At 35.5% G+C, this 72,089-nt stretch overlaps 2 protein-coding genes across 3 annotated transcripts; one reads left to right on the top strand and one right to left on the bottom strand.

Moving 5' to 3' along the window:
• Positions 1-5,870: 5,870 nt before the first annotated feature.
• LOC149531424 (histone H3.2) lies at positions 5,871-41,725 on the top strand. 2 transcript variants are annotated; one of them, XR_016358523.1, is made up of 3 exons: positions 5,871-6,478; positions 36,149-36,240; positions 41,469-41,725. XR_016358523.1 is itself a non-coding variant. In XM_089809092.1 (1 exon), the coding sequence occupies exon 1, from the start codon at positions 6,082-6,084 to the stop codon at positions 6,490-6,492; it is 411 nt and encodes a 136-aa protein (XP_089665218.1). In that variant the 5' UTR covers positions 5,876-6,081; the 3' UTR covers positions 6,493-6,909. The 2 variants fall into 2 exon arrangements, 1 of the variants encoding a protein (XP_089665218.1); XM_089809092.1 differs by lacking the exons at positions 36,149-36,240; positions 41,469-41,725 and having other exon boundaries at positions 5,876-6,909.
• LOC149531425 (IAA-amino acid hydrolase ILR1-like 5) lies at positions 12,559-38,535 on the bottom strand. The gene is made up of 5 exons (XM_089809091.1): positions 38,067-38,535; positions 37,840-37,965; positions 18,437-18,751; positions 13,222-13,350; positions 12,559-13,090 (listed from the first exon to the last, which is right to left on the bottom strand). Exons 1-5 carry the CDS (start codon positions 38,424-38,426, stop codon positions 12,731-12,733), a joined length of 1,290 nt encoding a protein of 429 aa, XP_089665217.1. The 5' UTR covers positions 38,427-38,535; the 3' UTR covers positions 12,559-12,730.
• Positions 41,726-72,089: the final 30,364 nt, after the last annotated feature.

Genomic DNA, 72,089 nt, shown 5'->3' on the forward strand with positions numbered 1-72,089 from the left:
AGAGGGTTCCATCCTTCTTCTTAACCAAAACTATTGACGATGCAAAGGAACTGGAACTAGGCCTAATCCATCCTTTTCTTGGATTGTTTTTTCTATCTCCTCCTTAAATCTTTTTGGATGGCAGTAGGGTGTAGTTATGATGGGTTTGGCTCCTTCCTCCAACTCAATGATGTGCTCAAATCCTCTATGTGGTGGGATGACTAGAGGGATGTTGATGAAGACTGTACTATGCTTACCAACACTATGTGAAGCTCATCATCCTGGTGGTCAATTTGTTGTCCTTTCATCAATTTTTTTGATGTCAAACATTGTGCTACCCAAACAATGTCATCATGTCGAAGAATAGCTTCCATCCATTGTGCTAAGATTTCCTTCAACCCTCCATTTAACAATCCCCTGAGGATCACCTTCTTTCCATCCACTTCGAATGAAAACTCCATTCATTTGAAGCTTTGTGTGTACTCGTCCAATGTTTCCATCCACTAGATGCTAAGAATGACTTCCATGTCATCTAGATCTACTACAAAGAAATCTTCGGTCACCGTATGGTTTCCCATGGTAATGCTAAGTTGTGGGACGAAATGGGTACATGATAGGAGGTTTCCTTCGGCTACCTTGACTTGGAATCCTGCATGTGTCTCCATAGTTAAACCTCTTCATTCCACAAGTGATGGATTAATTAAATTAAGTGTTGCCCCACTGTACAACATAACTATGACCCATTGTCCTTGGAGAGTTCCTCGTACCCAAAAGATAATACACCTTGGAGTGCTCACAAGAGCAATGGTTCCTCCTCAACGTACTAGTGCAACAATCCTCTCTACGTGATTTATGTTTCCCTCTTTTGCAATTTGTTGATCATCTTCTTTGACTTGTGGTTCCTCGTCCTCTTCATTGTCTGACATCACCTTTATGTAATGGATCTTCCCCTTCCCTAAGCATCGGTGTCCTGGTTCCCATGATTCCTTACAATTAAAACATAGCTTCCTCCTCCTCAACTCTTGTCTCGTAGCTTCATCTATTGATTGCTTCTTTGGAGGGAGCTTGTTGTCTTTCTCCTTCGGAACAATGGGTGGCCTAACATGTGAAAAAAATTTAGAAGAAGAAGTGGATGTTGCCATGTCTTGTGCCTTCTTGATTGTTGCCACAAGTGTGTCAGGGTTAAAACCCTTCACCCAACCCTTTAAGGGTTCGGTCAACCCATCCATGAATAAAAAAACAAGTCTTCTCTCTAAAATGTATGTCACTAGTATTGATGGCCTCTGAAATTATGCAATGTAACTCTCTACTGATCCAGTTTGCTTTAGTTGTGCCAACTCCTTGAAGTTAAGCTCTGGATCCCTTCCGTCAAAGCGGTCAATAAGTCTCTTTGTGAACTCAGCATATGAAGTGATTCGATCATGACCGAGGGTGACCCTCCCATGGTGTCACCATTCATGGGTGATTCCCTCCAAGTGAAGTGTTGCATACTTGATTGCCTCTTCTTCAAGCATGGGGTTGAGCTGGAAGTATGTATTAGCCTTTTGAACCCATGCTCATGCTAATGTATACCCAAATCCATCAAAGCTTGATAAGTTTATCTTTCCAATCTTTCATCTAATGCCATCATTGTAATTGCCCTACCTCCTAGAATATCTCATCCACAAATCCACATAATCCTTGAAGGATAATTCTACACCAAATCTAACATCAAACCAATCTTGACGAAATTGATCTTGCATTTCGAGGAAAGTAGGCTCTTGTTCCCTAGGTTGTTCCAACTGTCAAGGAAATGTCAGAATCATTGGTTGTATGTGGGATCACTTTGTGTGAAGCCTTTCATTGACATAATTGTCACCATGCCCATTGTGTCCTCCATTTGACCTTCCTTGTGCCAAAAGTCGGAGGGTCTTGCCCCTTCGCCAAGGTCTCACTGAGCTGTCGTTGTCCATTTAACAAGGTTTTCTTGAGTTGTTGTTGTCCACTTGTCAGCTCCCTTAGAAGTTGCATCATGTCCGTGCTTGATTCACCCATTCTTCCTACTGATCAAGATCTTGACGACATCCAATATCACCGACAGGCTAGCAAGATCACCAGCTCTAATACCACTATAATGTCCCTAAATTTGTACGGTGAGGGAGAAGAAGTGGTCATATGGTCTCAAGAGGCAAGTCGTATAGTAACATGAACATGTAATGGTTGCATGGTTATAAGTAAAGATGTCGTACGGTCATTGGAGTGTAGTTGTATAGTGAAGAGGGGGATGGTGTACAATGGTGGAGTTGGTCACTGTGCAGGAGGGAGGAATGAGGGCATACACTAGGCCATACGGTGTTGAGATGGTTGTATGGTATTCTAATGATGACCATACATGGGGTGAAAGTCTAAGGCCATACAATATGTTTGGAAAGGGATGCCTAAAGGGAGGGGTCATATGAGGTGATGCACTAAGTTGAAGGAAAATGGAGAAGGGTGACGATTGGTGTAACAACAAAGAGTTAAATACATATAAACAAAGAGATTGAATTACCCAATACATACTATAGAGAATTGAACAAATTAAACACAATGTTTTCTCCAATTCGCAATATAATGGTGCTCTGATTTGCTAGATCCGAGCAAAGTAATACAAGCGACGAAATAGGGTGAGGGTTGAATCCCACCGAAACCGTGAGAGCCAAATAGGGAAGGTCTTCCACTTTCGAAATGGAAAACAACATATAACTCCAATAGGAATTCACAGTACAGAGAAATAATCCAAAACACGTGCCTAAAACAACCTACAAGAAGGCCTTATAAAGGGCTTTGGGGAAACTTCCCTAAGGATTACAAAAGAGCAATAAGCTGACAAGTACTTAAACAAAAATAACCAATGGGCCTGAGAGATTAAAAACATTGACTCTCAACCACATAACAAAATATTATTATTTAATAATATTGGGGACTTTACAAAATTCGTACAATTGACAAACATAAAACCCAATTCTTTGTCAATGTCCTTTGTGTCTGTATCAAAATAGAAGTTGAAAGGTTGATAGGATGCCTCAAGGAGATGTCATCTCATAGAATACAATGACTACCATATTTTTCAAAACAAACCTATTTATGAAGGATCTAAAAGCTTCAAAGAAAAATTAATCGGTAAATTTAAAACTAGCTCCACAACCTTCACTTTCATCCTCACTCCCTCTCTACACCTAGTTAAGGTTTTGGAGAATTGTGTCAACTGTTGATGTTGCAACAATGCAAAAAGGAATGATTGGCAAGTCCATGGTCAATTCCTTTTCCAAGGTCCTCCCTAGCACCCTCCTTAACACTTTCCACTCAACTCATTTATGGTGGTTGTTCATGCATCGACTAGCTTTGCATTAAATCTCAGGACTCTTGTGTATCCCATGGGTCACTGATTGTTGACAATCAACGACAATGATCAATTAGGTGTTGCATGTTGAGGATAAATATATAGACATGTACCATACTTATCACGCCTTGAAAGGATTTTAGCCCACGTCTTCACATGATGCCCATGCTGGTACCATACTCCCATTAATGATTTCCAACATTGCCCATAACATAGTCACCCACATTGCATTAAATTAGATTCTAATTGTTATTTAATTTATCTATTTACTATCTCTTCATTTCGATTGGATCCTGCTCATCTACTCCCCTCTCGACAGGAGTTGAACAGGCATGTTAGACTCGACATTTACAGGCAGTATATCATATGGACCTGGGTGGATCCTCTAGGGGGATTACGTCTGAGGATGGCTTTCTACACCGAGCACTTCTTAGATATTCAGGATGGGATTATTATACGCCCTGAGCACTTACACAAATACTGGACACACGCCTTGCGTATCTCTTGGCTCCTTCTGGGTGGGCTCACATAGACTCTAAATCTAGGTCGATCACCATATTGCTAGAGAGGATCAGGTGTGTAGACTTTGTACCTTAGTAGAGGTATAATTTGAGATCCATTTCTTTTTTAGATGCCCCATATACTACAAAATTATAGGGAGATTTTATTGTCTATATAGAGATTGCATCTATCCTTCTTGGATATTTTCAAGTACATAGATTAGTGTTGCATTGCGCCCTATCTCTGTGAGTCCTTACAACTTCGTGACTATACTTTACAGCTATCATTTCCCAGGAGTCAGACCTAGGCACAACTTATTACGACCTTCTCACCCTTAGCTCTGGCTCGGGGTGTGAAGTGACCGTACAATTTTCCTAACACGTGCCATTCTAGATCTGTGAGACTCCGCAGAGAATCTCTTCACCAACAACACTCCTCTTGTAGCACTTAGCTTCATCACAAGGCCTCTAGTAGCCGTACATATCAGTAATTCTTTTCCGTGATGTCTCATGCTTTCTTCTTCTTTTGTTGTACTTGTTCTTTTTGGGACATCATTTGGTGCTCTATTTGTTTGCTTTCTTCTTGGTGTAAGCTTCTAGTCCCATAGACCCACGTCGTGGTCTTTTGTTGGACATTAATAAAATTATCTTATCTTATCTTATCTCCTTACACATTCACTACGAAGGCATTTGATAGGTTGTGATAGTGATGTTCATATTGATTTGACTTTCTCATACCTAGTGGATCTAATTCCACCTCTTGTTGTTGGTGTGATCACCTCTAGTTGCATGAACCCTCTAATTGTTGTCGCTCTTTATCTACTCCAACCTTTGGTTGATGAGGTACAACATTGCCAATAATTTGATCTCAACATTACTGTCACAAAGATGGTTCCACCACCTTCTCCTCATGGTGGACCCTATTGAAAATATTTCATGGACAATTGTCTGCCGATGAAGGAAAAACTGTTCAACAATCTTTCATTCCCCTCCCCATCTAGACATGTTGCTAGTCTATTGTTAATGATATGTTCATGACCTTATTGTAAATAACTATTTTAATATGTTGTTTTAAAACCCTTAGATTATAGTTTTATAAGAGACAATAACCTTGTTTTATTGCTTATTGATTTCAAAAACAAATATTCAAGATGAAAATATTTTATATTAAGTTTATTTAACCTCCCATTTTGACAATCGTACACAAGATCCTGCCATTACAAAGAGAAGCAACAACCACTGCACTACAGAACAATGCCTAACATGAACATATTTGAAAAATTATAAAAAATATTTGATTTTCATCATTAGTTATATATTTTACAAAATAAAATAAAGCTAAAAACATTATTTACACATAAATGAAATTCTAATACAGTGTAATTGTTATATTACTTGTATATAAAATCAATAAATATATTTTCTAATACTCTATTTGAATTGTACTTTTTGTCATTTCAAAGATTTTGTAATCAAATAAAAACCCATAAACTATCAATGGGCCCTTGGTCTATTGGTGAAGTTGAATGGTTCACAAAGAGCCCACCAAGGATAAAGTCTTGTTGAGTGCAGGGCTTTGACATCATAAGGGATGAGGCCAAGATCATGCCTTGGGTGATTTTGATGGCATGGATGCCCCTCAATCCTTCGTTTTAAGTCAAAGAGGGTTCAGGCACGAGTGGCCCTGTGCCGGACCCATAAAAAGTCTATGTGGTGGCCTTCGCTAGTTGGTAGCTCATAAGCTGTGTGCCTCGCAAATCTGAACCCTCCATCAAAAAATACACAAAAAAACCCATAAGCTTAAATTATCATAAATATGGAAATTTCACATAACAATAATTTTCAATTGATACAAGCATTACAACTCTTTCAATTGATATAAGCATTACAACTCTTCACGTACTAAGATAAATTAAAATAGCCTACAATGCTCAAACATAACACAAATAGGCCCCCGACACAAACACACTTCGAAGTCGAGAAATAGGCAAAGGCAGTGCTTCTAACTAAAATCAATTGGACATCACAACCCACAACGGATCGTGTCACTATTACTTTTGCACCGTCGATAAGGGAGCGAGATCGGAGGGTGGAGAAACATTCCCTCCTCACACCAGACATTCAAAATTTGAATTGAAACGAAACGGTAACCATGTATATAATCCCGAGAAGCCTAGGTTTTAAATCAAACCCTTGCACTTTTCCGTAGTATTTTCAGCAGATTTCATAGTAGAAAAGGAGATGGCAAGAACAAAGCAGACCGCAAGGAAATCCACGGGAGGAAAAGCTCCTCGGAAGCAGCTGGCAACAAAGGCAGCTCGCAAATCGGCGCCAGCAACAGGCGGAGTGAAGAAGCCGCACAGATTCAGGCCCGGAACAGTTGCCCTTCGAGAGATCCGCAAGTATCAGAAGAGCACAGAGTTGCTCATCAGGAAGCTGCCGTTTCAGCGCCTGGTCAGGGAAATTGCTCAGGATTTCAAGACGGATCTGAGGTTCCAGAGCTCCGCTGTGGCTGCCCTGCAGGAGGCATCTGAGGCATATCTCGTAGGTCTCTTCGAGGACACTAACCTCTGCGCCATCCATGCGAAGAGAGTTACCATTATGCCCAAGGATATTCAGCTTGCTCGCCGTATTAGAGGTGAGAGGGCTTGATTCGCTCAATTTTCTGCCATATTTAGTCCTTATCAAAAGGTGTGTTTTCACACCACCATTTTAAAAGGGAATTCCGATTCATGTTTGAGCATCAATTAGTAATAATGGATAACCGGCCGCTTTTGGGCCTCGAAAGTTTTGGTGTTTGTTTTCAGTTCTGAAACAATGAGTTTTCCTTGAAGTTAAATTGTGATATTGCTATCAGGGTTTATCACACAGTTAAATACTGCTAGTAATATCACAATTTTCTTGAAGTTGTTTGAGAGTAATCTGGTGATGGCTTGTGAATGAAGGAAAATGGAACATGAAACATGCCTACAATTGCTTTGATATTGTCATTTATGTTGTTATAATGATCTATTTGAAGCAACACTCTGTATTAATGTCATCTGATTGCCCTTTATGTAAAAAATGTCCTTATGTAACACTCTTTATGTCAAAAATGTCCTTATGATTGTATTATGAATTCTTATCACTCAAACAGTGTAATTTGCATGTTGATCATTTTTGAATTTTCTTCCATAGAGCTCAGAATTAGATATTTTAATGTTTTGTTGAAAGTATGAACTTGATTGGTTTGCCCCAATTTTGATTTACAAAGAAAACAGTATGTATTCATAGGTTGATCATAGTATTTAAAACATCAATAATATATAAAAAATTAAGAAGAAACAAATCTTTCTTTTATTGTGATTTTGTCAAAAATAAAGGCTATATTCACAACACAAATTCTTTTCATCTTTAAATCTTTTATTTCACTTGAACAATCTTTAATATGTCCCTTTGGTATAAATGAGTGTGTTTTAGGTGACAATTTTATATTTCTTTTTAAGTGTGCCCTTTTTGAGTTTAACCTTTTTATATAATTGATTTGTTATAATTTAATTTTCTTTTTAACCTTAAGATAAAATTTAATAATTATTCAAAATATTCAACTTATTTTTGTATAGGTTTGATATAAATTTTAATTAAATTTGTTAAAGATTTTAACATTTTGATAAAATAGTAGAGCTTTAAATTTTATGTTGATGCTTGGTAGCTTTTGTTAGAAGTACATATATATGATTATATGAGATATATATAGGTATATATGTATGATTAAATTAAATGTTTGATTAATGAATAAGGACATTTTAAGTGATTGTTGCATTTGGAAAACACATACCAAATTCATGGAAGTGCTTAGTACATTTGTAGCAATTCAAGATATTTAACATGGTAATGAAACCTTCATTTACAACAAGAAATTCTATGTCAATGGCAATGGAACCTTCTTTTGCAATAGTAGAGTGATTCCTTGGTGATTATAGCCATGAAATGCCAACCAAGTATTCCAATTCTTAGTTGAAGAAATTTGCCAACAATTTTGTTGATAAATTTGAATTATGGATTGGCTATGCAATTGCAAGTGTAAAATGATCACTTGATGATGTTAATACATCTCTTAGTTATTCTATAGGCCATTTGTTTCAAGTGTGGACTAGTGAAAGAACAAAATAAGACATTTATAGTTGTATGGAAAGAGGAAGTTGAATATTGATGACATTAGTGGAAGGTGTGAAAATCTGAAATAACTTGGTAAAGGAAGAAATAAGTGATGCTAATAGGATGAAGCTTTTTTAAGTAGAGATGATTCTTGTGAAAACTTGGCAAAATTGAAATCTTGGTTTGTACATGTATGCCTTTTGTTATGACTCTTGTGTTGGTGAGGATTGTGTTCATGTTTTGATGCTTCTACATATGTGGTGTTAGAGAGATTTACTAAAATCATCAAAAACATGTTGAAGGTGCCTCTTGACATTTGTATGATTATCAACCATTGCCACTACTATTGTGACATTGCCAAAACATAGGTTGACTATATTAGAATAATTGATTGAAACTTTTGAACAAGATTAGGCATCACTTCAAGACAAGTATTTTCAGTGAGGTTTAAGGTAATATATGCACTAAACATATTGATCACACTTTGATGAGTATAAAATGTATATTGAGTTTTATTAATGAGAAATACATGTATGTTGTTAGTATTAGGCATGAGTTAAATTACTAATATTCTTTTGTTTTATATGTATTGTTTGCCTTGACCTTTTCTTTTGAGAATGTTCTTGTAGGAAAAAGAGGGAGATTGAGATTGAGAGGGAGATTGTCATTTTATTGGAGGCAACTAATGGGGAGGCTAGGATAGACTAGCTAGTCTATGTTCCTTATCCTCAACTAGGATCCAAGTGTTCTTTTGACACCTCAAATGGTCTCTAGGATTCCTTACTCACCCAAGGATCCCTTGACTCGCCCTAACCTACCCACCAAGTCATCTATTCCAACCTTTTACCATTCCAAGCTTGTTCTCTAGCATCCAATTCCCTAAAAGGCTTATACGAGTCTTCTAGTGTTCTACACCATTCTCAAGTTCCAACAGGGATTGTGATGAGTTTTAAGATGTTTATAGAGCACTTTCAACATGTCCAAGATGATGGCAAGGTTGGGTTAATACCCAATTGCATGGTTTTTTTCACAAATAGGGCTATTGGAGGGAGGAGCCCCAATTAGGCCTCCCTCTGATTTTGTAGGGATTTTACCTCCTTTCCTTAAAGGATTTGCCACCCTTGGTCTTCAAAACATTTGTCACAAATGACCAACCCTTAATGATTTCTGAGGTCTTAAGCCTCCATATGTTCGTACAACATTTATGCCAAAAACAAGGGTTTTGAGGGTTTCTTGTGCTCCTTGCTGTCCTACTCTCCAACAACATCTTCCTAAGCTAATCAACACCTCTCCTTTACATCATCTCACCTTATGACTCCCTTCTTGACTCCCTCCAAAGGGCAAGCCATGAAACTTCCTCCTTTGCTCTTGAGAGCTTTTTATTTGTTGATTGCTTCTAGTTGGGCACTATTTAGCTTGCTTAGGGCTTTGTCAAACAAATGTTTGCACCTATTTGTTGGGGCCTTGCTTGCATATGTTTATAGGTTAGGGTTTGTAGTCCTAGCTTCCAAAGTGCCATGGTTTTCCCATGACGAAAGCAAGATCTACAACCCCATGTTTACAAAGCTCTCCAAAATTGGTAGAGCACAGTTTGCTTTGAAAGAATTAAATGAAACACTTGCAAAAACTTTAAGAAAAATCTAATCTAATGCACACACAAAGAACAAACACTATACACAATATCTCATTAATCCACTAAAACTCCTTTACTTTCTTCGAAACATATTAAAAACCAATTACTGTTATTGCAAAATCAGCTTTAGTGTGTTGTATCCATACTACAGTTGTACAATAGCAATAACCAACCATTGATTTAGGGTTCCTTAGGTCTTAAATAACCTCCTTCTCGACAAGTGTGTCGAGTTAGGGCTTTATATCCACTTTGGAGCAACTTTTTGTTGCCTGAGCAATTTTTGCTCTTACATCACTAAGACCATTGTTAGGTCTTCCCAAGGCACTCTTATGCTTAAAACTCCACTAAAACCACCTAAAACCTCTAAGCTCACAATTATGCAAGGAGCTCATGATGACAACTGTTGAGCAACTTTTTATTGCTCAAGCAAGTTTTTGCCCTTATACTCAAATAACCAAAATGTAGGTCCTCCTAAGGCACACATGTGCTCATATTGCAACAAAAACTCTTATTCCAAACTTCTAGCTCATGGTAAATCAATGCTCTCAGGATGACCACGTACACATAGGCATTATGCCACTTACAAGGACCAATTGGACTTCTAGGACCTAGACTAGGCCTAAACACACAAAATGAGTTTCAAACTCTTATTGTACTTACATGCTTTTTAAAGAAGTTGAAAACAACAAAATTGTAATGGTGGGAGCCCTTGGAAGGGTGTTCTTGCACCAAAAAACCTTGAAAGAGATGGAGTAGATAGAGAATATGATTTAGTCAACCTTTAGTGATCTTGATTATATTGATTCAGATTGAGTAAACCATGTTGAGATGGATTCTCTAGTAAATTGGAGCAATCAAGAGGACTGTAATTCATGAATATATTTCGTGATTGTGATTTAATGGGCCTATCGTCTGTGTACATCATGAGGAAGTGACAACTTCCAAATGATGTCACTTGTATTTGTAGAAGTTACTGTAAGGTGACGATCTTACAATAACTTGTATTATGAGATCACATAAATTGAGTATATGGTAAATGTCTTGCATCTCAACATTTTGGAATGCCATTACTTAGAGAGTATTTGGTGAATATCATTGATATTCTGGGAGGCCAATACTCTTGATTATTGTATGTGATATCAAATCTAGTATTTGGTGAATATCATTGATATTCTAGGATGCTAATACTCTTGATATTCGATGTGATATCAAACCTTATTGAGTTTTTGGTGAATGTCATATGTTGATAATCTGGGAGACCAATACTTCTCATATTGAATGTGATATCAAAATGATGGATATCTTCTGATCAAAGATATCCTTAATCTTGCTAACTTGATATTACTTTGAGGTACTACGTGCGTTTATCCTCCCTAGCTAAGAGGGAGTGTTGATGTTAGGTAGCTTTTGTCAGATAAACATATATATTATTATATTAATTATTTGATTAATGAACATACATGTCCCATGAAGGCTTGTACTCATGTCTATTCATGGCTTATACTCAATATAAATGTAAGTTATTGTTACATTTGGAAAACACATACAAAATTCACGGTAGTGCTTAGTACATTTGTAGCGATTTAGGATATTCAACATTCTATTCCATCAATTCAAACACAATTCTCTAGAACAACTAACAAAGTATTATCTATAATAAATTTCAACAATCCATAGTCTTATTTTGATGACGGATCATTGAGTATGATTTGAAATGTTGATTATAAATGACACACATAATCTCAATTTGGATCATAATATATAAAGCATCATCTCCTAACATTAGAAAAACAATGTAATCATCATAGCACAATTTTCATCAAATGCATTTACAACAAAATATAGGAATCATACTATCCACAAGAAAAGACCCCAAACTTGCCTAAAAAAGTACTCATGAAATATACCTTGTGCTTAATTCATATTCAATAAGTGACAACAAATGGAAAATGCTCATTACAATATCCCCAAATCTTTAGATAACACAAACTTGCCAATTCAAGTGGAGAAATACCTTGTACCTACAACCTTTGAGAAAATTTTAAACATGCTCAATTTATAATATTTGATGCAATGAATACACACCCAATGAGATGCAATAGTACATACATATAAGTATGAAATATGGTTATCAATTAATCGTATGGTATCTCAAAATATGCAAAAATATGCTGCTAATATAATAATCTTGAAGTTTTTTTTGACCTTGTTGTAAATAGTTGTTTTGGACAACCCGTGGAGTGTTGTGGTGTAAGGGTCAAGCCCCCTTGTTAGGTTGTTTTAGTAATAAAAAATGATCTAAATGTTTGGAATAGGTGGGCATTACAAAACTACCTTTTTAATAATGATGTGGCTACATTTTGTTTGTAAGGATTGTCTAGTTGTCATTGCCATCACATTTAATTCTTGTTACATTAATCTATGTTGCTTCCTTGGCACTCATTGATGTCTACGAGGACATGCAATTAGGATTAACATGTATTTTGTTTATGCAAATGTTTATTGAGATGTACATATATACTTTTTTAAAGGGGTAAACTCTTTTGATCTAAAGCTTTAAATTAGTGAAATCATAAATGGGGGAATCTGTTTTCAATTTAAACATTCAATAATAAAACATTTGTGGGGGTTTAAATCTTGATGGCAAGAATAACACCACTATTTAACCATCATGTTGTGCCAATAACATTATAATTGTCTTCTTAAAGAAAGATATTTTTAAAGTTGTCGTGAATCAATTTGTCGACCATCGCTTCTTTGTCTCCTCAATAAAAACAAGCAGTAATTCTTCCTTCATTCTAAGGACAATGTATGATGTTGAATTTCATCTTTGTATATTTCAGACCTTAGTCATTTATTAAAACCTAGGTCATACAACTAATTTCTATCTGACTTAAATCAATAAATAAAAGCAATCAATATAAATTTTCGTGCCTGAACACTTGATGTTTGTAAGAAAATTTATGACTGTAAATCCAGAAAATACAGCAATTTTCAGTATTACTAACAATCATCATGGAAATAATTCAATTATATGGACAAACTGAAAACCAATGTATTTCTAGCATACTGAAATTTTGTATGCCTTGTTTCATGAGTGCATCCATTTACCTGGTCCATTCAATTGTCAAAGTACATTTCAACTGATGCAGTATGCAGGGCTGCTCCTATAGGAAGCACATCTTCATCCAAAAAGAAAAATGGCGAGTGTGGAGAATAGATTGACCCAATATTTTCATTTCTAATACCAATAGTAAACATTAAACCTGGTATAATCTGTTGATAGAATGAAAAATCTTCACCTGCCATCACTTGCTGTCCAATTTTCACATTATTTGAACGAAGCAAAGTTGCACCAACCTTCCTTATGTGATTGTGCAGAATTTCATCATTCTCAACAGCTGGGTACATCGGGTGCTGCTTTTCTAAGAAATCAACAGAAGCCATGCATCTATGTACAACAGCTTGACTTTCTATTATCTGCAAGAAACATTATTTCCATAGCACATTTCATCCACTTATAATAAGATTGGCCAAGTTTTTAAACTGTACATCAAGCAAATGAATTTCAATGCTTCAATCTAAGTATGATACTCAGAGCAGGAACTAACCTGCTTCACTCTTTTCTTAAGATTTATGAGACCTTTCGTTGTTAAGCTACGCAAAGTGCCTCCAAATTTAACTCTTCCTGGAATGACATTATACCCTTCTCCACCATTGATAAACCCAATTGATAGCACCTAATTATAGTAAAAAACCTTGCATCAGCTCTCATGTTTATGGATAGAGCAAAATACATGTTTTCTCTTTTGCTTAGAATCAATTACTGATCTAATAATGACAAACACCTCTAGTTAGAAATAGCAGACTATGAATAAAATGTCCTTATTGCCAGTGAAGTTTCTATCATAAATAACTGATATTGACATGTCATGATAAATGAGTGTCCGACTTCTTGATGTATAAGTTCATAACTCTTGTTAATATTGCTAACAGGATTCAACTGTGTAGGTTTTTGAGTGAAACACATTGACCCATGTTTCATGAGTAGTCGTTCACATGAACCCATCTCTCATGATAATGTATGAAACACTTAGCACTCATTGCATGTAGGTGATGCTCATAGAGGTGAAAGCACCGACACTTCCTGGGAGGTCACCCATCCCAGTACTACTCCAGCTCAAGCACACTTAACTATGGAGTTTCCTCCATGGTTAAACTCACTCTACTTGCAAAACCTGATTATTGCTTCAATCTCATCAAATCCTGATTAAGATATGGAAACAACACTTGCACACTAGATGTACTAAAACAACAAATCCCATGTACTGATTTCTAACAAGTGTATACCAAAAAGCTGTGAATTGGTAATCCTAAATATTAAACTTTATATGCAGGTGTTATTCAATCTCTTTATGGATGCCTCAACGTTTTGTGGGTTGTTTGGTGTACTCTGGTGAACAAAATCTGTCTTTCTAACCAAAATACATGACTATCAAAATTTGCAATGATTTGGAATGCTCCCCAAATTTTGCATCTGTAAGGCTCAGTTTTCTTGTATTCTATTTTGAAATTATATAGTCAAGCATGCAGACATCAACAAATATTGAAATACTCTAAAACTGCATTCTTTTAGTTGAAATTTCTAGATGGAGTCTATTATCTGCCAATATTAAAAAAATTTGTCAACTTTTTCTTTTCAATTGGATCAGAACTTTGTTTTATTGCTTTTGGTTTATCATGCCTTTGTGGTAATGAACATACCATTATGCCTTGTGTAAGTTAATACTTTGTTGTTATATGTGGAGGATTGACTGAATATGATTGAAGAAAGATACTATGAACTGTATACAGTGCATAGTAACTCCTACCTTGGAGCAGGAGGAGGCTTCTAGAGTCACAGGCTGTAGACTTCTCGTTAGTTCTCACTGTAAGGACAATTTGTGAACTTGTGCTCATAATTCAGAGCTCTATTTCTACACATCATATGATCTTGTTCTATTCTGTATCTTTTTCATTGTAGTAAGCCATAGGCCCTGTTGGTTCCCAAAACCGCAAATTGGAAATTCAAGAACCTGCCATTTCTCAGATAGGACTTCCAATCAGTTCTGGTCAACGAACGAGAATGACTTCAACTCCCCTGCACTTTGGGCTTTCAATTCCCCTGCACTTTGGGCTCCACTACACCCAAGCGGGTAAGCCTTTACCTTAACATTGACTGTCTAGTTCGAGGCTTTTGTAGAGTGAATTTAAGCTTTGGAGTTCTTCGGCTAGCAAGGTCCTTGAACTCGATGAAACTGAAACTGGATGCTGGATAATGGTTGAATGTTTTGTATAATGTTTGAATAATAATGAATTTGATGCTTGTAGGAAGGAAGTTATAGATTTTCTGACTTCAATAATAAAAAGACCAGTGCCTTTGCTCATATGGGCAATAGAGTCAAATGAATTTTCATATACAACTTTATAATGTTCTTATACACTTATATTGCCAACAATTAAATAATCAAGATGCGACAAACCAAATATTACGCAATCTTAAATTAGTCCAGATTGAATTTTAAGTCCTTTGGTCGGGAGACAAATTGAATATAGATACGAAAACAATTAAATATTTCACACTATTTGTGATGATCAAATTTAAATGCTAAATGATCTTGTCCACTTACCCGACATTTAAATTGTATACAAAATTTCAAATAATAATTACAAAAGACGATTCATCTGCAATTTAAATCTCCACACTTTTAATAATAAACAAAGTACATTAAAATAAAATAATAGAATTTACATTAGAAAAGCCATATTAAGCTCCTTATCCCTCCATACAAAATAATAAAAAATGCTTCTTCTTGAGAATATGAATGTAATTGTTCAAATATATCTTGTTGCTTTACATTTCTCTCGTTTTATATCTTAAAAATTAAAGAAATGGGACTTTCCAAACTCAAAAGTCACTTCCTTATAAAAATAAATTACATCCGTTTCTTATTAATCACATTAATTGATTAAGGTAGGTATTACTTTTGTTGTTTTGGCTTATGTTGTTATTGGGCCTTCCCTTATATCAAACTATTTCATAAACATTATCATAAAACATAAGTTATAAACTTATATGCCATGATCATTAAAAGTCAAATTATGTTGTAAAAGGGCGTCCTTACGAAGCACTGGAAGTGATCAGATGACATCGCAACCTCATCTTTCGCTTCGGCAGGCACTCAGAGGTGCTTCCGCACATACATATATGTTTGTACATATCACAATCAAAGGGTTCACTAGCCATGATAATTAAACTAGTGGCATTTCTTCAATTTTTAATACTCACGATCCATAGTTGGTATGCATATTTGACGTGGGATATAAAACAACGGCACTCATCAGCGATAAATTGCTTTAGTCTGTTCATGTTTTCAATGCATGAGATCTGGAGATGGAGTTCACGAATGCCAATTGATATGAATTGGTGGTTTACGGTTATTCATTGTTATTGATCCATTAATACACGAATTTGCACTTTTCATGGTATTATATCAGACTGCCTTTGCATCCGCCATTACTTCCGCTGGCTATCCTTTCTCATTCTTGTCTGTTGCTTTACTTCATCTGCACTTGATGGCACATAAGCGGTGATATGATGATATTTATTTGAACAATAAAAAATGTTCATAATTCTTCATCATTCCAGTTTTAAACTCCAGGCAAATGCATTTACTCTGCACTCACACAGAAGACTCCTGTTATGTATGGAAGTGAAATGCTTGCAATCTTTCCCAACTTCTCAAACACAGTCTGCTCCCACCTTGGGCATGTATCCCATCTCATTAATCCGACTGGTAGCATGAAGGCCACAACCTGTTTCTTCCTTGGAAATGAATATGATGTCTTTGTCTCAACACACTTCACAGACTACTCACAATCTTGACACTTCTACAACAGTGAAAAGGATACAATATCTTCATGGAGAAGTTTCTTTTGTACAACACAGATGATGATTCGTAAATGTTCAATTCTCAAATTCACTCAATGGTCCACTATGCATTGTTCAGCTAAAGCATCGTTTCTCAATATGCCTCTAACCAACAACCTGTACCAATGTAATTAGAATGTTTGGCTCACAAAAATGCTTTAAACAAAAAACACATAGCCATAAGCACAGAAGAATCTCCAGTTGTGAAACAGGTTGTACGTCCAACACAAGGAGTATAAGATGGTACAATTCCTGGGCAATCCACCTGAACAATCCAATAAATAGATGAAAAGTCCAAGCTTCTTGAAACTCTATCAGTTGCAGAAATAACAGAATGTTGTTCCTCTGTATATTTGTAGAGTACCAATAATATTTGAGTTTGTTTCATTCGTCCATGAAGGCATCTTATTTGAACACCACGATGTAACTTCTTAAAAGATTCCTGAACAAACTTCATCTGCTTGCAATTGAATGGAATGTCAATATCTTTGAATTTGAAATGGAACTTAATGAAACTCCATAGCATAGCAAGTTTTTGTGGGGAAGGAACAATAATTGGAGTTTGTTGTAGGGTATGTTGGAGTAGCTACTGTAGACTTGGAATGGATAGCCATATGCTCTAGACCTTTTAACTTGCACTGATTGTATCTACATAACATGTTTCTGAAGCTTGGCCTCTTTATTTGCATTCTGAAAATCAAAATAGGAGCCTGTATTGATGAAGTATTGAGATATCTTGCATTTAACGTTCAGAACCAGTCCTCTTCACATTCTTCTTGTCACAATGCTCGGTGTTTTGAAGCATATTGTTAGTACTTTAAATATAAGTATTGGGTAAGATCTAAAAGTTCTCCCTTTTACCATGACATTTGGGACTCTAAAGTTTGCCAAAATTTAGAGTTCCATCAGGCCCCAATATACCCCTACCTACTTTATCTTAACAACAGTAGCACCTGTAGGTGCAAAGGATATGTGGGTATGTGGATAAATTGGCAAGGAAGGGAAACAGAAAATACATGAACTGCAATATTATAAGATTGAAAAACATTTTGGGAAGAGTTGAAAGTAAATCTTATTTTAGAATGCTGATACTACTAACATATATTAAGTAAATTTAGTCTGTTTTGTAACATTTGCATGCACTCAACATTGGATACACCACACACTAGTGATATACATTATTTTGGGGATTTTAATGTTATGTTATACTTATTTTGTTATATGAAGAACAATTTATGCATAAAAATATACACAGAGATTCTATGGAGACTTTACTAGAGAATCCAAATGTCAATATTTTAGTTTAATAAGGAATGTGCTATCCTTTTGATTGGAAGTACAAACACAGAATGCTGAACACCGAAGCAGGATTGCAAACGATACTGTAAAAATTTAAGTGAGAGATAACTGCTATTCCGGTCCCAACAACTCAAAGTGGTGCAGAGACAGCCTCATGTTCAAAATATCCTGAAGACTAAAATGTGAACAAATTATTATTGAAACATAGCTTTAATACCAACTAATAACATGCTCCTGATGAAAGCAGGTTTAGATTCCTAACATAGATCGAAAATATCATAATCACACTGAAGAATAAATATTTATTTACTTAAAGATATTAAATCATCAGATGGATACCACCATGTGTAACAGTTTAAAAGTAGTATCGACAAGTACAAGCCAGAATGATGCTCAACAACAAATACTACTAAAAAAAACTTACAGTTATTCTAGATAATAAATTCCACGAAAACAAAACTCACCATGGCAAAGTACTTATTTACAATAAAAATGTGAGGGGCATTTAAGTTAATCAAATGTCAAGTTATACTCAGTTATACTTGAATTAGTATTACCTGGCTGTGAAGGGGATCTGTTTCTCGAGAAATAATCTCCTGCAAACTTAAAATTATAAATGCTGCAGCAACAATTGGGTCTGTATTCATGTGTGGAAATGCTGCATGCCCACCTTTGCCATTTATTGTTGCTTCAAATGTAGCTCCAGCAGCACATGTTGGCCCCGGTCTTGAGGCAATGGTACCAGTTGGCAATGAATAATCAACATGCATTCCAAATATAGCCTCGGCATCTGCAAGTGCACCTTCCTTAATCATAAGATCTGCACCTGATCCTCCTTCTTCTGCAGGTTGGAATATAAGTCTTACTGTGCCCTTCAATGTCCAACAATGACCATGAACACCAATGAACACAAGAGAGACTAGCATTAACAGTAACAGTAGATGCGTAAATTGTCACAAAAATTTGAATGCGGAAACACATCCCAGAAGTTCAGAAACAGCTATAAACTATAGTTTACAACTTTACAATATAATGTATGTTTGCAAATTCTTTATAACTACTCAATGTAAGCATGAAGTTAAAATCTACTACTTATAAGTGTTAGAATAAATTCTATAGGCTTTAATTGAAGTAGATGGAGAAAAGTATTTGGAAAACCTTAATGAGTAGACAATGGGAGCATTGAGTCAAATTATACTACCTAAGTGTTAGAATAAACTTTATTGGCTTCAATTGAAAATAAAGAGAGAAAAGTATATGTTGGAGCTTAGAATCTATGGTGACTGAAAAATATACAACACTAAAAAAATTGAAGGAATACAGCTATGGTTATAAATATAATACAAATTGACAACAAAGTAACTAGGTTCATGCTATTGGACTCAATTACTCTTGCAGAAACAGCTCGGATCATTATTTTGAAGTTTATATGAACAGCAAGCGTCCCTATCCTATGTCAGATGTTTTGCATAAAGAAAATCTGATAGCAATTGAAATCAGGAACTAACTTGTAGTCTATAGAGCACTATAAAAATGGTATTAATCACAGAAATGCTTACTATGATGCATGCGGGTTCAAAAGTTCTACCATTCACATGTTCTTGATGATTGTGCAAGAATGAAAAGGACAACATTGCATATATCTTTGAAGATGCAACAACCAATAAGATAGAGATTTTCTTTGGATGATGTGCCTCTCTTTGGAGTTTGTGGTGGCATTGTGATCTTCAAAGCCAATTCTTTGCTTTGGTGTCTACTCTTTTGTGATTAGTGGGCTCTGTTCTGTGGAGGCTTCCGTGGGTAAACTCGGCTTGGAGTCTTGTGGATGGGAGTTTCTTTACTCCCTCTTTTGCTCCTTTTTTGGTTGGCGCTTGGGTGTTGGTAGGCTCTACTTGGCATGGTGTTTTTTGTGGAGAAGTTGGGTTTTCTTTATTGTGAGGTGCTTATTTTCTTTGTTGGAGGTACCTCATTCTTATTGCTTTGGGGCTTAGATCTTCTTTGCCCGGTTCATTTTATGAAGTCTTTGGCCTTTTTGGGGTTTGGGTATGTTCTGGAAGAGATTTTGAAGTGGCTTTGTGGGACATAAGGTGATCCCCTGTGGTGGTCTGAATTTTTCTTTACGGTTGTTGCTGCTGGGAGGGCCTGTCCTAAAGTGCATCTTCATTGGTCTCCTCTGAATCTACCCCTCTTGCTTGGTGCTACTAGTTGGAGGTTTTTGAAGTACTTTTTGTGCAAACTAGTGTAGGATTTTGAAGTTTCCGGTTGGATCCTCATGTTTAGATGGCTTGACGGTTAAGTTTTCCTTCTTCTCTTTGCATGAGGACGCCCTTTGGAGTTTTTTGTGCAGTTTTGGGTGCTTTATCGCAGGCCATGGTGCATTCTTGATTGTTCTGTGGCAGTTGCTTCTGCTAGGGTGGTTATGGATAAAGACTACTTTGTTTTGCTCCTCCTTTTGCTGCTTGTCCCATAGGGTTCTGCGTGGTTTTTGTAGTGGACAGGAGCACTTTCTCTTCTTTTGTTGTGGTCAGTTGGATCCTGAAAATTTTCAAGGTGCTGTCTCGGCCTCTGACTATTTTTAGTTAAGGAAGTGTTTCGGTTTTGTTGGAGCTCGAGTCTATTCTCTTCTTGAGTTTCAGTGGTTTTGCATTTTTTTGCATCTTCCTTTTGAGACTTCTAGAGGTGAGGTCTCTTCTCATGTTTTTGAGGTATCTTCCTATGACTTGGGAGCGGGAGGCGCAGTGGCTTGGCACTTCTTGTTGCTGTCTTCTGTACTCTCATGTCCTATTGAGGTGGATCTGTCAACTATGGAGGTGGCGATGTGGTTTGTGGGTAAGGGTGGCTGCAACATGGAGGAATTTCTCATTTTGCCCATTGTGGGGTAGCAAGGAAGATTTAGAACTGGTTTCCCAGAAGGATAGCTCTTTCTTCAAACTTTCCTATAGAGGTGGGATCCCTTTCTATGAAGGTGGAGGGGAGTTTTGTTGGGGGAAAGATGTTTTCTTGGGAAATCCTTATTGCTCTAAAATGGATGGTGTTGGGTTCCATGTTTATACCCAACCTTCGAGTTGGTTCTTCATTGAATTTCTTCTTCAAATTGCTTGTGAAGTTTCAGAGAGCCATTATCCTCCCTGTTATGGTTTTGGGAACCATCTTAAAACCCATGTTGGTTGTGGGAACCGAGATAAAATCCATAGTGTTTAGGGGTGCTTGCTTACCCCATAGTTTCAATTGGTTTGTTGAGGTTCATTTTTTCTATGGTGGTCTATGAAGATAGTTCTAAGAGCTATGTTAAAACCTAGAGTTCTAGTTTGGGGAGCCTTCAATTCCCCAAGGATCTCCCTACTTTGGAGACTTGATCTTTGATGCAAGGCGTTGACCTTTGTTGTTGTGGTTGATTGCGCAGTAGGAATTTTGCTTGATTTATCTGTTCATGCTGCAATCTATTTACTGGCTTTGGCCTCTTGTTTAGGTGTGATTTATCTTTTGCAGCATTTCTTCTTTGGGGAGTTATAGATCTTCAAAATCTGATTGTACTTGGTTTCAAGGCCTTGCCAAAACATGTTTTTTTCCTTTGTAAACAACAAGCATTAAAAGACTTGATTTGCATGAAACCATAAAGCAAATATAATATTGAACGAATTGGCGTATGGACCTCCCCTTTTGGTTATTATCATTCATCCTTATAGTCACACAAGAATTGAGATCTTTTGACTAGGCTACTTATTAGTTGAGATCTCAAGAACTAACCTTAATCAACTATGTTGAGAAACGGAGTAGTAAAGAAGGCCAAAAGAATCCTACTTTTTCGCTTCTGGGGTAGTGGTATTAAAAAAACACATCATTTAGGAGTGTGATGCCTTCTAGGACAGCATGAGCAAATATGTAGATATCTTGACAGTTGGGTCTTGGTATAGTCTATTATGTGGGAGAACGGTTGAGAAGTTGGGGGAATTCATCATCATCTTGAATAAAAGGATCAAAATGCAAAAGTGATATGACTAGGTTGGCTGTCCCATAACACTATTTTTAGCCAAAATTTATATATTTCTCCATGGAATATTAGCCCTTATATACGTTTTTTTGATGATGATCATATGCAGGGGTGAACTCAATGTAATAATTTTTTACCCCAAGTTTGCTTTTCTAACTTATCCATAACAAAAGATATTATTTAGTTGTCACTGAAAACAAACATAAGCCATCTACCTACTTCAATTTGCTCAATTCTTTTTAAATATATTATGACCTACCATATCAATTGTTTCAATAGGAGCTACCCCTATTTCACCCAGCATGGTATCTTAAAGAATTGAACTTTTAATTTTGAATTTGCTAGTGATCAAGTGGTTTTGGACCTTCTTAATTTGTTTCCATTTTGAGTCTCATATTTTGCTGGCTCATATTTCACATCCATACAACACAACTAAAAGCACTAAAAGTCTAAAAAGAGTCTAGATAGCTTTGCAATCCCATAGTTCTACCTCTTTGCATCCATGTTAAAGAGCATAAAACGCTTTCCATGCTCCCAAAGTTCTCTTCTTTATACCTTCCCAACTTAGATTATTGTTGAAGTCAATCTCAAATATTAAATGTGTGGCTAAACACCTCTAAACACCTCTATTGTGGGTTTCAAAATTTGGCAATATTAATTTATTAGAGATATGCATAATTGTTCATACCACTACATTTATCTTTGCATTTTTTTGCTAATGCACTAATACAACCACTCAATGTCAAATATTGACTTCAAATTAGTTATCTTCTTTAGGAAAGAACAACCGTTTGTAAATGTTGAGTGATGCTAGAAGAGTCATACATTGAAAATTTGCCAAGGGATGCCACAAAATCACATTATTGTCCTTTCATGCTTTGTAGAAAGTCCATAGTCAATGGATTCCCCATACCTAACATCACAATGTCAAGCACATCTCTAGACCCCTAGTAAATTATTGTTCACAAGCGCTTGAACCAAAGCCATCATCATCACCTTCTCTTCACCCAAGTCCAAGAGGTATGCCATGAAATTGGAGGAAATGTTAGTATTGACAAATTCCTCCTCAAAAACCCATTTATCAGCCACTAAAATGAGGCCGAGGTGGGTTTTAAAACCACCCTAAGCCATGTGTCTATCATTACTCCAAGAAAATCCATTTTCCATCAAGTGAAAATGAGGCCAATCAAAGCACTCATAGCAGCAAAAAAAATCTAGAAATGGGAATAAAAATGATTCAATGAACTTTGGCAAGCACTACTAAAAATGGTGTAAGAGGATATCAACCACCTCCTATGTGGCATGTGAAATCTTCCACAAGTGTGAAATAATGATTGCATTAATACAGATTTTACTCGACATCTTATGCAAAACCATCAAGTCTTGTCACTATCGTTAATGAGTGTGTCTTGTTGTTCTCATGATTTGGTGTGCAAACTATGGCTGATTGAAAACTTTCCATACCATCATTGCTCTATTGACAAGCACATCAACCACTTCCTTGACCTCCCACTAGACATGGTGCATTGCAAACTCCTCATACTGAACTAATAGACACCTAGATTCCTAAAAGAGGGCCTCCAATTTCTAGTTGTGCAACTTGTTAGTTCTAATTGCATTTCTTGTTAAAGTTGAATCACCCTCAATTTCCAACCTATGTATCCCAATATTCAAACCCATTTGTAGATCCACTGCTAAAGCTTGTATTTCACCTTCATTATTGGCCCCTTTTGGGAAAGGCCTAGACGCCTTACCAATAGTATGTCCTTGCTAGTTTTTGATCACACAACTTCCTCCTAACACCCGGAGATTTCCTCATGTTGTGATGCCAAAGTTTAGTTTATACCGTCCACATTGGGGACTACCCATTTGGCTTCTCATGTATCCTTTAATGACACCGTAAGACTAGATAAGATTCTTGCCATGTTATCCCACTCCAAGAATATCCCTTTCTAATTAATGTGATTTGATACCTTGGAATTTCCAACTTCCACCATCACTACCTTATTAAAAAACAATAGTAATAAGAGAACTTTGTCTTGAAAGACTCTATGTTTCTGTAATGTTCCTTTTTCAAACCTTACCGTTTGTCCAAGTCTGAAGTGGAAAATGTTTAATCTGTACGGTGGAGTAGGATGTCATAGGGTGGAATGGATATGCCCGTACAGAGGAATGGAATGCCGTACAGGAATTTGGGAGGATGGAAGATGGCGAATGGAAGTTTGCAAATGGAAGATGGAAGTTTGGGAGATGGAAGATGGCGGATGAAGTTGGTGGATGTAAGTTGGCAGATGGAAGATGATGAATGGAAGATGGCAGATGGAAGTTGGCAGATAGAAGATGGAAGTTGGAAGATGAAAGTTGTAAGATGGAAGTGGGAAGTAAGGTGGTAGATGGAAGTTGCAAGATGGAAGATGGCGGAAGGAGTACAAGGAGTACAGAGGGATGGAGGAAGAAGTATGGAGGGATGGAGGAAGGAGTACAAAGAGAGGTGGATGGAGGAGTACGAATGGAGGGAGGTAGTACGAATGGCGGAATACGATTGGAGGGAGAGGTACAGAGGGAGGTTGATGGAGGAGTACGATGGGTATTCTATAGAAATTGGAAAGAGCTTACAAACTCATATGCAAATAATATTAGAACAGAACTCCCTCGAATAAATGCCAAGCACGAATAGATATTGAGTACTGATATTCTCCAATTAATAGTCACAGACAAAGATGGTGCTCCAATTTGCTAGATCCGAGTGAAGTATTACAGGTGACGGAATACGGTGAGGGTTGAATCTCACCGAAACCGGAAAGCCAAGTAGGGGAGATCTTTCACTTCCAAAATCGTGAACAATAGAGAATTCCAACAGGAATTTGCAGTACAAAGAAGATAATCCAAATAGCATACCTAAAACAACTTACAAGAAGGCATTATAAAGGGCTTCGGGGAAACTTCCCAAAGGATTACAAAATGGCAATAAGCCGACAAGTACTAAACAAAAATAAAGAGTGGGGCCGAGAGATTTAAAAACATTGATTCTCAGCCACATACAAAATATTATTATTTAATAATATTGGGGACACTATATTTTCTTTTCTTCCAAACTTCCCGAGAAGGGCTAATTATGCATTAGCTAGAGAAAGTTGCACAATTATATAAGATTGGCCAAGCCTCAAAAAGGTTGTGTATGTCATTGTTGGCAATTTGGCTAAGAGGTGAGTATAGAAATGCTTTGAGGTTGTCATTTATGGCAACATATATGCTATCTTTAGTGAGCAGATTTTGGGGTTGTGTTTTGGATAAGATAACTTAGAAAATTGTCGGTGTCATGAAGATTAATTGTTAGTAGAGACACCTTTTTGATTGGTGAGGTACATAGCGATTGAGTTGGCACGTGCACACTTGAGGGAAGTTAATACAGGGTATGAGGATCCTATATCTCAAAGCGCATGTCATAATGAGTTGAACGGATAGAGATATTAACAATTTACCAGTTATAGTCATATACAGGCAGAAAAAAACAAAGGCAAGGAAGTGGTAAATTGTGTTAAGGAATTATTTTGGTTTACCGAAATATTTATTTAACTAATTAGGGATGACATCCTAGATGTTAACCCTAAGTGGAAAAAGGTCAATTTTGTATTTTGGGACACGTGTGAAGACTTGAAGGTCGACATGACAAAACATAAGGGCATAAAGGAAAGATTTCCATATGCCAAGTTATGTGATGACTATGTCATTGTATTGTGATGATTATATGATGTGAACTTTATGTTAGAGCAGAGAAAGGACAGCATTTGCGAAGTTGTGTGTTTAAAGTTACACAGGACAAATCAGATATTGAAGATATCAACATTTTTAGGAGGTTTTTGTATCTATACCTTTTGTGTACAAAATATATCATTGTATATGCATGTTTGAGTGGTGGGTTCATCTTGCTACTTTTGTAATTGTAATACCAACTCCTAACAAGGTTGAGGCTTCTAACGAGGCCTAGTCCTCTGGCAAGGACAAAGACACTAAACGGATGGATGTAATAGACTCCTCACATATGAGACTTCCTCTCCTGTTGTTTGTCTATTCTCCTTTGAGACTTTCGTAGTTGTATTCTTCTGAGGAGTGGAGGGTGGTGTGGATTGTTCCCCTTGGGTCAGGAATAGTTGAGCGCTCCGTGTTTTCAAATTGTAAGGACAATCTTTAAATTGTGTTCCCTATTACCTCACAAATCTCGCAAAATGCTTTCTTCGGGCAAGATCCTTTTGTATGGCCTTCCTTTTCATAGTCAGTACACCAGAGTTCTCTCACTTCTTTCTTTTCTTCTTTACTCCCCACCACTTCCTTCATTAATCGTCTCAAATCTTTTCTTAAGGCTTGAATGGTTTTGGATTCTTCTTCGCTTTCTTCCAAACTTTCACTGGAGCTTCCATGCCTTCTCGCCTTGGAGGTTTTACTCTCACTTTCTATGTCCATGGTGCGAGTACACGCATCCCCAAAGGTTGATGGTGGAACTATTTTTATTTTTTTCTAAAGGACAGTGTTAGTCCTTTAATGAACCATCGTTTCTTCAATCCATCTGCCGGCTTGTTGTCTAGTTTCCCTATGAGCTCTTTCAGTCGTCTAGTATAGGCTTTGACAGAGTCACTCTTCCCTTGTCTTGTGTTATAAATCTCCGTTACAATTTCATCATCGTCTCTCAGTAGTTTGAATTCCTCTTCAAAAGTTGTGCAGATATTACTCCAGTTATTTTTCTTTGTTGCGTCCAAGTCGGTATACCAATCAATGGCAATACCCCTTAGTGTGGCAGGAAAGGCTTTTAGTCATTCTGTAGCATCATTTTCTCCGTTCACTTGCCATATTGTTATACATGTTTTACAATGTTGAGCGAGATCCTCTGAGTCGTCCCCTATGAACCTTGGCAATTTTTGTTTGTCTATTGCCATTATGTGGGTCTTTTTCCTCCTGGCAGAACTCTGCCTCCTGATGGAATACTCCCTCTTGATGGAATATCTCCTCGCGATGGAACACTTCCTCCCGATGGAACTCTTCCTACTAATGGAACACTTCCTCTCGATGGAACACTTCCCCCTGAGGGAACTCTTCCTTCTGATGGAACACTGCCTCTCGACTAGAAGTTCACTATCGAGGAGGAACTATTGAAAGTATCCGCTTCTTGACTTTGCTCCTTTTGGAGATCTCTCCCTCTAGGTGTCTTTGGATTTCTGTATCCCAACTTCCTTGCTCATGTCTCTGAGATGGCCAACTTTGCTATACCTTCGATTGTATGCTCAATCAACCCTTCTTGGATTCTTGTGGAATCCCCTTGTCCTCCCCTCAAGTTACGACATCTCTCCTCCTAATGCTGGAGACGTACTGTCCTCAAGGCAACTTCTTCCTCAAATTTCTTGTCCTTGTACTCACCTGGGATATATGTTTGGAATTAGGGGCATGAATCAATTTTATTGTCTTTCTCTTTTACTCGTAACAAATTGCTTGCTAACAGGCGAGGAATCTCTGAGATTGTACACCACTGGTGGTACTGGAAGTTCGTCACATACCGTACCTTTAGGGACCATACTCTCATGGGCTTCCCTTCGTACGTACTAACCGACTGCAACTTCCCAGGCCATCACTAGATCACGTGTCAACTAATCTTCCTTGGTCATTTCCTCCTCTTCCCGTCACTATTTGTTTCTTGGATGAGCGATACAAAGGCCCTTCCCATTACTCCATCCTGCTGACCTCCAGGTTCGGACTTAGGCAATGATGCCAAATATCTAGAGTGGGAATATCACTCAAGTTCACAGATACAGAGATATGCTAATCATACAGGATAACACAATTGAGATACATATAAAGTAAAACATGGAAAGTACTATCAATACTACGATACTAGTAGGCGGGGAAATAGTTTCTTTATTAATACCAAAAACCAACATGCGTATATTGACAATATTGCAAGTACTTATAGAAGAGTCAGTTTCGAAACCAACCAACACATTCCCTTACCTCCTAACTACCCAACGCGACTAGCTTTAACAAGTGCTAAACATAATAGTTACTTTTTTCCAACTACACCCTCCTCAACTTAGCTTTTTGCCAAACCATTTTCAAACCCTCTCAATTGCAACTAGCACTTCAATCGAGTTTTAGGGTGGATTTCATACTCATTTCAATCTGAATTGTGCATTTGAAGTCTAATTTTATCAAGTCTCATTTACACTTTCTCAGTCTGATTTTTCACCCTTTCCTAAGGGTTTAATTGCCATATGTTCTGTACAGTTGGGATGTTGCATCGCCAAGTCTCCATTCTTGGGCAGAGATTGAAGTTGTTTTGGGATTTTGCCTTAAGAATGGAGGACGAAGATTAAAGGTGTGTTGGGATTACGAATCTTGAATGGTAGGCAGATTCTACCCTGCCCTTGGGATTTTACTTTTATTCTCTTTGTCTCAAACTTAGTCATTGTTAGGCCCCTCTCAAACCTTCTCCGTGGTTGGTGATCCTTCACTGAAATGTAGTGAAAGGTTGTTGTATTGTCTCCGATTTCTCCTCGCCTAGTCCTTGATCCGAATGTTGATATTACACTTCTACATCTTTTCCAACTCAAGCCTTATTAAAAATCCATTGGCTCTATGCCAACTCTCTTGAGGAAGACTTCACTTTCTATCCCACAAGCCTGACTGACTTCATGCTTTCTCTCTTCTTGACTTTATCAAACTGTCCCTTTTGACAAAGGAACTGCAAAAGCTACTCTAAAGCTAAAACAACTAGAGCAAAAAACAAAATATGGGGTCCTCATTTGCAATGAGGTGATGGTGTGAAAACATCACAAAAGATGGCTAGAACTTTAATTCCAAGGGGTGGTTGAGATCCAACCACCTATTGAATTCTTCAAAAAAAAGCTCCTAAGTATTGCACATTTTTGCCTCTTGAAACTTTGAATTCCACATTCCCTTGCTCATAATTTCCTTTGTTGTCCCTCTTCATGTTTTCAGTTATGGTTTATCATCTCATCCAAGTGATTTTAGTCATGTTTGTCTCGGGTTTGAGTATTAATGTTGTACATTCTCATGCCTCCACCCTAGGATCTTTATCCATTTATATCCAATTCTCATACTATCTTGTCCCTAGATCGATTTCACTTGCCTTTGAAAGTGTTTGACACCATCCTAGCCTTGGAATCCAAGCTTTATGTCGAGGCGAAAATCTGAAGCATGTGGGAACACGAGTTTCAAGTGGTGGACGGAATTTGACCATCTCTTGGAACAAGATTTACAAGGTGTGGTCAGAATCCTTCACCAAGTGTTGCGAGCAGAGTTGGTTTAACCATGGAGGGAACTTTGTAGTTAAGCATAGTCAAGCTGGAGTAGTACTGGGATGGGTGACCTCCCGAGAAGTCCCAGTGCTTCACCTTTGTGAGCATCACCTAGATCCAATGAGTGCTAAGTGTTCCATTTATTCTAATGAGAGATGGATTCATGTTGAATCACTACCCATGAAACATGGGTCAATGAGTTTGACTCAAAAACTACATAGTTAAATCTTGATAGCAATATCACAATTTGACTTGTTGTGAAAATTATCTCCTACTTATCAATCGATGAGCTTAAGGGACTTTCTAAAGAATGGTTCATAAGGCACAACACTTGGTGAAGGTTTTGCAAATGGAGTTGCAAGCAGAGTGGGTTTAACTATGGAGGGAACTCCGTAGTTAAGCACGCTCAAGCTGGAGTAGTACTAGGATGGGTGACCTCCCGAGAAGTCCCGATGCTTCACCTCTGTGAGCATCACCTATATCCAATGAGTGCTAAGTGTTCCATTTATTCTCATGAGAGATGGATTCATGTTGAATCACTACTCATGAAACATGGGTCAATGAGTTTGACTCAAAAACTACATAGTGAAACCCTGATAGCAATATCACAATTTGACTTGCTATGGAAATTATCTCCTACTTATCAATTGACGAGCTTAAGGGGATTTCTAATGAATGGTTCATAAGGCACAACACTTGGTGAAGGTTTTACAAATGGGGTTGCAAGCAGAGTGGGTTTAACCATGAAGGTAACTCCGTAGTTAAGCGTGCTCAAGCTGGAGTAGTACTAGGATGGGTGACCTTACAGGAAGTCCCGGTGCTTCACCTCTGTGAGCATAACCTAGATCCAATGAGTGCTAAGTGTTCCATTTATTCTCATGAGAGATGGATTCGTGTTGAATCACTACTCATAAAACATGGGTCAATGAGTTTGACTCAAAAACTACACAATTAAATCTTGCTAGCAATATCACAATCAGATTCCTTGTCAGAGCTTTCAATTGATAGTTGATACACACTCATTTTCTTTTTGTTTCTTTGAAGCTTTGAAGGTTGCCTCCCTTTTGATGAAAAATCAGAGTTTTTTTCTCATCTCATAGGCTGTTAGAACTTAGGATACCATGAAGCTCATGAAAAATTAATCTATCAAGTTCCATCATCTCTTCAATCACTGAAACTTTTGCATTGAAAAGCAAGGAAGAGACCTTGACATTTCTTGAACAGTGGATTCCTCAACATTATCTCCCAAACCCTTAACAGTGTTAACTTCATCTACTCACAGAAAAGAAGTGGCAACATTTTCCTCTTCCTGCATACTGAGACTTTCAAAGTTTCTTCTATGAGTTTGAAGCTTTTCCTTTATAAGCTTATCATCTCCTTCATATGTTTTCTGAAGTGTCTTCCAAATCTCATGAGTGGTCCCACTATGCGTAACTTTCAGAAATCTAGTCTTTTACAAACCACATAAGATTGAGTTTATGACTTTTGCATTATTTTCAAAGGCCTTCTTCCCATCAGCAGCTGTTGGAGTAGGGGGAATTGTGTAACCAGTCCTTACACTACTCCAAACATTAAAACCTAGCGAACTTAGATAAGTAAGCATTCAAACACTGCAAAATGCATATTGGCACCATCAAATAAAGGTCCTTTGTTTGTAGGGCGCTTTGTTTGTAACCAGACCTTCATGGCCATACATGCAATCAGGATCAACCTCTAAGCCTAAGGTAAAGATACTTGGGCATTAGTTGGAAATTAGAATCATAAATATGTATTCATGAGGTTCACTTTGCATTTGTATACAAGAAGATTTCGATGTGTGATTGATTATAAATTGAATGCATGATTCATAGCCCATGTCTAGAGCTGTGCCAAATAGTCTGTATTTCTGTAATAGAGGCTGTCTTCAACATTGCATAATCTAATGCTCATCTGTAATAGCTCATATACATGCATTGCAGGACTGAATGAATATATCTTATTATTGATCTGGAAGCATTGCCAATTGATTTAAGAGTCTGAGAATTAGTTTATTGTTGAGCTTTGCAAATATTTGACCTGGTGACTTTCAGAGTATAAATTAGTTTTCAGTTCAGATTTGCTATTATTTCAGTCTAGAGTATTTCATGTGTCTGAACATTCTTGCAATACTGATAGCCCTACTCTTTCCCTTGCTAAAACGTTCTCCATTTTGAATCTCAACATCTGTGGTTTGAGTAGGAAATGACATACTATCTTGCAAAGTCTCTACTAACATTTCCTTTTTCTTGTCTCCCCTTAAATAAAAAACACAGACACCTCGTCCTTCTTGGGTGGGGTTACTTTTCTACATCTTTTTACTTTTCATCTGCCTATTCACAAAAATAACAGTAAACCTAAGTTATTGGTTTGGATCTGAGGACAGCTGCAGGTACAAGAACTTGATAAATGGATATGTGATTTAATTAAAATATATATTTAACTAAATCCCTACAAGAGGTAGTTTTCTGTTATTTCCCTTATTGCTTTGTTATTCTTATGTTTCCTTGCCATCTTTGAATTTTTACATCTCCTAAATCTCCTCCATGCATAGGGATAACAGTAGACACAAATAACGTTGCTCTGTTATCATTTACACATTGCTCTTAGTCTTAGATTCATGTAGGATAAGGGTCCGTTTGTTTGTTGGAATAGAAATAGGAAAATTGGAATAGGAAATGTATTCTCTTTGGTACCCCAAATTGGAATAGGGAATAGGCAAACATACTCCAATTTTGCCCCTAAAATGAGCATATGTCCATTCCAAAAAATAGTTGTTATTGGAATGTGCCATTCCTATTCCCAATCTGTTTTTTTTTTTTTTTTAATTGTTAAAAAAAAATTTCTTACATTTAAAATTTTTTTTCTTACATTTAAAAAAAAAACCTTTTTTTATAACATTTTATTATTATATCTATTTTTTTTTTTTAAAATTATATTTCTCATAACGTCAACGAGTAAAATAAAAATGAAAATAAATTAACCTTTTTACCATTATTGAAAAAATTAACCAAAAAAACAATAAATTAAAACAAAAAAATTTAAGGGAAATATTTTTAAAAATACTAAAGTTAACCTTATTCCTATTCCATTTTTGTACAACCAAACAAGGGAATAACATATTCTGTAATGCCCCGCCAAGGAATGCAAAGAATTTCACTAAGTTTGCCAAACAATTTTTTTTTAAAACATGAAAGTAAAACCATTCATAACACTTGCGGAAGCAATAGTAACATCCAACTGAAAATAACATAACATAACAGATTACATTCTTTAAAGATCCGTTAACGTTGAATTACTTCTAATCATAACTTATTCATCTAACATCACATCCTTATGAAATAACAATGATGCATCCAATGTACTTAAACAATATACAAGTATACATTTTAGATTTACATTACTATAATAATCATCATTAAACATCTTTATATATTACCATCTCATAATTATTAACATTAAAAATCAACCATTAGACTTCATATTCTAATTCTTCAATACTCAAATTAATAATTCAATATCTCTTTCCTTCAGTTCTATCATTAATTCATCTAGAACATTCTTATTAGCCTTTTAGACTAATTAAGTAGTTATAAATTCTAACTATATTGCTTTATTGAGATTTCAATAACCTGATTAATAACTTAAATTCTTCATTTATAACATTCCCCTTTAACCTTAACTGGATTAAATTCCAATTAAGTAAATGAATCAATTTAAAACTATACATTTATTATTTATAAATCTTGAATATTAAACAAATCTATTAATATTATATATATATACACATATACATACATACATATATATATATATATATATATATATATATATATATATATATATATATATATATATAAACTCATAACAAATTTTAATATATTAAAAATCGCATATGAGATAATTAATATCTAACATCATGCGTATGATTATAAAGCCGTATGTTTCAATTACACATCCGACAGTGGATGGATCGCCGTGCGACTGTCATCGCGATGCGACCGTGGCCGTGCGCTGATGGCTGCTGCCGAAGTCGGCCCTGCGACCGCAGTCGCAGGTACGACTGCGTCAACAGTCCGTGGCCGGCATAAATGAAAGGAACAAGGGGTGGGGTGGGGTAAAACCCCGCCCTCCCATATAATTTTTATTTTTTATTTTTATAAACGTTTTTTTAAATATCGTTCATAAGTAATTCGCATATAACATTTTTCATTAAAATGTTTCCATGCGATTCGAACTCAATATTTATATTCGGATTTAACGTTTACACAATTTTATGCATATATATATATATATATGTGTGTGTGTGTGTGTGTGTGTGTGTGTGTGTGTGTGTGTGTGTGTGTGTGTGTGTGTGTGTGTGTGTGTGTGTGTGTGTGTGTGTGTGTATACATATACAGATTGTAATTCAGCACTATTATTTAAGATATATATATATATATGTATATATATGCAAATTTGAACATATATGTATTTCTATTGAGAACATATTTATAACTTTTAAATAAAGAGGGTTTTCTAATTCTTTTAAATAAGAATCTCTCTTTAAAAAAAATAATTGTTCTCTAAATATGATCATAATTTATCTAATAGATTTAACTACAAATTTAAAATCATCATTGTTAATCTAATTCGAACCCAAATCCGTTTAGATCTAATTTCTTCCTTAATTGGATCTAGAGTTTTCTAATATTTTCTTCTTCAAACAAATAAATACATATCTAGATTCCGATTCAAATTGCAAATTCATTTATGGAATATAATCAGACACTTATAATAAACATGATGAAGACAGGAAGAGAAATGGTGCAAAGAGAATATACGATTATCACGAGTGCACCTGGACACTGATGCTAATTCGTCATGCCTCAGAAGTCCATAGAAAATCCCTTCCTTCTCATCATTCGCAATCCTCCATGATCCAAGCCAACCGAATCCTCCAAGTGACTAGATGTGCTAGAAGAAGCATAGAAGCAAATAGAAAATACATGAGCATATGAATCTTCTCCAATGCATGTAAGCTTTGAAGCTTCCATTTTAAGCTTGTAGCTATTCAACTTCCATTCAGCTTTTTATTTAAGCTTTCATTAAGCTTTCATTAAGCTTGTCCAAACACACAAGGAGAGCCTCAATTTAAAGGCCTCTAAGATGAATCCAAAGTGTCTCTAGAAACAACTAGAAGATAAGCATGACAACCAAGCATGAGCCTTCTCCAACCTTCTAGATGAGTCTTAAGGTTGTAGACACCATGTGCTCAAATAAAATGCTAACTCTTAAGTGTAGACAACTTGTGCATTCATAGAGTGCAAACTTCAGTGTTGTCTACATGACAACTCTCGAGAATTTGCAAACTCCTAAATATTAAAATAATGCACATTAATTAATTTAATATTTACTTTTACTCTTTTCAATTTAATTAATTAATTTATTAAATCTCATGCACTAACTTTAATAATTCCACTTTTCAATCTTAATATATTTATATTTTAATCATATGAGATTTAGAATCTTTTATTAATTTAAAAATATTTTCCACTTTTAAATTTCATTTCCAAAACTTAATTGCTAAAATATTTATTAGCTTTAATCATAATATTATTTAGTCATTTATTTAAAAATGAACTCCAAATATATTATTATTAAAATAAATATTGTCACATTCCAAATTTAAACTTTTAACTTTTATCTTCAAATTTAATTATTTTATTTAATTAATTTCTCAATTAATTAAATAAAATAAATATTAAAATATCATATTAATTTTTCATTAAATTAAACCATTAATTAAATCTTTTAATTAGGCTTAATTAATAGAAAATATATCAAAGACTCACAAGGTAAAAATATGAAAACTCATCATAGCCAAAATACATACAAAATCAAACCAAGGGTTTAAATCTCGAATTACGTCATCCAACGTATTCGGAGGGTACTCAACTCAGATACTTGTCCTAATCTTTCCAATTAGAACAAATGGCTTAAAAGGGTTGGAATTTGGACTTGAGAATTTATCTCCCCTCTCTTATCATTGAGATAGTGTGATAGGGTACGCTCATCCTGGCAATTTAGGGAAGTCGATACCCGGTACCTGCAACCTGCATAAAAACCACGCATGTACAAGCACAATATATACTAAGCTAAACAGGCAATGGCAGGAAGTGGTGCATCGTGTAGATTCCGACTAGCAGGTGACTACGACTCCCTTCCTTAACCACATCAGACACGCCATACAAAAGTAAACACACAAAGAAAACACGCACACCATACACATGCAAATATGGGGTAAGTATCCATAATAAAACACATTTGATAATAAGCCATCTAACTAATCATCATCAACAATTGCGAATAATAAAAATAATCATCATACATACATGAAATGTAAAATCTAAGTGATCTCATCACATAATAAACTGAATTTAAAACATTATCTGATAATCTCAAAACAATGCCGCTAACCATCAACATAAGACTAGCTCTAAAAGAGTTAAGCAATGATAACAAAATGCGAACTAGGGGCAGGCACTACATATTCCCAATCAAATACCAGGTTAACCAAACAAGAATGGGATTGCTCTTTTCCATTTCCATTCCATATTTCCATTCCTATTCTAATTTTCCATTCTAATTTTCTATTCCTATACCGACAAACAAATGGGCCCTAAGTGTGTACATGAATCCAATGTTCCTTGTTCCATTGACTACTTTTAGGGGTTAGAAGATCAAACTAGGGCCTTGACCATTCATGGCAAACTCATAAGTAGTCACAATCTTTCTTTCTTTTCAGAAACAGGTACATAATAACTCTATAAATCTTCACTTTTTCCTTTTGTCACTATTCTATATTTATTAATTATTTGTACATCTTTGACACTTTTTCTCTATATTAGTATTATTGTGTGTGGATTTATTAGGTCTTGGAGCAAAACATCTTTGACACTTTTTCTCTGTATTATTAGGTCTTGGAGCAAAACATCCGTTACACTTGGGATGATGGGATAATAGCGTACAGCACTTACCACTCCTAAGAGTATCCCAAATCACTTTCTAGGTTCTATTTTGCTTTATTTTCACTCTTTTGCAGCTATCTTTATTATTTTGTTCTTGTGTTTGAAGTAATTTTTGTTTTTCATTTCCAACTTCATCAATGCAATTGAAATTTAGAGAGATCAAATTCTATAATTATACATGGGTGCCAAAAATATTCAAAGCAATGAACAATCACAAACAAAACTATGTCATACACTAATGCTATGACAACCAAACCAAAAGACATCTTGGCACCACCCATGAGCTTACCAAACACTGTAGTAGTGTTGCATAATGCAAAAACTAAGATGAGCATGGAAATTGACTTGGTTGTGGCAGCTTAGAGAGGGATTGAATCCATGCTTCCTAGCCCTCCTCCCAGATGGTTGCAATTTAAAGTGTGTTTTTAAAGTCAAAAAGTGAGTCAAATGGCCAGATGCATCGTGATGCTGTCCAGGTACTCATCAATGGCGCTGTCTAAGGTGCAATTTATATGCACCGTATCATAGTGAAAATAATATAGACTTACACTATTTACCACTCGCTACGGGTGCATATAAGTTGCTCCGTAGCCACTGGCCTCATCCAGCACATCCGTCCACATTTACAGGGCATCTGGATGCGTACACCCCTCCCCTGCGCACCCACAACAGGATACAGGGGCAGGGGGTGCACCTCTGGTAACTTAGCTGTAAACCCTTGTCTTGCTGCCTCTATAGTTCTTGTTGCACAAATGACAACCAACTCTGCTTCCCACTTGAGTTTTTTTTCCCTTTGTCTATGGCTGTTGCAAATTGCAAAATGAGTTTTTTTAGGTTGAATGGACTTTTTGCACTAGTTTTTGGGAGAGCGGACAGCCATTTAAATTGGTTATTTGAGTCCATAACACCTGCAACAGTCCCATGCCTAAAAGAAGCCTTAGTTCCTTTACGCTTCTTTGTTGAATGTCAACTTAAATTGTTTTTTCCTTTTGAAAACAAATCTGCAATTGCAACCAAAAAAAAAAGCTCATTAAATGTTTGAAATTTTGAAGGAAACCCCAAAAAATAAACAAGTTAAAAAAAACTTGTGCAAATGAACAATGGATGGTAAACTTACCTCAAATAATATAGTCTTGATGCTCTGTTGTTTTTCTCTCACTGCTGTTCTTTTCACAGTTTCTGCGGTTCTCTTTCTTTGTTTTCTTCTCATAAAATGCAAAATAGCAAAATGAAGGAATTTTTTGGTTTTGGTGTTTGTTTTTATAAGTTTAAGATTGTTGTAAAGCGGTGTAGTAATCCTTACGGGTCCCCCAGCCCACCTTATTTTTTTCATTTCTGTGCGTTTCCTTCAAATTTCACTTTTGGGCTGTGAAGGTAATCTAGTCATCCTGGGAATTCTTGAGGTTTACTAAAAACATTTCCTAATTTTTTACGGATGGCCCTAGAGATGTTTCCTACCCATCCATGCATCCCAGTATGTGGAGGTGACATGCCCTACGGAACATAATTTCATATAGATTTATCAGAGACAAGCTCCAAACAAACTTAAACATAGCTCAATATGGCTCTGGCAAAAATGTTTCTTAAAACCTCAACTAGCATACGCCTATACTAAATTATAGTCAGAGAGCCGTACTAACCTTGAGTTTGTGTTTCCTTTGGTGAAGCAATTTAGCAGCCCCAAGAAGCATAGTGACGTGTGCATCGTGCCCACATGCATGCATACTTCCTGCAATTTTGCTCTTGTGTTCCCACTCCACTAGCTCCTTTATTGTCATCAAGAAGAAGACATTAGAAATGATCTTGACCTTACAAAACACAACTTTAATTGGCCCTGTTTAGAAAATATGCAAACATGGGTTTTTACTTGCAAAGGCAGGGCATCCATATCAGCTCTTAGAGCAACAACAGGAGGCAATCCGGAGCCTATCTGAGCCACCACACCAGTCTTTGCATATGGCCATTTATACGATACCCCGATCTTATCAAGCTCTCTTCTGATAAGAGCACTTGTGTTGTATTCCTGAAAAAGGAGTTCTGGGTTCTCGTGAATATTTCTTCTTATGGACTTTAACCATTCAATATCACTCTTGGCAGCATCCATGAGCTCACTGGCATAAATTCCCATTGTTTCAAGATTATGGGCTTCCAATCCCAGTGCAAAAACTAGCCACAATACTAAAGTGGCTGTAATCATACTGATCAAAGAGAACATAGCAGCAGCCATATTTGCTTGATTACTTTGAGTTTTGGTGAATAAAAATACTTGGGACTACAAATAGAATTTCATAAACTGAAAATCTACAACTACTCCCTGCAGGTATTGTCAACAGTCAAAAATCTTCTTATGCTACTTTATTCTTCGAAATGAAAATCTAATCTTTTTTGACGCAAAAATATTAAAAAAAAGTCAAAGAATCTTCAAAGGATTTGCCATCTGCTGCTACGCTAAAATTTAAATTTCAGAATTCTTCTCTTTTCCTATTGGTTGTGATGGGTTACAGACATTTGTACAATATGTGAAGTCTTTATGTTTGAAGGGATTCAATGTTTTAATCTTAGAATTTAAATTTTAAAATTCCTGTACTTTTCTATTGGTTGTGAGCAATAAGATTAATATAAGATACTCAAAGTCTCAAAGCTCCTCCCATAGAGAAAACTGTAGACATATTTTTTTTAAAAATGAATTTAAATATATAGAGATGGTACGTAGAGATGTGGACATATATAAATGAATATCAAAAAAGTATGTTTTATTTAATTGTAGCTTGTATATATGTCTTTAAAGTCTTCAAATTATTAATTTAATATTGTCAAAAATAATAAACATACAATTTCAATAATAATTATATTTACTAAAAGATTGCTATATGTTTTTTAAAATTAAATAACAATATTATTTAAATTTAACATAATTTATACTTTGAAATTACAAATAATAAGTTATATAGTGTAATATAATGATTAAAATAAATATAAATATTTACTTGTATAAAATTTAGTTGAAAAATAATATATAATTATCTATTAATATATTTATTATTTTATTAATATAACTATTAAAATATATAAAGAATAATAAATAAATTTTTGTAAAAAATAAAAAATAATTTTAAATATAATATTTTATATATTATTCTTTCTCACGACATGTTACTCTTTTTTTCACTAAAAGAGGGGTAAAATTTTATTAAGACAAAAAAGAGAGCTCAACAAGGAGCTCTATCCAGAGCAACAAGGTCATCCAACTCACAAGACAAATTCAAGGGTAGTTGCCCCTTATTCACAATATTCCAATCTTGATATGATCAAAAGCCCATTTGGCTAAACAATCAACAACTTTGTTCCATTCTCGAGGAATGTAATTAAAACTAACAAACTCTAAAGAAGTACAAAATAGAAGAATTTGATTAACAACTAAAGCCAATTCCCAACTAACATCCCCAAGCAATTATAAAGTAAGCAAATTCACAACCACTTGAGACCCAGATTCACAGACAAGTTGATGTCATCCCCTCGAACAACATTGCTCGACAACATTTAAAATGGCCAACACCTCCATGAGATTGTTAGTATGCCAACCCTTATGCACTGAGAAAATAAATTGAACTCCAAAACTACATTGAGCCACACCCCCAATGCCAGCAAGACCTAGATTCCCTTGAGAAGAACCATCAATGTTGATTTTAAGAGCTACAGATGGAGGAGGCAACCAGTGACCCACACGGTTCACCTATCACTTCACCCGATGTCTATGATGGTCTGGATCATTATGATACCATCGACCTGCAGCCCCTGAGATCTCATCCTAAAAATGAAAGTTAAGGTGACTGCAAATAACAAGATCACCAGGACACATAACTCCATCTAACTTACACTTAGCCTGAATAGTTTCCTGAAGAGAGTGGGAAATCTTCCACCAAAGATGCATTACTCCAATCCGGACATCCTGAAAGATTCATTGATTTTCTCTTCAACCAAATATACCAAAGAATAAAAGAGGGGCCAATAATCCATGCAGCCTGAAGAGGTGAAGCCTTGGAGGGGGCGCTCCCCAAGCGATCCCAAAACTCGGGCAAGGAGGAAGTATGCCAATAAGAGCAACCCCAAGCACTCCACCAAAGATGTCATAATTGGGTAGAAAAAGAGCAATAGAAGAAGAGATGAGAGATAGACTCCTCTCCATTACCACATAGCACATAAAAAGATGGGCCTTGGAATCCACATTTACCAAGATTATCCCACGTAAGACATTGATTGTGAGCTACTAGCCACATGAAGAAATTACATTTGAACCAAGAAAACTTATTCCAAACTTGTTTCCACCAAGGGACCTCAACATCCCCTAACAGTTGTATAGTAATCTCTTGGATAATATTTGTTAGATAGGGTACCACCTAAGCCAAAACATCTGGCCCCAATAGAGAGCAACACTTCTTAGAAGCCAAAATCTTAGAAAGCTCTTGGCGTGGAATTTTTGTTTCTTGACCACATAATACTTTAAGCCACTACCACAACCTTTATGAGTTGAAGTAATAATAAATATACAAGAATATAGCTGTCATCTTATGCTAATAATTAATTACTCTATACATTTTGGTGGAAAAAAATGATTACATAGTGACTTACTTTTCATGATTTTCTAATAAATTTTTATTCAAAAAATAATTTTCCTCCCTACCAAAAGAAGGAGGAGCCAATGAGAGGACCAATAAATGATAGTTTCTTAAAATTTTTAGTATTAAAATTAAGAGACTATAGTTAAGAGAAATCACTTGCAAAAATATTTAAATTTGATTAGTCGAAGGGAAAAATGAATTCACAATAACATGTTGAAGGTTATTGTAATTAAGATATTTAAGATTTATTTAATCTTAATTAAAATATTAATTAGGACACTTTTCTATTATCTGAAAGAAATATCAATCAAACTTTACATGACTATTGTAGCTTACATTTTTGTTTGTGATTTTCAATATTGTTAGTCCCTATCATAAAGGCAGGAGACTAAAGTTTTCATATGTTTTTTTTCAATTAGTTTTTCGTTCAAAATTGTGTTTGAATTCTTTAATCTATTATTTTACTCATTCTATTATGTGCCATTTTTTGGCTATCTTGTTCTCTCTTTTTCGATTGGCTGAAACTATTATGCTAGTAGTCTTTTTCTAATAAATTTTTAAAAATTATAAAATTGCATGTAGTATATAGTTGGCATTCATAAAATGGTTCGCACATATTGTTTATGCTTCCACATTTTTCTTACATGTAGGGACAGGTGGTAGATACTTGCGCCACAACCTGTTATTTATTTAGATCGTGTGAACAAAGGTATCCTTTTTAAATGTTTCTCTCAAATATAGTTCTAAGATTAAATAATTCTAATAGAGTATTTGTTTTCTCATGCCTCCATAAAGAAATGCATTCTTCGTAATGTTACTCATAAATATAAGAAAAAGACATTGAACTATTCTGAGAATTTCAAATTGAAGCATTCAACAACCATGTCTGCTCTTTTTACTACAAGAAGGCTTAGTTGTGTTTTGCTCATTTATTTTTAAGAAATCTTGAATTGAAGTTAAATGATCATCATGCTAGAGGTCCCAAAAGACACGTTTGGCATTGTATTCTTAGTACTTCAACCTTTAATAATTAAAGGATTTTAGGGATTCTTATATCCATTACAAACTTAAAACAATCAATAATATTAGTTAAGATATTTTATATTGAGGTGTTTTAATTGGACTCTACCTTCTCTATAAGGTTTATACTAATACATTCATATTATATTATTGATGATGGTAATTTTTTTATCAGTTCCAATTCTTTTACGTCTTGAATTTTTAAACAGACCCTTCATCATCAAACTCATGCTATTTCTTTTGAATTAATATAAGAGCTTAAAAAACCTATTCAAAATCACCCTCTTTATTATTGTTCCCTTCATATAGTATAAATTTAAGTACAAAAATCATTTACAAAATCTTTTCAGCATAACAAACACTAGATAAGGATAATCTTGAGGTGATTAATTGACAGTGTGACACAAACTAGATGGTGGTCAACCACACAATACGGTGTAAGGTGAATCATATTTGAAAAAACCTCCTAATTGTTTTATAGATTTATGCCTTGAAAGAATTTATTTTTAGATATAGGGTTTTTACTTTTGATACAATATTAGATTTTTTCTAAAGGCTTATTTTGTGATTGCTTTGGCATGAAATGTTTTTTAGATTATTTTGGAAACTACTAATAATGTGAGTGTATTTGGAAAAATTAATTTTAATAATTTAATTGGGTTTTGTATTTTTTATTAATTATAATTCAATTAACCTTGATGCATTATACTATTGTTATGGTATTTGCATCATACCATGATTATAAGCCTTTCTTTTGTCTTCCTACTAAGTAATTAAATATTCTATGATACAAAGACACATTTATATATCGTAAAGTACAAGATATGAGGTAGGGGTTGGGTTTTTTGGCCTAACAAATTGAATTGTCTTGTCAATTCAATTAGTTGGCAATGTAGGGATCACATCCTAGATATTAACCCTTGGGTAGCAAGTTTTGGATAAGTGTTTACACATTTCATCATAAGGTTGACTGGATAAGCATAATCAAAAGGGTATATAATAAGGACATTTTGATAATACTAAGTATAGTAATTATATGCACATATATTGCAATCTTTATCTATGGTACTATCATGATGGTTTTTTATGGTTAGATGTGGTTAGTTGTTGGATGGGTAGAATCAGGTGCAAGATATATGAAGGACTAATAAGATATAATAGATATTAGTACACTCATTTTGGTGTTGTATCTATTATATGTTGTATAGATTTGTATATTTCGATGAGAAGTGAGCTCTATTATATTACAACTCCTAACAATATATTATCCAAACCTAAGTCAATCCTATAGGGGGTTTATCCCCAAGGATGACATTCTATGCCGAACACTTCTTAGATATTTGAGACAGGATCATTTGGCGCCATGCCTTACGTATCCCTCTTGGCTACTTACATAGACAGTGGACCCATGCCTTACGTATCCCTCTTGGCTCCTTCAAGGGGGGCTCTCACTGCCTTTGGATTCAAATCGACCACCATATTGATAGAGAGGATCGGGTTTGTAGACTTTGTACCATGGCAGAGGCAGAATTTGATACCCATTTCCTTTTTAGATGCCCCATATACTACGAGATCAGAAGGAGATTCTTTTGTTTCTTTAAAGAGTGCAGATCTCTCTTAGACTTCTTTAGGTACATAGATCAGTGTTGCCTTGCACTCTATCTTTGTGAAGCCATACAGCTTCACAACCACACTTTGTAGCTATCTTTTCCCACGAGTCAGACCAATGTACAACTTATCACATCCTTCTTCTCACCCTCATCTCTTGCCCAGGGTACGAAGTGACCGTATAGTTTCCCAGATACCGACCACTCCAGATTAGTGAAACCTCATAGTGCTCCTCTCTGCCAAAGACACTCCTCCTATAGTACTCAACGACAGAACATAGTCCCTGGTCGCCCCTGTCCTTCTCATTCATTGTTGTCTTTCTTTCCTCTGAGGAAGGATCCCTAAACCCTATTCTTGTTTGGGGTGACTCTTGCTCTCTTCTTCATCCTCATTTTTAGGTTTTGTGCTTGTTGTTTTATCGACACCATTTGGTGTTCCACTTGGTGCTATCTTCTTGCTTGTAAGCTCCTAGTCCCATAAACTCATGTTGTGGTCTCTTGTTGGAAATTAATATTATCTTATCTTATCTTAACAAGGTTGAGACCTCTAATAAGATTTAGTCCTCTAAGAAGGACTTATGTACTAAATGTATGCAATGACTTCTAACAAGGTCAAATCTCCCAATAGAGAACTTTTAAATTAGTGCATTGTTTTGGATAACATCCCCACTAGGGTTTTCCCTTGGCCAATGTTTCCTTGAAAGTAGATCATGGTGTTATGAGTTTCTTATTATTGAGTACTTTAATTTTTTATCTATTCATTTATACATTCACATGGTTATATGTTGAAATATATAGTTGGGCAAAAAGTGGTGGAATATTGATTCAACCCCACCCCATAATATTCTCTATTTCTAACAATTGGTATTAGAGGCTTGTTACTCAGAAAAAAAAAACAACTTGAAGAACATTTCAATGGATACAAATGTTTTGCAAAGGAAATTTGAGACAACACTTGAAGATCTTGATCAGGCAAAAAAGAAAAGAAAAGCTAAAGATAAAACTCAAAGATGCACAATATAACATTAAGAAGCTCAAGGATCATATTGATATTTCAAGAACAAAAAGAAAAGAGCTAGTTGAGCAGATTAAGGAACCAGACATAGTTATAAAACTCAAAAAGGAAAATCAAGCACTTAAGCATAATTGAGTGAGATCTTACACAAGATCCTAATCAGACAACATATCAGATTGAGAAACTTAAGGAACAAAGGAAAACATTTAAGGGAAGATATTTTTTATTTAGAAAATGGGTTTTGAAGGGCCCCTAAAACCTTGTACATGAAAACCTTAAAGATTAAACATTGAGCCCATCCGGTAAAACATAACAAAAAGGACAATGCCGAAAAACAAATAAAAGACAACAATGAGAGGACAACAAACCAACCAACTAACAAAAAACATAAAAGACATAGGAAAAACTAGGATACAAAGGAACTCAATTCATATTTTTTAAAAGCTCGACAACCTACATCTCGAGTTGGTCCATCGTCTCAGTTGCTTCCTTAATTTGACTTACATTAGTAGAGACAACAATAACCATCTTCCTAGTACTAGCTTTGGTCCTCTTACCTAGTCTATCTTTGCTATCAGTAGGTTCACTTTAAGCCTCAAGAATAACAACAATGACTTTCTCCCCTGCAAAATTCTCTAACTTGTTGACGAGAATCTTGATATGCTCTTTGGAGTCTTTGAGAATTTTATAACTCTGATTAGTAATACTTCTTAGAGTACTTTCAATACCATTAACCTTGTTATCCAACTCTAACACCTTGGTCTGAAGTATGTAAAAGGTTTTTATATCAGTCAAAGATACTTTCACAAGGCTCTCATTGTTAGCAATGTCTAGAATCCTATGGTTGTCCATCATTACCTCTAGGAGACCCATCTTGTCCTTTAAATCCATAACTTGATGGAACAACCACTTGATGGATACGAAATTATCCAACAGGTTGTTTCTGGCATTGTTCAACACATCCATGTTCTCCTCCTTACTGTAGTCACTAAGGATAATCGTTGAAGGGTCAATAATCTCCTAAAGTTCAACTTTGTCTAGCTCCACTTCACCAACCAAGAGATCATTTTTCTCTCTAGAAATGTCAAGCCTTATACAATTCATGCTCATATTCTTCCAGACGATTCTCCTATCCTCAGAAGGAGAAGAGGAGACTTCAATAGGGATCTTGACCTAGGTAGATTAGGTGGCTTGAATTCCCTATTTTGCCTCCTACATAGGAGAGTCCTCCCTATATAGGTCTTTGATAAGATTCAGAGGGGAATCTGTGCCCTTGCAAACACTATCATTACCTTTCCCAACTTTTTCTTTATTCTTTAGGGCTTCACACTTTTGTGTGTTCCCTCCTCTTCAATGTATGTTTCCATCTCATCACCCTCTTCATCATACTTGTAAGATGATACAACAACTTTGGCTTGTTTCTTGGTCATAGGTTTTTTAAACTATTCATGGTTAGGCTATCCTTCTTCTTCATATTTTATGGCCCCTTCCCTTATTTCTTTTTGCTATAAACCACCTCCTCAACATTAGTCTCCATGTCTTCATCCTCTTCAAGGTAATCATCATCAAATTACACAACCTTCTTGCCTTGCTTCTTACCCAAAGATACATTCATTTTTTTCTTAGGCGACTTTATAAGGGCTTTAGAAATAGACCCCTTGCCCTTGACCTTACCTTTTGGAGCCACATCATCATCCTCTAAATGCAGACTGTCATTGTCTTTAGTATTAGAGAAATCCTAAGAATCCTATGACTCCTCTTCATCCTCCACCATGCCCTTTACCTCAATAAATTTCTTAAAGGAATGAGTTTTGATGTGCTCATAGATAGCAACATTAAACCATCATGAAGGGGAAGATTGGTGATAATTTTCTCTCTCAAACCATTAATGTTGGCATTCATTGAGGAAAAAAGATAAAACAAATGGATATCTTAGTGTCATGCCTAAAATGGTGCAAACAAATTGATGCAGTGCAAGGTAGGAGAATCCCCTAAGGAGATGTCCTAGCCCCTAACAAATAACCACATAGTGGAAACACAACACAAGATATAAGATCTGATATCAAACATAACTCTTTATTCATAAAATAACTAATTACATGCAATGTGTCAGGTTGTAAGGCCTTCTTGGTTATAACCAAATACAAAGCAATAGTTCAGCAAGATCGAACTCAAACCCTAGCTAGCCTAGATCCACACTTTGGTAGAAACCTCCAAATAAAATCTAAACTTGTGTCGCAAGCCACCAAGCAATCTCCTTGTTTCCCAAGCTGCAACTACTTGCTCTTCTCAAACTTTGCTCCTCTATTTCATCCTTATTTCCAAGCTTCTATACAAGAAGATATCACACCTTGAGAGCTTGATTACAAATGTTTATATGCCTTGCTTAAATAGGAACTTGCCACCCAAGATGTTACAAACACACCCAATGTGGGATAAAAGGTAAATGCAACTATCTTACAAAAAATATTTAATTCCCACCCAAATACAACTAGGCACCACCATGTGGTCAATTAGAAAATTACATTGCCTTTGTGGATCACAACAAATATTAAATGCTTGATTTAATGAAATCTCCACAAAACTCTAAGATGTCACCTACACACCTTGATAAATGAAATGACAACCATTTTTCTTTTTATGCCACCCATGCACCTCAGTAAAAAGAGATTTTTTCTCTCCATTTTCTATGTATTTTTAAAATTATTTTTCCTCTATTTTTTGTCACTTTCTCTCTCTGCTAGTTTTTTAAATTATTTTTGTAAAAAATATTTTTATTTTTATTTTATTTTAAATTATCATACCCACTTTTATTTCATGATGCAAGATGCTCCTACATCACAAACCCTAGAAAATCTACCACTCAAAGTAATGTAGTATACAATAGCTTGCAAAACAAATCACCAAAGCTTCTTGATACACTTGGGTTGGAAAGAGGTTTCACTTTCTTGTTGGACCAGAGCCTTGCTCTCATCCAGCTCCTTGGGAAACTCTTCAATAACAATATTTGAGAACTTACGATCGCTATAGAAATTTCTGCCCACAATTGAGATGCCTGTCACTTTTGATATAAGCTCCTCCATAATGGTAATATTTTGGCCACCCACATTGAGTCTACCCTCATTCCACTTTCTCAAGAGAAACTAGGTGACTTGAGGATTCCCATCACATAGTCTTTCCATGAAGGTGGTTAGACCTCTTCTCTCAAGAATCTCCCAAACTTTGGTATGTTGTCTCCACTTCTCACAGCTAGGTGGTTCCTATCTCTTGCGTTCACCACCCATTTCTCACTTTGATTCTTTCTCACCAAAGGGTAGTTGTAAAGAGTATTCACACAATAAATTATGAAGGCAATAAAACCTAAAGGCTCTCAAAAACACCTAGAAAGCATACATGATAATGGAGAAGTAATTACAAATGAAATCCTTTCTCCTTTTCCGGTGTCTAATAATCAAAATTTCATTACTTCTAAGTACTTTCATTCCCATTAATAATTGTCCCTTCCTTCCTGTTAATAATGTCAAAATCAATGCTTGACATGACAATCAAAGGAAAATTTGCATTTCCATGCCATATCATCTTTTGGTCACACCTCATTGCCACATTGGCAATCACATCAACAACCATATTAAGCTCCTAGTAAACATGAGTTATATAGTATTTATCCATAGTATTAAGAATATCAATACTTTCCCTAATGATATTATTAGTTGTCCATGAAGGACTAGAGGAGCCATTTCTGAACTTAACTATATTCATTGAAGCACCGTCCAACCAAAGCTTAGAGACACCATTATCCTTATCCAATTTGGTAATATGAAGGGCATTCATTGCTCCAACTAAGTGTTTAGACTAAGTTCCCAAGGGAAGTGCTATCGTAGCCATATAATGATCAAAATGATTCCTTATCACTCTCCCACACCCAGTCCGCCCAAGGTTACCCTTGGTTGCCCCATCAAAATTATCCTTACACCAATCTTATGGAGGAAAGGACCATCTTCTCTCCATTCTCCTCTTCTCATAAAGATTCACAAAATGCATATTCTCAATAATTGATTTCAAGTTGATGCCACCAACACCTTTGGTATTAAGATTTTCCACAATGGCATTTTTAATTTTGGAGTACACCACCTTAGGAGGGGAAGCTTTATCCCTAAAAATTATATTGTTCCTCTCTTTCCAAATACCCTAGAGCATATGAGGGAGAGAAAAAGGCCATAAAATTTTAAACTCCTTGGAACAATTAGGAGGGGAAGACCATTGAGAAAATAATTTGTGATATTGGTTAGAAAAATCCAAGAAAGATTGATCTTGCCTAAAAAAGAGACTGAATTTCTCTAGAAAAAGAATAATGAATAAAGAGGCGATCCACAAATTTCACCTCCAAACAATAGAGGATACACAAATTGGGTAAGAAAAAACCACGTTTACACAAATTGTCAATAGTAAGAATTCTATTTTAAAGAAGAATCCATAAAAAAATGTTCCCTTTGGGTATAAGGGTTGAATTCCAAACCTTCGCTCAAAAAGGAGGATCATCCTGGCCACTTGAAATCACTTGATAAGCTAAAGCCATAGAAAAATTACCAAAATTTGTAGCTTCCTAAACCAAAGAGTCATGTTTATTGTTAAGGACAAGAGAACATATTAGAGTCATAAGAGGTGAAAGATTAGGAGAGATTCATCCTAGATTAACCCATCCACCCTCCACCCAATAATTTCCCATTGTATTCCCATATCTAGTCACACACTGATCCTTCCAAACTTTGAATGACTCATTGTTCTCTAGGACTCAAGATGGTAGCCAATTGTCTTTCCAAAAAATATTTGAGTCTCCATTGTCTGGCTTCCATTTAACTTTCAGAGAGGCTAAGTGTCTACCCTTAAGGAAACCATTCCAAATAAAAAGAGCCCTTAAGAATGTCTTCAACCAACAAAAACTTCTAGAAGGCAAGGTTGTTGAAAATATTTTTAGAATTTAAGAGTTTTGTCCAAGCCCCATGACTTTGGAAAATTCTCCAAACCTATTTGGCCAACAAATCCTGGTTAAACAACCTGATCTTTTTCAGCTCCAGACCTCCCATCCTTTTAGGGAGGCAAACTTTATCCCAAGAAATAAGGGGCAATATTTTGTGATCTTTAGCTTCTGGCCATAAGAATCTCTTTTGAATCCTCTCTATGGCTTTAGCGAATTTGGAAGGAATTTGAAAAATGTTGAGAGCATAAATAAGAAGATTTTGAAGAGTAGATTTGAGCAACTGGACAACACCTGCTTGACTGAGAATGAATAATTTTCAACCAGCCAACTTCCTATTAAATTTGTCCACAAGACTATCCCAAAAGGAGTCAGGAGATTTAAGCCCAAGAGGAAGACCCAAATAAATAGAAGGAAACTCGACAATATCACAACCCAATATGCCAAAAGTCCTTCTATGTATCTCCATAGGAGTATTAACAAAAAAATAGGGAACTTTACTCTAATTAATAAGTTGCATTGTCGTCTGACTGTAACAATTTAGATACTCCTTCATTTTTCTCACCTTCTTGATTGTAGCAGCTCCCCTAAGCATGGTATCATCTACAAATTGCTAATTCAAAACAATCTCGTCATCCAAAAATGACCTAATACACTGCATGCTTTTTGAGGTAATGCCAGTCAAAAACATTATGCCCAAACATTTCACAAGAATAACAAACTGGATAGGAGAGAGAGGATTTCCATGTCTTAATCCTCTAGAAGGTTTTAAAAAAGTAGAAGGTGCACCATTAACCATAACAACCATAGAAATAGTGGAGACTAATTGAGATATCTTCTTGTAGACCTTCCTATCAAATCCAAAAGTAGAAAAAATCTTCAAGAAAAGGTCATAGTCCACCCTATCATAGGCCTCAGAAAGGTCTAGCTTGAGAAGGAACCCTTGCTTCCTAGCAATATCAAGTGAATGAATAAATTTATGTACTAGGATAATTGAATCAAGGATCTAGCTGCCTAGAGTGGACCTTGATTGTTGAGGGGAGATAATCATTGGAAGAGTTTCCAACAACCTCAAAGTGAGGACTTTGGAAATGATTTTATAAAATGAGTTATAGAGACTAATGGGGTAGAACTTATCCATAGAGTCGACACCAACCACCTTTGGGATTAGAACCAAGAAAGTAGCATTGAATTCCTTCAGAAGATTCTTAGAGCCAAATAATTCTTGGAAAAAATTTACAACATCATTCTTGATAATCCTCCAGAAGTGCTGAAAGAAAAACATGGGAAACCCATCCAGTCCTAGAGCCCTGTCACCTTCAAAGGAAAAGAGATCCCTCTCCATCTCATCCCTAGAAGGAATGACACTAAGCTTGTTATTCTTATTAGGTTCAATGATTGAAGAAATATGATTTAGGAGAGTATCTTGTTTGTCACTGGATAGGCTAGGATCCACTAGTAATAAGTCCAGAAAAAAATTCTCAGCTTCCAAAATCACACTTTCTTCCTCCTGGATAATCCTATCATTTTTAACAAGTTTGGAGATTATGTTGGCCGCCTGATGCTTAAGGGTAGTGAGGTGAAAATTTGGTATTTTTTTCACCCTCATGTAACCATATTGACCTGGATCCCTATCTCCAATAGACCTCCTCTTTAACTATGATATCATGATACAAAGAGAGAAGGGTTTTTTCTTTAGTTGTTCTATCTTGGTCGTATCCCCAATTTTGAATAGATTCTTGTAACTAGCTTATTTCCAAGAGAATCTCAGCTTTGGACTCAAAAAATATTACCAAACCTAGCTTTGTTCCAAATCTTGATTTTTTCTTTAACATCCCTCATCTTTTTGGAAACCTCAAACATGGTAGTACCATCAATTATATTTGACCATTGCTCCTAAATTTTATCCCAAATACCTGGATGACCAAGCCACATTTTCTCAAACCTTAAAGGAAATCTTCTTTTAGTGTCTAGGGAATCCAACATCAAAGAAATTTGAGAGTGATCTAACCCAATTCTAGCTAAATCCGAAAGAGAGTAGGAGAAGGATGAAATCTAGTCCATAATTATTAAGGCCCTATCCAATCTAACTTGAATACATTCCTCCCCAAGTCTTTTATTAGTCTAGGTGAAAGCATCTCCTTGGAGGTCTACATCAATAAGAGCTAGATCATTGATAAGGTTCATATGATCCATCCTACTATCCAAATAAATATATGATACCCTATTTGCATGACTCTTCAAAGGTATTGAAGTCTCCCATAATGATCCATCTACCACTCAAAATCCTACCAATAATATTTTGTATTCTATCTGAGTATCTAGACCGACCCCCTTTCAAATTAGGAGCATATATATATTCAAAATATTCCAATTATTGCCATCTCTAGAATTAGTAAAATTAACTAACAAGATTTTATCTCCTTTCAAAATAGCCTCACTATTCAATTTATAAGAATTCCAGAGAACAACAAGTCTACTCGAAGCACCTTCAGAACTAGAGCCAGCCACAACAAAATTCTTACAAAATTTCAAGGAATCCACTCTTTCCTTGACCATCTTCATCTCTTTAATCTGAACAATATCAGGTTTATGGTCTCTAATAATATTTCTTAAAATGTCATGTTTGTGTGGTCCATTTAGACCATGAATGTTCCACAAGATGAGTTTCATTTCATCTTCTAAGAGTAGGGCTCCTAGATGGTAATTTGAAATCCATTCACTATGTTCTTACATGCTTCTTCCTCTCTAACCATACTTGCCATTTTTCTTCCTAGAGGCTTGGCTCCAACATCTAGCTTGTTTTTACTTCTATTCGTTGTCAGTGAGGCTGGAGATGGATCCCTATTGCTTTTCTTCCTTTCAATTTTCTTTTCAAAATCATTTCTCATTCCTCCTTATTAGACGTATCTCCCCCTTCACATTGAGAAAATAGTGGTTCCATATTCTTTATCAAGGGGTTCTTATATCCAATATTTGAGGATTGCCACTCATAATCTCCCAACACATTACATGGTTGAGCCTCCTCATAAGCATTCTTATGCATAGAGCTTTCCATAGAGTCTCATTTTTTCCTAAATCTCCCCTTCTTCGAGAGATTGCACCCCAACAAAATCAGGGTCAACATAAATATTCCCTAGATCATCCTAAGGGGAGTTAAAAGAACCCCCTTGTACCAAGCTTCTCATTCTTTCCTCCTCCTTTTGGTTAACCTCCTGAGGGTGGTTGTCCATGCAAAGGTTAACATCCTCTTTAGCATCATATTTAGCGTTCCCCTCTTGTGAGTGAACATTAGGTTCCTTTGACTCCTGACCACCATTATTGGGAGTATTACCTTTCCTTTCTTCATTTCTAAATCCCCTTTCCTTCTTTCTCCATTCTTTTTTCTGGGCTTTTCTAGCTTTCTCTTTATCAATGAAAGAGGGACACAAATTTGCAATATGTCAAACCTTCTTACAATGAAAATAAGAAAATGGAACACTTTCAAAATCAAGCTTTTGAACCCAATTATCAAGCTTAGAATGGATTTAAATAATCTTTGGCATATTGTTACATCCCAAATTTTGACCTAGCTTGAAATATAGCCATTGAGGTTTACATGAAGTCAGTTGGTAGTTTAATTTGATATAATCTAGCGAAATGGTAAGTTAGTTGGTCGTCATGATTTCAAGTGCAGATGACATGTTAGTTGATTGTTAATCGTGAATTCATGGAATTAGGATGAAAGGTTAACTATTATGATTATTTATGATTATATAATTTATAATTTAATTACAGAGAAATTCCTTGTAGGGAGCATGCCAAAAGGGGTGGAAGCATTGTTAGAAAAGAATTAGGCAGGGCATCACCATCACTGAGCAGACAGATAGAGGACCTAGCTACTTGGAACAAAATACATCTATGGAATTGCATGAGTTATTTTAATAAATAGTTTAATTAAAATAATTGAGTTATTTTAATAAATAGTTTAATTAAAATAATTGAGTTATTTAATAAATAATTTAATTAAAATAATTAAATCATTTATAAAACATATCTTAAAGGATTTTAAAATCATCTTTTGTCATAGTATTTTTAATAATTGTTTATAAATGTTCATGAAATGTCCCTTTTCTGATTTTTTATGATATTTCCAACCTCTAATCAGATTTTCAAGATCAAACAACTAATATCACAAAGATCCACCAAATTTCTCAAGAAACCCCAAATCGGGTATGCCAAAAATTGTGCCAAAAGCTTCACAGCTTCACCTATTATTAATAAATCTGGAAGTGGACATTTTTATAGAAATTTCAGCAGCATAACAGCCTAAAAAATGAAATTTCCAGATCTATATAGCCTTTACACAACAACTCACAAATGTAGGACAAAAACTATGCTCATCGGGCTCCCGAAATTAACACAAAAATGCCCGAAAACACCACAAAAACACTAATAAACTATCTCAGAAGTTTAATCACGTCCCAATACATATATTCAGCTCTATTTTAACAGCTTAAAGTTTGAAATACAGCAGCAACAAAAACTGATATGAAATGCTCAACTGAAAACACCAAACTCATGCAAAAAGCACACCCAAAAACCCACAAATCTACACTGTTAAGCACAAAGGAAAACTCTGTATGAGCATGCACATGGAATGGCTTCAAACTCCTGTCCTTAGCCTTCTTGGAAACCTACAAACTCCCGTTCTTGGGTCTCCCTGGAAACCTGCAAACTCCCGTTCTTGGGTCTCCTTCTCCACAGGTTTGGCAGCCTCTGAAGAATAACAAAGAATGAGCCAAAATCAAGTTCTCTAATCAGCCCAAAATGCCTCCAAACCCCTTAAAAGAGGGCATAACCATAACTCACGTCCAAGAGAGGTTAATGAAACATATTTTAATAATAATTTTCATTTATTAGTCCAACGGTTTCTAAAGATTAACCCCCTTTTTTCGAAACTTCACTTTCTTGGGCCTACCTGCCTTAGCAAAGATTATTATTTTTTAATTATTTGAAAAGGGGACATGACAAGTCCTCCCCTCCCAAACATTGCTTGTCCTCAAGCAATGGCTGAACAATAAACCAATCAATCCACCTGGATCCCAAATATAGTCATGAACTATACTACTACCAATTAACACAGGCTCCTGCAATATCCTCTGCAATATGACCAAGAGGAATCCATAATCAAACTGACAATTATAGCTCAACCAAACTCCGAAATCACCACTACCACAATAAAAAACCCATGAGGCACAAACTCTTAGAACATCAGAACCCAAGTAAAGTGGACAAATCAAACTACCAACACAGTAAATACCATCAACGCATCCCACTGGCCTATACGGAATGTACAATCCAACTCTGCAACAATGGTGAACGCTCTCGAATGAAACTGTACCAAGTATGGAGAATCCACACACTGTACAACTCCTGCAGTCAACACAACTTTGCAAATCACCGGCCACTATCTCATAATCATAACTCCCATGCACTGCTGATGGTGAAAAGACATTACAAGATAAAGAGTAAGAAATGGAATCCAAACCAAATTTGTCTGCAATCAACTCCTCAGCACAAGGATCAAATGCTAACTGATGTACATACCCTGCAATATAATGTTGATAAAAAAAACCAACCTTAGTCAACAGCTCACCATGAAGAAGTGATACAACCCACTGTGACTGATCACCAGCTAAGTCAGGAGATGTCATAGCCAAAGGAGTAGAATCAATAACAACACCTGCTCAAGCATCACTCCAAAACTCCTACTCTAAGTCATGTATTATCAACCTGTCAACTGCAGGACCTATCACCATGTCATGCCCATCACAACTCTCATCTCGAGGCATCAAACTATCCCATAACTGATGATAAGCATTAGGAACCAAAGTACATCTCTGTATCATCATCTCATCAACATGTTCATCAAAGGTAGATTGATGAGCATACCTCACAGTGTAATGCCGATAGAATGCACCAATCTCAGTCAGTGGCTCAGACTGCAATCCAGATGTAACTAACTGCAATCGATCATTAACCAAGTTGGAACTGACTACTACCTCTGAAGACATTGCGAAGGGAGTAGTATTACTAGCAGGAACCATGCCAACTATCAACTCACCAACATCACACATGGTCTTTGATACAACATCTCTAGTCTTCGTGCCATTAGTACTAGAGGTCACCACCATGTCAGGCATACCACAAAAATTTGCTACAGCACCCAACTCAATTGAACCTGACTCTAGTGGGAATGAACCTGATATGCCAATGTTAGTATCAGGGATGGATGCATCCCCATCTCCACTGTCTTTAACAATCTCGGCCATGGACATCCTCGGATCACCAAACACCACAGCTTGTGACTGTATAGAATCAGGTAAAGACTGTAGTCACTCTAACTCCATGGTCACCTTAGCCAAATGAAACTGTGACTCCTTGAAAGCCAACTGTGTACTCTCAAGAATCTCAGAAGTCACCCCAAGCTGCTCAGTAAGCTCACTCACCTCATCTTCCTTGGCCAACAATGCATCATATGCTGTACTGCCCCACTCCATAAGATAATCTCTGTCAGCTACCAACTGCAGATAATTCTGTCTCAAAATCCGAATAGCCTCCCATAAAGAGTGGAACTCTGTCAAGGAAAGATAACTGCCTCCTTGCTCATCACTAGTAGGAGAACCCCATCCATAAACTGCTAACAACTGACGAGCAGCATTGAAATGCTGGCAAGTGATAGCAATATCTTGGTCACTAACTCTCAACTGATTAGACACATGATGGCACTGGCTTGATTGTCTCCTACAAACCTCCTCTGATGCACTATCTAAAGGAGTATCCTCAAAGTTACTAGTCTCTAGAGTATTACCATCCATATCTTGTGAATCAAATCTAAAGCTCATATCAACATATGGAGTATCAAAAACTATAGCACTGTTGTCCAACTCCTCTGTACCCAAATAAACTAAGTCTTCAAAACTTCCCACTGCATCCTCCTGGATATCATCAATGCCAATATGATCCTGGGACTCATCTGTACACATTGCCAAATATGAAAGATCATCAACACATTCCAGCAAGTATGGTCGACTGGATATATAAACAAAGCCCAACATCGGTCTATAAAAACTAATACCAACATCAGACAAGATACTGGCACAAGAAAAGACAACACCATGTAATCTGCTAATCAAATCCATGATAGCACCCAAACAAACACTGCTACCAATAAGTGTTAAAGATCTCCAGTCAACTGAATCCCAAACGCCAATATAACAATCCCGAGTCCATATCTGTAAACTAGAATCAACTGGTAACTCAAGCAAACTCCTCACCTGAGTAATATGACCAATACCAACTAACTCCACATACCTGTCATGATGAGATAATGAAGTCACAATACTAACTTTGTTCACCTTCAGCTGGCTAGAAAAATCATGTGAAGTACTACCAACCTCAACCTCATGTGATGAAGCATCTAACTGTGCCTAGTACTCTTTCTCAGCAAAGTCATGAATGCTCAATGTCTGCTCATCTCTACCAGGTATCTCACCATCCTGCACAACAACATCCTCATAATCATCATCTGAACCCACTACACTGTAGTCACTGCCTGTTGTAACTATACCATCCTGAATACCTGTGGCATCACCCTTTGATGACCTGTAAACAATTGTCTCAATTTGAGTATCAAGTTGACCGTTACTATCAATCGGTGTAATATCCTTTCCCACCACCTCCTGTGGCAAAGTAGAATCTGAGACCTCTACCTGGCTATCAGCTAGTTTCTCAAACTCCTCATGCAAGTTCTTCGGAATTGTGTCATCTGTCCTGTGAGAAAAGCTGCCAAATAGAAATCCAATCAACTTATCCACCTTAGCTGGGTCAGACAACATGTCATTCATTATACAGTGGTGCTCAACCAATTGTTCAGACATGTCATGGCTTATTTTCATAAGTTTATCTCGAATGTCTAAATAACCATCCTTTCTACTGTTTTGACTCTGGATATCAATTGTCCAAGATCGTGTCCTCTGAGACTCTGTACTATACCTGTCCATTCTGGATAAAGTAGAGTGTAACCCCAATAGGATATGACTTCTTCAAACACCAAGAACTAACATGCAAATTATTAGAAGTAGCATGCAACCATAGATTTTGACATGCAATTGATTAGAAGCAACATGCAACCACCAAATTATGACATGCAAGATATGGGTAGTTGTCAAAACTGACATGAAAACTTCTACAACCACCAAATTCACCAAGAACTAACATGCAAATGATTAGAAGTAGCATGCAACCATAAATTTTGACATGCAGCTGATTAGAAGCAACATGCAACCATAAATTATGACATGCAAGATTTGGGTAGTTCTCAAAGCTGACATGTAAACTTCTACAACCACCAAATTCACCAAGAACTAACATGAAAATGATTAGAAGTAGCATGCAACCATAAATTTTGACATGCAGCTGATTAGAAGCAACATGCAATCATAAATTATGACATGCAAGATCTAGGTAGTTGTCAAAACTGACATGCAAGATCTGGGTAGTTGTCAAAGCTGACATGAAAACTTCTACAACCACCAAATTCACTAAGAACTAACATGAAAATGATTAGAAGTAGCATGCAACCATAAATTTTGACATGTAGCTGATTAGAAGCAACATGCAACCATAAATTATGACATGCAAGATTTGGGTAGTTCTCAAAACTGAAATGCAAGATCTGGGTAGTTGTCAAAACTGACCTGCAAACTTCTACAAACCCTCAGGCTGGTAAGATCATGGCTCTGATACCACTGAAATGTCCCTTTTCTGATTTTTTATGATATTTCTAACCTCTAATCAGATTTTCAAGATCAAACAACTAATATCACAAAGATCCACCAAATTTCTCAAGAAACCCCAAATCGGGTATGCCAAAAATTGTGCCAAAAGCTTCATAGCTTCACCTATTATTAATAAATCTGGAAGTGGACATTTTTACAAAAATTTCAGCAGTGTAACAGCCTACAAAATGAAATTTCCAGATCTATATAGCCTTTACACAACAGCTCACAAATGTAGGACAAAAACTATGCTCATCGGGCTCCCGAAATTAACACAAAAATGCCCGGAAACACCACAAAAACACTAATAAACTATCTCAAAAGTTTAATCACGTCCCAATACATATATTTAGCTCTATTTTAACAGCTTAAAGTCTGAAATACAGCAGCAACAAAAACAGATATGAAATGCTCAACTGAAAACACCAAACTCATGCAAAAAGCACACCCAAAAACCCACAAATCTACACTGTTCAACACAAAGGCAAACTCTGTATGAGCATGCACATGGAATTGATTCAAACTCCCATCCTTAGCCTTCTTGGAAACCTGCAAACTCCCGTTCTTGGGTCTCCCTGGAAACCTGCAAACTCCTGTTCTTAGGTCTCCTTCTCCACAGGTTTGGCAGCCTCTGAAGAATAACAAAGAATGAGCCAAAATCAAGTTCTCTAATCAGCCCAAAATGCCTCCAAACCCCTTAAAAGAGGGCATAACCGTAACTCACGTCCAAGAGAGGTTAATGAAACATATTTTAATAATAATTTTCATTTATTAGTCCAACGGTTTCTAAAGATTAACCCCCTTTTTTCGAAACTTCACTTTCTTGGGCCTGCCTGCCTTAGCAAAGATTATTATTTTTTAATTATTTGAAAAGGGGACATGACAGTTCATTTATATTTAACTGTGATTTGGCACCATTATCATTTAATAATTTAATAGTTGTACTTTATAATAATGTTTGGATTATAATAATTGTATTATTATAATCTTCGAATTTTAATTTTCCAATTCTTTCCAACTTCTTATTCTTTTCTCTTTAGTCAATTTAATATTTGGAATCCAAATGGTCATCTTGGTTTTCATAGGATTTTTTTGTAACCGATGGAAGCCAAAAGGTCTGGTCGTATCTTTATTATGAAGCATCAATATATATCGACATTCCTTTCTTTTTATTTACCCTTTTCAACTTTCATTCAAATTCTTGTTAGCATCCTCATAGTTTGCAGAGATAATCCGAGTATTGACTATGCTAACTGATGGAATTTGATTTTGCCATGAGACTCAGTATAAGAAGGTGGATTTATTCAAGTATGCAAGGCTCTCCCAGTTGTTTGTCTTTCTGTCCTCTATGATGATATGGATTGCTGTCAAACTTATCTTATTATTATATGACTCCTATATGTTGCCGAGACAGGTATTGTTATGTCATCATATAATCTGCAATGTCAATATGCCTATTTTTCTTTATTTCTTGGTATCATTATATATTATGCGTAGAGTCTTTTTGGGTCGGGTCTTTTATTATACCTGGCATCCTAGAAAGTTATTCACCATCACTGTCCCTTTTAGCTTTCGTGTATTCTTTTGTTTAAGGCCAGTTGTCTCCATCTTTCAAGTATTCTTTAATTTTTACAAAATCATTCAATAGATAGTGAATGTGAGGGTGGAGTGTGCAGAAGTAATCAGTTTTCAATTATAGAGCTTCAACATAGCAGTTTATATGGAATCAGTAGAGCTATAAATATAATTGTTTTGTAGAAGAGAAATATTGATATCTTTTGTATAATCTATTAGTGATGTGTTAGAGAATATATTGTGAGCATTCAAGATGGATCATGAGTGCATTGAGTTGTTCATTTCTAGTTTGCAAACTGAATATATTATGAGTTCATCTGCTATATCTGTGTGTTGTATATAGACTCTCTGATCTTATACGATTATTGTGTATTGAGAATTTGTTTTTAAGGATATAAATATTGAAAATTGGTTGAAGATATAAGCTTAGGAGACAAGTAAGAATGTTGTCAAATTTAGATTGGCTAGTCGTGTTTTCTTTCTAATGCAATTGTTGAATCAAGAATGTTCAATGTGTCTCTTTTTCATTAATATAATTGTAGACTGAATCAAGGTGGTTAGTAGAAGATTTCTAGTTCTTGGAAATTGCCTGAAATCATAGATGTTTCTTTATTCATAAGGGAGTATTAAACATGTATAAAAGATATGGAAATGCAATGAAAACTATGAATAACTAATTTAGTTCAGAATGTATTAGAATCATTCATACCCTGCAAGAGTGAAATTATTATTATGAAACAAGCCCCTGGGAATCACTAGCGTGGAGGCCTGATGAGGGTGAAGAGGTGTGAGGAAAGAATCATCAACAATAAGAACCAGTAATATCAGTTATGAAATTTTAATATATATCATTTAATATGAATTAATAATCTCATGTATATTCCTGTTATGATGATCTCTTGCTGCCAAGTCATATAGCGTGTTATATATCATGATGCCCAATGAATGGTAAGATGTTTCATGTCAATTTCGGGTAGGGAGGGCCTTTCTTGTTAGAGATTGTGTGGGAATATATATTGTGGTCTGAGGTTGGGTGGTAAAACTCCTGACAATGTTACACCTCTCTCAAGATGTCGGATATGCGTCAGACAGAGATAAGCCATGCATTCAATTGTTTATCAGAAATAGTATTATTATTTTTATTTATGAGGAGGTAAGATTAAATTGAAGTATTTCATTGTTATCATCATTTAACTTTCATACAAATGAATATTGAATATAATTATTTATCTAATCTTGAGAAATTGTCACAGATAAGCAATTAGAAGGAAAAGAAAATCAAAGCCCTAATTGATTGTGTGACAATTGGAACCTTAAATGATACAATGGTATTGGAAGCCCTAACTAAATCCATGGTATCGAAAGCCCTAATTGAATTTGTAGTTGCGGAAACCCTAGATTAAATCTGTCATTGTGGAAGCCCTAAATTGAATATGTGGTCGCAGAAACCCTAAGTGATAAAGCGGTATCAGAAGCCCTAAATGAACCAATGGTAATTGATGCCCTAGTTGGTAAAATGATATGTGATGCCCTAGTTTAAATTAAAGTGGTATTTAGTTGTAATCATCAAATGATTTTTGAGATAGCAATTTTTAGATGATAGTGACTTGTGAAATTGTTATAGTCTATTTGTGGACTAATCCGGGTGGTTGCAAAAGCATCCTTTGTTGATTTTTAGTCTTAGTTTTTCTGAGGTATGTGATTTTCATTTTTAGAAGTAATTTCATTTAATGTTATTTCAAGTATTTAGTTAAGAAATTTTGTTTAACTGATTTTAACAGTAAAATCTTCTTCACATGAACATGAATGATGTAACTGCCTTCCTATGAAATGAAGTAGCAATTGTATATTCTTTGAGTATGATTGATGTTAATTTAGACTGGGGAAAACCAGATGTTACATATGGTATCAGAGAGTTGGGTTCAACACTGAAACCTTGGGTCCAACACTATTTCTAAGAAACAGAAAATGTAAATGTTGAAAAAGATTTATTTTTGCATATCTGGATATTGCAATCAAAACTAGAAAAACACAATGGAAAATCATTCAGAATAGCTAGGAAGGCTTAAATGATATAAAGTGGACAAATGTATAAATAATTAAAAAGATAAAAAGGATTGGCAAGCTGATTGGTGGAGATTGGGTTTGATGACCCAAATTTTGAAATCCTTGGCCAAGGTGGAATTAGGCAGATTTGCCAAAACAATTAATCTTGTTGATTGTCCTGATGCTTCAGTTATTTTTTCGAATAACTGTTGGGACTTCAACCTACCTAAATACTCAGTGGCAGGATTAGAATGTTACATATGCCTTATCCCTGGTGGGAGGGCCATTCTTTGTCGAGAATGAGAAGATTAAAAAGAATCCCGATGCTTAGAGTTACGCAATCCAAACACAGTTTAAAATCTTGATAAAATGATATTTAAATCCATCATGAGCGGGTTTGTCGACCCAAATTAATGAAAGAATTAAATTGTTACCAATTTGAACCTAAATTGAATGAAAACAAAATTGTGAACCATGATTCTTTCTGATGTTGGTTAAATGAAAAGATCATTATGTGCTCCAGTAAGGAGTTGGAACTATCAATGTTTTTTTATAGATGTAAAATTTTGATGAAATGGGCATGGAAGCCTAAATTCTAGAAATGGGAAAGATGAATATTTACAGATGAGTGATGAGAATACTCATGAGAATCTTATGAATTCTTTCAGATACTTATGATCTTCATTTGATGATCTTGCATAATATATCATGTTTTTACCCTTTGACACATTGTTATACATGTATAATACACATGCGATGTTGACCTTACATATTGAGCTGTTGTATATTGTTTTGGAGATATCCTATCATGAAATGATTATTCTAATGAAATATTGGGCTTGAAGGCCAAGGTTGCAATGAAAAAACATGGATTCACTAACCTGTTACAGGTAATCTATAAGTTTACAAGGATGATTATCCATTAATGAGGGTCATATGCCAAATGGTATGTATGAGTGATTTAAATTATGATCAAGTTATGATCTAGAACTTACTAGTTGAAGAATTTCAATTTTTGAATACTTATCTTACTTTCAGTAAATGAACCCTGAAAAATCCTCTTAAACGAACATATCAATATGGAATCAAACTAATGATATGGTGAGTGCCTATATGAATATGACAGGAACATGAAATATAATCAACTCAAAAGATGCTAAGAAAATCACAAGTAAGGTAAAGAGAACTCAGGTGAGAACGTGATAAATTTTATATTACCATGCAAGTATCTTCTAGAAACTTTAAAGTAAAATAGATCTTGAGTTTCAATTATGATTTTGACTTTGACTCAATTGAGAAAAGAAATGATATCACAATGTCATATATATATATATATATATATATATATATATATATATATATATATATATATATATATATATATATATATATATATATATATATATATATATATATATATATATATATATATATCTTGTATGTGGAATATTCTTTTAGTGTCTAAACTGCAGAGGTCATCGAGGACAATGAACCACAAGGGGAATGGTATGTTACATTCCAATTTTTTAAAAATACTCCTTTATAACGTTTGTTGCAATTTCAAGTTCATCGAGGATGATGAACCTCAAGGGGAATGGTATGTTACGTCCCAATTTTTGACCTAGCTTGAAATATAGTCGTTGAGGTTTACATGAAGTTAGTTGGTAGTTTAATTTGATATAATATGGTGAAATGGTAAGTTACTTGGTCGTTATGATTTCAAGTGCAGATGACATGTTAGTTGATCGTTAATCATGAATTCATGGAATTAGGATGAAAGGTTAACTGTTATGATTATATAATTTATAATTTAATTATGAAGAAATTCCTTGCAGGGAGCATGCTGAAGGGGTGGAAGCATTGTCAGAAAAGAATTAGGCAGGGCATCACCATCACTGAGCAGACAGATAGAGGACCTAGCGAGTTGGAACAAAATACATCTATGGAATTGCATGAGTTATTTTAATAAATAGTTTAATTAAAATAATTAAATCATTTATAAAAGATATCTTAAAGGATTTTAAAATTATCTTTTGTCATAGTATTTTTAATAATTGTTTATAAATGTTCATTTATATATAACCATGATTTGGCACCATTATCATTTAATAATTTAATAGTTGTACTTTATAATAATGTTCGGATTATAATAATTGTATTATTATAATCTTCGAATTATAATAATTGTATTATTATAATCTTCGAATTATAATTATTGTATTATTATAATCTTCGAATTTTAATTTTCCAATTCTTTCCAACTTCTTATTCTTTTCTCTTTAGTCAATTTAATATTTGGAATCCAAATGGTCATCTTGGTTTTCGTAGGAGTTTTTTTGTAACCGATGGAAGCCAAAAGGTTTGGCCATATCTTTATTATGAACCATCAACATATATCGGCATTCCTTTCTTTTTATTTACCCTTTTCAACTTTCATTCAAATTCTCGTTAGCATCCTCATAGTTTGCAAAGATAATCTGAGTATTGACTGTGCTAACTGATGGAGTTTTATTTTGCCGTGAGGCTCAGTATAAGGAGGCGGATTTATTCAAGTATGCAAGGCTCTCACAGTTGTTTGTCTTTCTGTCCTCTATGATGATATGGATTGCAGTCAAACTTATCTTATTATTATATGACTCCTGTATGCTGTCGAGACAGGTATTTTTATGTCATCATATAATCCGCATATCAATATGCATGTTTTTCTTTATTTCCTGGTATCATTATATATTATGCAGAGTCTTTTTGGGTCAGGTCTTTTATTATACCTGTCATCCTAGAAATTTATTCACCATCACTGTCCATGCTAGCAAACTCTATATATCTGTAGTTGATGCTAGATGATTAAGATAAAATCATCATTCACCAAGAAGACATTGTTCTTGACTATTCCCTTTCAATTTTCGTGTATTCTTTTGTTTAAGACCAGTGGTCTCTAGCTTTCAAGTATTATTCTTTAATTTTTACAAAATCATTCAATAGATAGTGAATGTGAGGGTGGAGTGTGCAGAAGTAATCAATTTTCAATTATAGAGCTTCAGCATAGCAGTTTATATGGAATTAGTAGAGCTATAAATATAATTGTTTTGTAGAAGAGAAATATTGGTATCTTTTGTATAATCTATTAGTGTTGTGGTAGAGAATATATTGTGAGCATTCAAGAGGATCATGAGTGCATTGAGTTGTTCATTTCTAGTTTGCAAGCTGGATATATTATGAGCTCATTTGCTATATCTGTGTGTTGTATATAGACTCTCTGATCTTATACGATTATTATGTATTGATAATTTGTATTCAAGGATATAGATATTGAAAATTGGTTGAAGATATAAGCTTAGGAGACAAGAAAGAATGTTGTTGAATTTAGAATGGCTAGTCGTTTTTCTTTCTAATGCAATTGTTGAATCAAGAATGTTCAATGTGTCTCTTTTTCATTAATATAATTGTAGACTAAATCAGGGTGGTCAGTAAAAGATTTCTAGTTCTTGGAAACTGCCTTAAATCATAGATGTTTCTTTATTCATAAGGGAGTATTAAACATGTATAAAAGATATGGTAATGCAATGAAAACTGTGAATAACTAATTCAGTTCAAAATGTATTACAATCATTCATACCTTGCAAGAGTGAAATTATTATTATGAAACAAGCACCTGGGAATCACCGGCTTGGAGGCCTGATGAGGGTGAGGAGGTGTGAGGAAAGAATCATCAACAATAAGAACCAGTAATATCAGTTATGACATTTGAATATATATCATTTAATATGAATTAATAATAGCTCATGTATATTCTTGTTATGATGATCTCCTGTTGTCAAGTCATATGGCATGTTATATATCATGATGCCCAGTGAATGGTAAGATGTTCCCTGTCAATTTCGAGTAGGGCATATGCACTGAGTTGTGGTGCCAAAAAGGTGACAAGTTTTTTTTCTTTTCATATTTTCAATAGCGCGTACGCGCTATGGCTTGTGTAACCCAAGCCATATCGCATACTTGCTTTTATAAAAATCAATTTTTTATATATGATGGGCTACACACCCGTAGCCCATCATTTTCATCAGAGGTTTTTGCTATTCCTGCAGAGCAGCACGCATGCGGGTTGAAAAATCCAACATTTTCACCATCCCTTGCCAATATGCCTCCTCACTGGCAAAATCCGAGATCACAAGCACACCCATGCCAATGCCGTATGTGATCTAAACTTAACTTTGTATTGTTTGATATGTTTTTCATATTATTTTGTAGGGTTTTTACATTTTTAATTTAGATTTGTTTATTTATTTGGATTTCAATTGATTTTTTATAAGGAAATGTCCATAATCAACCGGCAAATCCACAAAACCCTCAAGAACCTCAAAACCAAAACCCTCCTCAAGAAGAACAAAAAATTCCACAACCCGAACCAATTGCAAGAACTCTGCCAGGCACACAAGAGAATATAATAAATGAAATAGAGAGAGAGGAAAAACTGAATTATAAGAACTCATTGCTCGATTGAAAGAATCTGGATAAACCAATCCAATGAGGGCTCAATTGGCATCATCCCTCGAATCCATTAAGACCCAGATAGCCTTAGTTAGTGGTCAGTTAGATATTTGGCGGGTTAAGAGGGATGAACAAAAAAGATTTTATGCAAATAAATTGTCATATGAAGATGTTAGAAAAAAAGAAATACCAAAAGGTAGAATATGTGCATTATTTACAAAACTCGGTGAGCAAAATACTATTAGAGAGGGTACTAAACGGTTCCCCATCCATTGGTGCATACACGATGCTATTAGAAATAATTTTTGGGATAGATGGTGGATGATTTTTGATGCCCCTCCTTGCAACAATCACAAGGTCCCCATGTATTTTTTGAAGAAATTATATTGTGAGTTTGTCCTTGGGGAGATCCCTAATTATTTTGACATATTAGACTCCTAGGGTAGAGGTGGGGGGTCATCATTTGAGAGGTCGGGAGCACGTTGTGACCCTAATGTAGTTAGGGCACTTGTGGTCAAGCCACAGTGCGAGTACGTGACTATTCCTTCAGTTGTGAAGGAACATGTAGAGGCTAGCGCTCTAGGGACCATTAATGCTTTGACGCAAACCCTAATCCATTCCATGAGCCCATTAGTTGAGGGGGATCCTTTTATGCATCATGGTCACATGTGCACTTCATGCAGATCCCTATGCACATTTGGCACTCATGTTGGAGATGGTGTGGATGATGTGTTCGTCACTGATCAGTTCCTGAATGACACATTTGGCATTGACACACAGGTACATTACAATTATAATTTACTAATTTGATCACATTTCATATGTATAGTGAATGATTAATTAATTAGCATCTATTAACATTGTTCAAAATTCAGGGTCAGAGTGTTGTCGGGCCTAGCAGCAATCCTCCAGGCCCATTTTTTGTCCCCTCCACGAGTCCAGAGGTATGTATCGATTTAATCATTTTAATTAATACATATATTTATTAAGTAATCATATTAAGGATTGACAAAAAAATTATGCATGTGCATCAGTTCTCCACAGGACCCTCAACCTTTACTACGAACTCGGAGCATATACATTGTACGAGCTTCGTACAGGTACAATTGTTTCATGTTAATTTAATTCATTTGATTATATTTATTTCATGTTTAATGTTACATGTAATGTGTATTGTATGACATGCAGCTCATGACATCGGACACACCTCCTCATCTCCGACAGTCTGTTGATCGTGGAGTGGCCACAACTATGGCTAGCTCACAACCATTGACTGAGGTATGAAAGAATTTTCTTCATTTTAGTTGTTTATAATAGTTAGTCTCAAAATTTCTAATGTTATTTATAAGTGATTATATTTATTGAATTGTTGCAGGGTCTCATCACGCCTGATTGTCCACGAGCCTATGAGGTGGACTTATAGAGTGACTATTTGATGGCGGTAAGAAAATAATTAATTTTGTGTGTACATATATTTGATTTCAATGTATAATAAATATTGATTCATATCTACTTTGTTTGTATCAGCTCGAGTTGGAGAAGAGCCTCAAAAAGAGGATGAGCGAGCGTGTCAGGAGGACCTCGTCATCTCCACCATCTCCCTCCACATGACAACAAAAGACGTCAAGAGATTTGTTTCCTACCCCTCGTGGGAGGGAAAAGATATAGTTGATCTAGACATGTATATATATAGGCATCAATGGACATATTCAATACACATTTGATGTATATGACATTTTATATTTGATGTATGACATTTATTTGATGTATGACATTATTTGACTTATGAAATTATTGGTTAATATATGATATGTTTGTTCATATACGACATTATTGGTCATCATAATATATTATGTGTTTGTTAATGTACATGACATTAGTGGTTATCATTTTATATTATATGTGTGTTCATGTATGACATTAAATTAGATATATTTGTGTATGACATTAAATTAGATATGTGTATGTATGACATTAAATTAGATATGTTTATGTATGACATTAAATTTAATACCTAATTTGTTCGAAACTTTGATAGAGTATTGATTAACAATAAAATTTATCATTGTTTAAGCATAAGTTAATCATTTGCAATATGTCATCATCATATGATTTATGATCTTGTTCATGTTTAAAGTTTTCCTTCTCTATCATTTGTTTATCAAGTTTAATTCAATACCTAATTAGTTTGAATTTTTGATACAGTATTGATTAGCAATAAACTTTATCAGTCAAGACTGATTAAAACCTCCTGGCAATAAACTTTATCAGGCAATATTCATGGACCTCTTGGCAATTGGTCACCTAAATGAGAACCTTGAGATTTATTAGGAACTCCATGAAATAAATCAGTAGCTTGAGAAGCTCTCCATTTTTTAAGCTTCAATACATAACCACCATTCTTTATCATCAATTAAAAAATGTCAGAGATAGTAGAGATATCACAATAACACGACTTAGGATCTTCAAAAAATCAACTTAGTTTGTAAGAATCACCACAGATATGATCGCACAACTAAAACCATACTCCCTAAGACACTTCTCTAACATGTACCATGCTTACTAACCTTGTAATGAGCATTTAATCTAAAAAATTGGTGGCCACCAAGCAAGAAAGTTGTGACAACAAGGGTTAAAGTTCAGGGAACAGACCTATAGCAGGAGATTTGTCTTAATAAGGACAATGTTTGAGTTTGGGAACATGCTTGTGATGAAAAAATATTGATGTTTGCATCTTTAATTGGTTAGAAAAGTGTTGGTACGTGTGGGATTGACCAAGCTCTAGGAACAAGGGTTCTGAAAGGGTGAATTGGGGCTTCTAGGGTTAGGGAACTCTTAGATTGAAATTGAGTGTGGAATCTCCTAATTAAAGAAATTTTAAGAGACTGTGCAAAATTTGGAAACTAGATCTTAAGTCTTCCTATCAATTGCTTTGTAATTGCATCATTCTTACATTGTTGGAAACAAGGGCAGCGTGAAGGATCTCTGATATTTTCCAAAGGAAGGGTATCCAAGTTTTATATATGTTTTGTGTAAGGATAAAGGGTATCCAAAACATCCATTTCTTCAAGGAGTCTTTTGGGAAAACAAAAGTTATTGATCAATTTGTCTTGCTACTGTCACCGAATTGGAAAAACTTGCATTGACAACATTTGGGTACATTGAGCATTTTGGCTTAGAAGGTATTGAAACTGAAAGGTATTGATTGGAACATGTTAGATATGCAAAAAAAAACCTATTTAATATGTTACTAATATTTATAACATTGAAATAAATTTATTGCTTGTCAATGACTATTATAGCAATTACCTTGTTTGATCTCATCAATCGTAACTTACTCAATTATTCATATTAAGAGGTACTATCATAAAAATAGCATCATTATACATAGCATAATCAAAATATAGGATTGAAACTCCTACAACATTCTACAATGCATACTTTATTCAATCAATATCTAGTAACATGCTAAAAACACTAAGTAAAATATTGAATGTTAATGACAACCAAAAAATGGATTCACATATTATCAAATCTATACCAATATTCATCAATAAATCAAGTAGCAATGTTGCATAATTTATGCCTAAAATCTCCCCCTTTCACATTAATGGCAACACTCATCTTAAAACATACATTAATGGCAACAATTACATATCATAACACTACAACATGACAATACTCACATATCCTCTTGACTTATTCATGGATGAGTACACTCATATTCTTCAATACTCACCAATATTTATCATCTTCAAATTATGATGAAACACAATAATGTTTCCACTTTTTTCCATTATATATTCCCCCTTATGAAAATACTCATAGAACTAGATTGCAACACTTCTCTACTTCATGTCTCTACTTGACTCATATCTTAACTATAATACTTCTCTCCCTGAGTAGCATTCACCAATAGTTCATTTCTCCCCCTTTGACTCATATCTTCTATTTTTACATCACTACCTTTGATATAAGTCCATTCAATATTTTATCTTCATCTCCATATAAATAATCTCCCTATAACCAATCTCCCCCACTTTGACAAAAATTCCAAAGGTAACAAATCATTCATAATATATGCCCCTTTACTTTTTATTATTCTTGATTATAACTTTCTTTCTCTTTATTTATCTTGGAATTACAACGTCACACTAAGAATTCTCCCATAGTCATGCTAAGAATTCTCTCTAAGTCATGCTAAGACTTCTCCCTCAATGGATTATACCACTACATCAATTCATACATATGATATTCTTCATAAGTACATATGAAGTGATACAATCAACATATTCCTTTAGTTAACTTTAGATAGGAGAATGGCCCCAAATCTACTTTTGATATCAACATACCAAATCTTAAGTCTTCCTATCAGTTGCTTTGTAATTGCATCATTCTTACATTGTTGGAAATAGGGGCAACATTAAGGATCTTTGATATTTTCCAAAGTAAGGGTATCTAAGTTTTATATATGTTTTGTGCGAGGATAAAGGGTATCCAAAACATCCATTTCTTCAAAGAGTATTTTGGGAAAAACAAAATTTATTGATCAATTTGTCTTGTTGTTGTCACAAAATTGGAAAAACTTGCATTGACAACATTTTGGTGCATTGAGCATTTTGGCTTAGAAGGTATTGAAACTGAAAGGTATTGATTGGAATAAGTTAGATATGACAAAATAAACCTATTGATGCCTTGAAACCTCCTAGAGTTGACTATTTGTAGATTTTGCCCATCAAGACCTAGAAGGGTCTCTTGGAACACTTCTACACTTTTGCTCATTTTGGGTTGTCTAAAGGGCTCATCATACTTTTGTCTGCATCAGAAGGGGATAGGACAAGGTTGGGGATAGGGTTTACTCAACCACCCAGAGCTAACAGAGCAAATAATTTGATCCCACGACAAAAGGTGAGAGAGATTTGGCAGTTGGCAACTTTGTACTGGCCAACACTGCAAGTTTCAGCATCACCTGAGATGACATCGTAAAATGAAAACAGAGTGTGATCTCCAAAAAGAGAGAGAGGTTATTGTGGGTCTCCGCAACATGATCTTGTAGGAACTAGAATTGCATCCATACCTCACATGAGTTTCAAGATATGCCCCATCAAACATCACAACCCTATGACATTTAGTGACCCTTAGGGACATTCCAGTTCGGCGTGCCTGAGAACATTCAAGCACTAAAGGGGAGAGGACGAGGTTGGGGATAGGGTTTACTTGGCCACTTGGAGCTAACCGAGCAGACAGTTCGATCCCATGATGAAAGGTGAGAGAGATTTGGCAGTTGGCAACTTTGTATTGGCCAACACTGCAAGTTTCAACATCACCCGAGATGGCGTTGTAAAAAAAAATGGAGTGTGATCTCCAAAAAGCGAGAGAGATTATTGTAGGTCTCTGCAACACGGTCCTGTAGGAACTAGAATCGCATCCATACCTCGCACGAGCTCTGAGATATGCCTCGTCAAAGATTACAGCCCTATGGCATTTAGTGACCCTTAGGGACATTTTGGTTTGATGTGTCCGAGAATGTTCAAGCTTCGAAGGGGATAGGATGAGGTTGGGGATAGGGTTTACCCAGCCACCCAGAGCTAACAGAGCTAATAGTTCAATCCCACGATAAAAGGTGAGAGAGATTTGGTAGTTGGCAACTTTGTATTGGCCAACACTACAAGTTTCAGCATCACCCAAGATGGCATCGTAAAATGAAAACAAAGTGTGATCTC

The sequence above is a fragment of the Cupressus sempervirens genome, chromosome 11 (assembly GCF_028749045.1).
Source record: "Cupressus sempervirens isolate cs-2001-9-10 chromosome 11, ASM2874904v1, whole genome shotgun sequence".
Classification (NCBI taxonomy): Eukaryota; Viridiplantae; Streptophyta; class Pinopsida; order Cupressales; family Cupressaceae; genus Cupressus; species Cupressus sempervirens.

What these genes read in the sequence shown, in the direction of transcription:
- LOC149531425 (XM_089809091.1), bottom strand. Translation starts at nt 38,426, where the DNA reads ATGGCTGCTGCTATGTTCTCTTTGATCAGTATGATTACAGCCACTTTA. An exon ending in TGGATGCCCTGCCTTTGCAA is followed by an intron (nt 37,966 to 38,066) that starts GTAAAAACCCAT and finishes ATGACAATAAAG; the next exon opens with GAGCTAGTGGAGTGGGAACA. An exon ending in CAGATCCCCTTCACAGCCAG is followed by an intron (nt 13,351 to 18,436) that starts GTAATACTAATT and finishes TACTATAATTAG; the next exon opens with GTGCTATCAATTGGGTTTAT.
- LOC149531424 (XM_089809092.1), top strand. Translation starts at nt 6,082, where the DNA reads ATGGCAAGAACAAAGCAGACCGCAAGGAAATCCACGGGAGGAAAAGCT.